We start from the raw sequence: 60977 nt of genomic DNA on the forward strand, positions 1-60977 counted from the left end.
ATACAAGAAACTTCAAAGTAGAGGGAAGGAAAAAAGACTAATTATCTAACATAAGCATGCTATGAGGTAAAGGATGGTGAGTCTTAGGTCTCCCTCTATGAGTCTGTGATGTTCTAAGGGATGAATTCAGTGTCCACTGAGGTTCCTTCTGACAATCCTTTCTGTGAAAATGGTGAAGAAAAGTATACTTGCATAGATACCAGAAATTTGTAACTTATTTACGGTTATGTTTTATTAGTTGGAGCTGACAATTCTTTTAACTCCGTTCCTGCTGTGAAACATGGAATAATTGAGAAATGAATAAAAATAAATTTCTGTTAATACAAATTAACAGAGATAAAAGACTGTTGTTTGATGCTTTCATTGTGGCGAACACACCTAATTTGTGAAACTGTGCTGAGGATCAGATTGGGTTTTGCTGTTTGATGAAATACGGTAATGATTTGAAAGGCTAGCCTGGGCATGCTGCTTTTAAGATTTAAACCTACATTTCAGTTTCTGAAATGAGGTACTGACAAATTCTGATTCTCTTAGCTCTTTTGAAGGTCTCGGGTTAGAAGTCTAAACTGTAGCTATTTAGGAAATTTAGACACACAATCTAAATTACTTGCCATAGCTATCCCTCTACCCTCCAGACTCAATGCTAGAGGACTTGGCATGGGTGGGTGATAAAGCAGAGGCAGGATTTAGTTGGTGAATTGTTGGTGAATTTAGTTGGTGAGAGGAAGCTTTTTAGAAGATGGTTGTGCATAGCTTCCCACTTACCTATGCAAAATGGCTTAAAGAAATTTTAGTTGCAGGGCGTAGCAGTTCATTTTCTCCACCACCTCTTAATTAATATTAAAGGAGAAACAGTAATTAGATTTGGAAATTAGAACTGCTGCATCACCAACTTAATTTCTCGTGATTCATCTCTAAGATGACCTTTCACAGTATTCCCTGTAATTCCTCTATGTAGATGTTAGCTCAGAAAGGAACGCCTTTAACTGATCCTTCCTTAGAGTTAGGCCCTCGCCCTTGAACACACAGCCCTTCCTGTGCCTCAGATGCACTTGGTGATGGTGCTGCCTTCCAGCCTTAGGGACCAGGGTGGTCGTGTCCCCGATAATAGACAGGGTCTCATCGTTTCCACTTTGGGGGAAGGGAAATTGTCTCATGGGTAATGGACCCACTACGTTGTTTTATTCTGCCATTTCAGAGGGGTAGGAGACACTTTGAAAACGTGCTTTAGATACTTTATGATATGCTGATCATCAGACCTGTTTCAAATACTAAACTGAAGTTATTGATGACTGTTTATATAAAATGGGCTCGTACTTTGCAGGGGCGGGGCGTGCGGTGGGATGGTGAAGGGGGAATAGTCCTCTTAAGATTTTGCACATCTAAGTTCAACAAACCCTGAATGAATCTGATGCAGTATCAAACAAAATCTGAGTAAGAAAAATGGCTTTCAGATGTATTTTACGTAGGACCTACTGGCTTTTTCTCCATATTCCAATTTTCTTTTCTGACACAAAATGATAATTGCGGTCCATTAGCAAGTTGACAAGATTCTAAATTCATCATAACTCACTTATTTGATCCAGTATAGGAACCTTCTACTACTAGGAGGGATTTGATTAAAATACACAATGAACTGATAGCTAATTTAGTGACTTAAACCTCTGACTGTGACCACATACTGAAAACACATTTTTAACTGTGCTCTTCATGTAATACCTGATACCTATCTGTCATCCACATTTATTTTTTTCCAGTTATTGAAGAATTACCAGAAGTGGAGAGTTGAATGCCCAGAAATAAGTGCAGATTTACAGCCATCTTCCATTCTTGGTCTTTTGCATGCTGGCTATCATGGAGTCCTGAGATCAAGGGACCCACATGGAAGCAAAGTTCTAATATACAGAATTGGTGAGTGACAAAATTGCTTGGACCTGATTAACACCTGGCTCTGGCATTGACGGTTTGGTTGTGTTTTGGTGGTTGTTTTGTTGTTTTTGGTTTCTTTTCATTATCACAATTTGAGCAGCAAAATAAAAGTATTTTATGGGTGCAACACCAGGAATTGATAAAATTAGATCATATCAGAATGTCTTAAGTAGAAACGTTGCATATTTATGTTCCCTGTTACAAATACCTATACATTAATATAAAGCTTATTGACCTGTAACTGTTACATATAATTTGACTTACATACTGATATGGCTGAAATCGTACAATCTTTTTTTTTTTTTATAGTGGAATTCCTGTCTGCATCACAAAAAGTCTGAAGGTTAAAACCCTGAAACCTGCAAGAATTTGTGGTTATTTGGGTGGCAACAATTACTTGTTTCCATGCAAATTTTCAAAGCCATATTCTAAGACTGTGGTACTGGTGCACATGCAGCACAAAGGGGAGAGAGATAACAAAAAAAAAAAGGTGCACACCTAGTCGTGTACCAATGTTCAGATTAGATGAGGATGAGAAGTTCACTAGGTTTTCACTGTTTAGATGTAGGAAAAAAGCCCTATCTAACAACATCCTCAACACCCTTGGTTTGCTTCTGCACTCCCAAAAGCCTTTTTAAAAGGTATAGCTAAAAGATCATGTGTTAACATATTTCTTTGACAGAGAAATTATTTTTGACAGTTCTAAAGAATTGTTTTCATATCAGCTGGTCTAGTAGAAAATAATGTGTCTCTGAAAAGTTGTGTTCTTTGAAGCTTTCATTCAGGGTTAAGGCTCATCCCGTGTCATTCTTTGCTCAGGCCAGAAAAACAAGTGAGATTCACTGAATGTCAGAATTACTGCACTGAAGAAAAATTATATTAATTGATTGGACTGCTGATCTTCAGTTTCTACTAACATGACCATTACTGAATTAAGCTGTTCTTGTCAAAACCTGAAGGCTGCGGCCATCGGTGTAACATTAGGTGGCATCAGCAACCGTCTACCATTAGGTGGTACCATCCACAAAAAGAGTTCAAAAGATGAGTGACAGAGCAGGCGCACAAAATAAATTATTTACTGGCAAATCTGTTTATTTTGGGATGTTTGATATTGCTGGTTACTTCTTGTTCATGAGAAGCAGGTTAGAAGCAGTAACAAGCAAAATTACAGGTATATGTGGTGTTCTCGTAGTAATGCAGTGCAATCTATTTACTCTTCAGGACAATGGGATCCCAAGTTATTTACTGCATATGATGTGTTCCGTGTAAGTCTTATCACATCTGAACTCATTGTAAAGGAGATTGAGACTCAGCAGAATGGAGTCAAGGCTATCTTTGATCTTCAAGGGTGGCGATTTGCTCATGCATTTCAAATCAGTCCAGCAGTGGCCAAGAAAATTGCTGCGGTGCTCACAGTAAGTATAACATTCTGTTTTATGCTTTTTCATTGCTGGAACTCCCTATTTTTCATCTGTTCTAAGCTACAGTAAATTCCTTCCTTAGTCCTTTTTAGAGTCTATGTGGCTTGAAAAAAAATCTTAAATCCATTAAAAGTCAGATAGTTCAGGCATAGGTTGTGCTTGATTCGACTTAAAGTATGTTCTTGTGGAGCAGTAAATGTCCCCACAGACCTATTAAAACACAAGAATTTCATGAGTGTAAGAGCAGATGAAGCCCAGTTTTGTAAGGTTTTCTGTGTTCATTATCCCATTTCATAGAATCATGGAATGGTTAGAGCTGGAAGGGACCTTAAAGATCATCAAGTTCCAACCCCCCTGCCATGGGCAGGGACACCTCCCACTAGAGCAGGTTGCTCGAAGCCCCATCCAGCCTGGCCTTGAACACCTCCAGGGATGGGGCATCCACAGCTTCTCTGGGCAACCTGTTCCAGCGTCTCACCACCCTCACAGGAAAGAATTTCTTCCTGAGATCTCATCTAAATCTACCTTCTTGCAGTTTTATCTCTTCTCTTCTGATTTTTTTTGTGTTAACTCAACATTCAAAGCTTTTTTTCCCTGAGACTCAGAGAAGATGAGGAATAGCATGTGTTAAGAGTAGTTAAGAGCAAGACAGTACTAACTTGTTACCAGTAATGGATGATGCTACGTAACCATCCAGCTGCTACCCACAGAATGTGTAATGTTTGTGTTTTGCTTGCTTTTTGTCCTCCAACATGAGCATTATTTTGTGCCGCTCACTGCTACCTCACCTCCTATTTTTCACAAAACTTCTAGGGACTTTACCGTCTTTAGGACTTGTTCCTTTCTGTCAAATTCAGTTGAACTTTGCCAATGGATTTGGGGGGGGGGGGGGCGGGTAGGGAACAAAAGAAAAAAAGAACAGGACAGAATTGACATGCAAGCTACAGTGTGTCCTATAATCACATTTTCCTTCAGAAGTTACGTTGAAAATCAGTAATGATAAAACTGTTCTGATGTGGAAATGAGCCAGGGAGATAATCTCTTGCTCTGATTTGCTAAGGTTCCTATCTGACGTTCAGTCAAAGCTTAGTCATTGAACTAATATCACCAGAACTTCAGCTGTTCTTCCTTTTTGTAAAGTTGTAAAACTTCAGTGAAGTCACCAGCCATTCCCAACTTCTCACATCTAGAGTAAGAACTATTGATGTTTGTATGATCCTGGGCCAGATCTCATAAGAACAGGACATGTGAGAGTGTTTCAGTTGATTTCTGAGGTAGTAAATGGGTTGCTAGTAATTTTTTTTAACCTTGAAATAGAACAGAAAGAGAGAGAATAGGATTTACAATTACATCTAAAGGCTTCAGTCCATTATCTCGAACCAGGAAATTATTTCAATGTGATGTTTCCATCTTGTCCTGTTTCAGCTTTGTTGCATGTTTTTCAAGCTTCTAAATGCTTATTATAGCTATTGAAAAAAGGCAGAAAAGAATTGTATGTTGCCAGTGTTGGTTTTTTTTCTGAGAAGTAAGTTTTGCTCTTTTTTATTTTTCAGATTCCTTTCATCACTTTAATTGAGTTCATATATTTCACCCAGAGATTGTCTTAGTGTTCAGTATGCTTATAAGTAAAAATTAAGGAAACCTTAGTTTCAACCCTATGTTTTTCTTAAGAAATGTGTCTTGCAAAGTACTATCCTCTGTGAAGAAACAGAAGTTAATAGAAAGGAAATACGTACTAAGAAATGGAAGGCAGAGTAACGTTAGTAAGTGACATCATCCTGAAAAATCTGTTACCCCAGGCGAAACTAAGTTGTTCTGTGAAAAATATGATAGTAGCCTTTAAGTATATGATAACACGTAATAACATTCAATAAACCTATAATCAAATAGTTTTAAGGTCTTTATCATTAAAATCTAAAGCAAGTTGCACTTCAGAAATGTGTGGTGTTTGGGTGGTTGTTTTTTTTAATCCACGGAAGAGTGCATGAAATAATGTGAGAAGAGCTGCTGTATAGTGGGGAGAGCTGTGAGAAGTGCCACTTTCATAAGCAGAAAACCTCTGGCTGCAGAGTTGCATCAGTTGGGATCAGTGTACACTAGTATCAGTTGGGATGTGAATGGAAGCTCTACTTTTCCCATTGCATAATGCTGTCTTTGAGCACTGCCATATTTTCTTTGAACTTGCAAAGGTCTGGGACTTCTAAATGAATCTTGAATGCAAATAGACATATTTCATATAAAAAAGGCTGTATAGCAGGTACAATTTTTAATTTTCGTTACAACAGTAATCTTGTAAAGCTGAATTTATGGCTTGGGCAAATTCCCAGTAATTTCAAGGCTCTAAATTATATTTATAAGGTCTCTAAATTATATTTATAATTTATTTAACTTAAAGTTAGTAGCTTCAATGATTTATATATGTATATATTTACATATAATCCTCAGGCTGTGAATTGCCAATGAAAGCACATGGCTAGAGAGCTTTCTGGTAAATTAACAGCAGAATCCCTGCTGTGAAGAATTGTACCTCTGAGGAAAGGCTGAGCACAAGCTTTGTGTACATAATTTACGTGTAATTTGGTGGATTGTTTTTTTTTAATAGCCTATCCTCATACTGTTTTTTGGGGCTCTTAGGGGGGGTTGTTCCTTCTAATAGGAGGAACAAGATGTGATTTTTCTAAGCGTTGTTGGGGCAGTGTAAGCTAAGAACACTCCAAAGTGCAGCTGTTAGCAAGGTCAGGAGGAATACCCTAACCTACGGACTAGATAGTTTTTCACAGATTTGTCCTTAACAATAGAATCTTTTCAGTAATATTTTCTTATGCTGTTTTTCATGTTATGTTCACAGGATTCCTTCCCACTAAAAGTTCGAGGTATCCACTTGATTAATGAGCCTTTATTCTTCCACCCAGTCTTCGCTCTAATTAAGCCTTTTCTCACTGAAAAAATAAAAGAACGGGTGAGTGCACACAAATATTTCTTTCTGCCACAAAATCCCTCCATGACAATCTGCAGCACTTCCCTTAGGATCTGCTACTCCTGAGCACTGAAGAGCATAAATCATTTTTGTGTGTTAGTGCCACACAGGCCTCTGGAATCTAATTGGAGAGCATTTGCAGTTATCGATAACGTGAGAGTTGCAACTGATTACTGTTATTGCCACTCTAAAGATAAAAACCACTGTGACACAGGGAGGTTAAATGATTTGCTTGAGGTCACACAGCAATTCTTCTGCAGGACTAGGAAGAAATAGGTCCAGATTTCCCAACGCTCTGCCTATTAATGACAGTGAGAAATTGTCACTGAACAGCGATGTTACGCTCCAAGTTGTGCAGAATTAATAGAAGACAACTTTTTAGTTCTGAAAGACCTGTAGAGGCATTTACGCATCAAAAATAGGTCAGGCTTAAGTTCAGAATTTCTTTCCAAATAGCTTCTTAGTTGTTTTAAATTGTTTTGCAGTTTTAAATCTGAAAACCCTGCTTGTGTTTCGATGCAAAAGCACGCCAAGAATTCTGGGTTTTGTAGCACAGGATGAATATTGGAGGTTTCAGCTGGCAGAGAAGGAAATACTGTGAAGCGTTAACAGCAGGACTAAGGTACTAAATAAGCAGCTCTGCCTACTGTTATTCCTACTCTGAAGCGTCCGTGTCTCAGCACACGGATCTTGTGCATTTTCGGTAGCTGCTGCACTGCAGGACAGTAGATCCAGATTTTCCTGGTCACTGTTAGCTGTTGTTTGTCAGTCCCCTTTTCCTTGCATGTATGTTTTGATATCGGAGAGAGGCAGGCTTGTTACTGCCAGCCTTGTGCAGTCAGTCCCTCACTCTGAAAAGATGATTAAAAAAGTGTGTTCGGGCAGCCTGATGCTGTGGCCCTTCTTCTCCCACGTTTAATACCTGTGAAACAAGCCCCTGTCACCTGGTCCAGCTCAGAATATCTCAGACTAGAACTCAAAAAGCAGAAAAGAGGGTGGATGGACAGTAAAGGTCTAAAAGGAAACAAACCAGATGTCCCAGTTCGGGGAATGAAACAGAAGCAGATTGGCTTGTCTCCTGACTTAGAGTTTCAGGTATGATCTGAAAAAAAATCCCAAACTCAAAGGGCCAGTTTCCTATACTTTCATAGGAATAATTACTATTCACTCATTATCTTACTTCCTGATGAGGCAGTGTTGGATAAAAGGCAGCCAACTATCTTTTGAGTGCATATACTTGTACTCTTCGTGTAATAATAGTTGCAGAAAATTCCCGTCAAGTGTTAGTAAAAGGCCTAAAGAAGTTTCTGACTGGAAGTGATGAACAAGGCTCCAAAATAGCTACAATAAAGCAAGAAGAGAAGAACTAAAACTGCAGCATTACAAGGGTTAAAGTGGAGGTGTAGTCCAGGATCTAATTTCAGTTGGAACTGAAGCATGAGAACTGAGATGTAGATTCTTCTGAATATCCTCCTTGGCACCTGTCTGAACCTACACACATCTACTACATAATGTTGCTTTTAAAAACATGTGGCAGGACCGGATAGTAATGGCCAGGAGCCAGATGCTGCTCTTTTCTTGGAAATGACTGGAAAGCAAGTACATGGTTATCTGCCACAACAAGACCAAACGCCAGCCTCCGCTACCCTCTAAAGCTCACTTTAGCTGTAGGGATGTGGTATGTACCCTCATCGGTGTCACTAAACCAGTCTGGAACATGCATGGAGTCAGTTTCGGCTCCTGTGCTTGCAGCTGCATGAAACGCAGGTCCCTGGTTGTAGTCCATGGTCATGGTGCTACTTTCTTTGTTTAAGGAGCTCGTTATGAACTTGCTTAGTCAAACCGAGCTGGTGGCTTCCACTCTTGCCCTGAGTTTCTTTGCTGCCCCAGTAGTCTCGCTTTCATACCCAACTAAACGCTTTTCATGTTTTGTTTTAGGTGTATATGCACGGAAATAACTACATGCAGAGTCTGACCGAACACTTCCCGGTCAGCATTCTCCCACAGGAATATGGGGGGGAGGAAGCCTCCATCGAAGAGCTGGCCAAGGAATGGACTGACTTTATAATGGCATCTGCAGATTATCTTCAGAGCATTTCGCTGGTTGCCCAGGAATAATCTCACTGGGGTATTGTATCAATTCCTGAACACTGGAAGTGGAAATAAGTTTAATATGAAATCTTTCATGTAAACTTGAAATGGTTGTAAATGAAACCCGTATGTCTTCCCAGGGCACTGGGTACTATATTGACCGCGCTTTTATACTAACTGGAGTCTATCAGTACTTAACATCTGACGAGATTAATGAATTCTACGTCTTTGCAATACGGTTTGTAATGGATTAACTTCTATGCAAAAAAAAAAGCTGAATAGTGAATTGGGTATCAGAGGTCAATACTGCTCCGCTTAAGCCTTTGGAGACAACTCATCCGTAATAATGCAATCCAGAACCTTATCCTTAGCTCTCGTATCCTGGCTTGTCAGGATGATAGGGTACAAAAACCAACAGGACGTGAATGGGGTAGACTGGTTTGTTGGGGAAGTATGACTACAGGGCTAATCTACAGAGAGTGAAAAGAGGCTGCTTTTTGGATTGATTCTCAAGGAAAAGGGCTGGTTTGTTAGTTTGTGTCAAATGGAAAATTACTCAGCAATGAGGAGACATTTGTGTTAATCTTTGCTGCTTGTGCAGCTTCCCTTTTTGTGCTAATTGGCACAGTAATTGTCCAATTTTATTAGAGGGAGATAGGGAAAACATGTACCTGTTCTTCGAAGGACAGTATGAATCAGGAGGAGGAACTGGTAAAACAGTCAAAACGACCTTGAAAATTCTGATTTTCTTTCTTCAAAGAGATACTGTCTATACACAAGCTGTAGGCAGCTCAGATAATCATCACCTTTAATTCCCACTGTAGAGCACTACAGAGGTCAAGAGCTGTTAGCTGTTTACAGTATCTATATGCTCTAGAGGGTGAAGTATGTTATCCTTGGTGGATCTGAACTCGAGAAGCATTTGTTGTGTGGTTTAAGGCTGCTTGCAGGTCACTTTGGACCTCAGTGTAGGAGACGCTGGGTATCTTCATTTTATTTTCAGAAAAGTTAATTGGCAACTCTCCAGTTTATTTCTTCCAGTGCCCAACAGAAGATATAATTTTTAATTTCCATTGAGCCCTCTTCTTTATTTCTGTAGGAGTAATGAAAAAAACCCAAACCCAAATAAACAGATTTTTATTTTTTTAAGGCACGTGATTCAGGTATGAGCACTGCACTTGTGTAAAAGCTATCACTCGTGTTGATAGCAGTATCATCCTGCAATCCCCACTATTTAATAATCATAGAATCATAGACTATGATTCTATCTCTATTCTAGACTATAATCTAAAACTTTATTTTACTTTTCACTCAGCTTTTTGTTAAAAGCTCTGTTAGTTGCACCAACTGCTAGAGTTCATCTACCCAGTTTTTAACTCTGTTTTATAATAAGCCAGGGGGTCTTTGCATAAGCATTGCGGAGTTAAGCATTCCATATGAATCTTCATATAAATGAACCTGTAACAAATACTTCATTTCTCAGGTAGCTAGAAATGCTAACTTCAAAATCTTTAGGACATTGGGATGTTATAGTAATTTATGCTTAGCGGGGAGAAATGAGACTGTCTATTACATCAGAAATGTCTTCTTTTAGATTATCATTAATACTGCATTAATGCAAAAGCCACTGAAAGGTCTTCTTTATTAGCAAGAGGAACATCTATGACAGGTCCACAGAGTACTTGTTGGCTGTAGTTCCTTCTGCTGTGGTAAGGCCAATGCCAGGTACAAAATTCTTTCAAAACCTACAAGGACTTTTTAATTTATTTTTTTTTTTTTCTTCAGATTCCCTCATTTCTTCAAGTTCCATTTTTCATTCTTCTCTTTCAGGATATCTTTGATATGGAGCCTAAATTTAAAGAAACATATTTTCAGATACATTTTCAGATATTCATATATTTTATACATCTGTCTTTTTCTCAGATTGAACTATTTTGTGATATAAAAGCTCCTTAAATAGAGGAGTTCAGTGAAGTGCTAATTCTTCTTTATAAGAAAATAGGCTAAGTAGTCAGGCATCTGGCAATTCTTCAAGTGTGTAACTCAACTTCCAAATCATTTATGAACTGGAGAACTCAAGCTATTGTCTTAATTTTATGCCTCTTCACTTTTAATCCTCGAATGTGAACTGCGTAAAGGAATGAACTGTGTTTCAGTGAAGAGGAAAATTCAGACTTTTCCTATGAAAGCAATCTCTAATCATTGTTGTTTTATGTATCAGGGACTTCATTTGATTGCAGATCTATAAGCACATGGACGAAATTTAGCTGTTTTTTTTAAAAAAAAAAAAAAATCTTCATTTTGACTACACCAGCTCTATGAATATAAAGTCCTAAATGTCTTCAGAAATATCCGGAGTCTGTTATTAAATGGTAAGGTGTTTGCATAAGACAACAGTTAGAGCCCTGAGTGCAGTTATTTTTTTTCATGAACTGGTGATTATGTTTTTTAATGTTTACATGTTATAGAGAAGGCGGGAACTCGATGCAAGGGACAATTGCTGCTGCTGCTAATAATAAGGACACGAGATAATGATGACATTTTCATAATGAATTGCAGAAGTATTGGTACGAATAGTGGTAGTACGGCGCCTGTGAGGGACAGAGTCAATAAAACAAACAAAAAAAAGTAAAAATCTTTAAGTGCATTATTCTTTTAAGAGTATCGGGAGTGCCTCTAAAAAAAACAAGTTGCAAATATAATTTACTACTGACTGTAAGCACAATGTAATGCACAATTTTTTTTTTTTTAATTTTGTACGTATTAACATCATTATATTAATAAAAACTTGAAGCTGAACCGGCCTCGTCTGTCAGTTCCTCTGCGGGGGGCGGTCAGCCGGGCCCTGAGGGGTAGGGCCGCCATCTCCTAACATAGGCCGTGGCGCCTCGGAACTACATTTCCCAGCGTGCCCCGCGGCGCCGGGCGGGCCTTGCCGGGGGCGGTGAGGCGCTCGCTGAGGGGAGCGGTCCGTGCTGACGGGCGGCGGGCGACGTGGCCATGGGGCGCCTCGCAGGGCTTCCTCCTCTCCCGGCCGCCGCCATCCTCCTCCTACTGCTCCGCGGCGCCGTCGCAGCGTCCCTCCGGAGCCACCCGGCGGAGCGCAACGACAGACCCATTATCGGTAAGGGGCGGTGGGGGCCGGAGGGTGGCGGTCCCTCAGCTGCCGGCGGCCCGCTCCCCGGAGGTTACCGGCCGGCCCAGGGCGGCCTCGCACCCCGCCTTTGCTGTCCTGAGGGAGGGAGCGGCTCCGACGTGAAACTTTGCCGGCTTCTGTGTGGAATCAAAGGGCTCCTGCAGTGTAGAGTTGGTTAAAGCTTTTATAAACGGTGTTACGCTGTATTTACTTAGGCCGTTAAAGCAGGGAAAATCGAGCCAACACAGTTGATAGCATGTGTTTATTCGGTACCTTGTGACCAGGCATCGGAATTGATGCCCCGTTCTCTTAATTGTTTGTAATTCTGTCAGGCAGTAAATGTAACACTGTAACTCGGCATGTAGGAAATGGGAGTTTAATTTTTGTTTGGGTGCGTAGCGTTTGCTCTTTGTATAGCGCTGACTTTCTCTCTTGGACCCTCCAGGGGTATTGTCACAGGAATGTCACTTTGACAAGTTCCACAGATTTGGAAGTTCTTACATTGCAGCTTCGTATGTGAAGTTTTTGGAATCCGCCGGTGCCCGAGTTGTGCCAATAAGGTAGATTTTTTATATCCTTACAAGTGGGTAATAAAGGTTTGATCTTAGAGGCACAGGAAGCAGTTGTGCTGCTTTTCTGGGTGTTTAGAGCTCCTCAAAGACTCCATGTGGTGTTGTATTTTGGTTGTTGGGTAAAAAGTAGCAGAGTAAGGAACACAACTGACAATGCTTCATAGCCAACAGTTGTTTATAAAATAGCAAATGTGCTGAAGTCAGATGTTAAAATGATAATTGTCAGAAGTTAAAAATTATACTAATGCCACTGCAGAAAATCGCAATAGGATGTATCTACGCAGTCCAGCAAGGGCACCAGGTAAGTGCCTGAATTAGAAGCCAGTGTTCCTCACGTAGCTGGTGGAGCTTTCAGAATGGTTGCTGACCAGAAGCTTCATAGATGAATGAAGGCTTCCAATTCTGGCAACTAAGTTAAATGCAGCAAAGCTGGATGCTTTGAACACGACCAGTGTATCAGTTCTGCATACGTGTGGCCATCATACTTATTTGCTGATGTTTTGCTGGTGCCGAGGTCTTTTTCATCTTTCCACCTCTCGAGTGGATCTTTTTGGAAGAATGGGTGTGACCCTGTTTGCAGCTCTGCCCTTCTTGGAGTCAACTGGGAACCGGAGTTGCCGGTCCGCAGGAAATAATAATCACGCTACTCACGTAAATGTTAAATTTAACGAGTGTCTGCAGAGGGGTCTCAGAGTACCTAATCCTGAACTGCTCCAGATAGGCTTCTAGCTGCAGTCTTGTGGATTCTCAGTCTCTACTGAGCTGTTTTGAGTGAAATGTTTCATTTGATTTGGGTCTATTTTACTCCATTTAAAGCACGCTTTCTACACATTTTCTGTGTTTCTGTTCAATAAGGATGATATTTTTGTGGTTAAATATGTATATTTCATATGTGTTCCCTAACTATTTTCTTGGTGTTTCAGGTTAAATCTTACAGATGAAGAGTATGATAAAATATTCCACTCTATTAATGGGTAAGTTTTCAGCACTGATTTTCTGTTGAAAGACATGATAGTTTTGAGCTCTGTCGTATTACCGAGTACACCATCTTTCTACTCTCTGAGAGGTTGTGCTGAGCACTGCGGACACGTAAATATGCTCTAAGACAGAGAGCACTATTTCATCCCATGTGTGTCTGCTGCCTTTTCTTTCTGGAGGAGCACGTGTCAGATAATCCGCAACAGTGCCAAGGCTCATCTCGGCATTCTCCTGTGCTTGTCTTCAGGCACACAGAAGTGGCATTACAGCGGTTAACAGTTTTACAAATGAAATAGCCCGCTTCCTCTTTGTTAAATGTTTCCTCTTCCTCATTTGAGTGATCACCTTAATTTTGATATTTGCTGTGAGTTTCATCACTATTCCTACCCTTTCTTCCCTGTTCCAGCCTTCTCCATTTCTCCTCTTTCATAAAAGTTTCTGATTTCCCATCTCTTCTACCCCTTTCTCTTTCCGTGCTTTCTCTCTTGCTACTTGAATGGCCCGTCTTGCCTCTTGGGATTCTGTGGCTGTGGCCTTTTTAACTTTTCAGCTGACATGTGGCAACTGTCCACACATGTGTTCTTCCTACATTTTAAATGTGGGATAATGTGATCTAATTTAAGGCATTTTAATTGTGAACTAAGCAAAGTCAAAACCTTTTATGTTTGCCTTGCGCTGCAAGTGCACTTTAGAAGAGGTAGATCAGCTGATGGTGTGCTTCACAGGCTTGATGGTGTGTGAGCCATAGCATGTGATGGCGCTACTTGTAGTCACAAGATGAACATCTTAAACCATGAATATTTTTGTTAAGCTTATGCATATACTAGAATGTTAATCAACAGGTGTATGTAGAGCTTGCAGATTTAGACCTGTGGCTGTCTGGGGAGAGTGTTGTCCTCTTCAGCACTCCCTGTTCTCTTAAGACATGAGTCTCTACAGTCTTGAGGTATAGGCAGGGATAAGATGGTGACGCTTTATGTGGCTTCTCATGTTGGAGGCAAAATGAATTATTTCATCCCTTTCTCATGGCTGCCAGCCTCTCTTTGGGTGCCAGAAGACCAATGGGGTCATTTCTTTCTACCTCAAAGCAGAAGAGGGTGTTAGGCAAGTAGATCTAGTTCTCTTATCCTTCTGTCTTTGCAGTCACTGGCAGCTGGGTTTGTGCTACATAGGTGATTAAGGATGGTTTGTATTTCCTCTTGTTGCCCTGCCAGCTAATGGCTGTCACCGTGTATCTGTGTGTAAACAAGAAGTGAAATCTCTGGAGGAAGGACTTTTCATTCTGTGGAAACTTAGAATAAGAAAGAGATATATTGATCTTTCATGTTGTAAGAGCTTGGCTCCAGGTTCTTTGCAGTTGGAAATTATTTATCATTGAACACCACCTTCTTAAAATCATGGAATTTACTATAGTGGAGACAGAATTTTATGAATACAGCAATGTACTCCTGAGATAGCCTTTGAAATTCGCAGTGAACATCATCAGCTCTAATCAGAGATACTGGAATATGGGTAGCTGCATTTCAATCTGCTTATGACAATGTCAAGCCATTATCATTGCTACTTAATGGGTTATTTCCTTTTTGCATTAGCAAAATTGACAATTGTTTTTCCTAATTAATCTTGGCCATTTTGGGGGTTGAACAAAAGGAACAGGTGAAGTGAATTTTCTCCCACTTCCACGTAAGGATTGCCTTATTTGTCTAACTAGATCTCTTTAGAATTCTATAATCTGGCCTGTTTTGAAAATACCTTCAGTTACATTCATTTTCTATATTGGCACTGGAGAGATTTATATTTTTGTGAATACTGCTCTACTTTTCCACTAAATAATTGGTGGCTTTTGTGTGATCCTGTGCATCAGTCACCTTAAAATAAACCTAATTGCGAGGGTTTAAACGCACACATGCTCTGCAAATGCTTGGGATCATTTGAGGTGTTAGTTGTTTCCAGCTGCTTGTTAGTATCTCACTGATACAGGTTGCCATTTCCAGAGCACAGAAATGCAGAGTAAATCCTTCAGCTGTTTTGGTAAAAAATCAGCAACTGAGGGATGTGGGTTGAGTAAATCTAGTTGGGGTTCTGCTGCAGTGGGTTAAGGAGCGCTCATACGTTTGGTTTTGCGGGTACCATTCCAGTTACAGCCAGAAGAGAGCTCCTTTATTTCACGTTACTGTCTCTGATGGGACGTGGTTACTTTCCATGTCATCGCCTGTACATGTGAAATCTCTGCTAGACTCTGTGTTGTGGTGTTTGGGTTTGGAGAGCTACACAGAGAATTGCCATTGCTGATATTTTTTTGTTTTGTTTTGTTTTGGGGGGGGGGTGGATAAAAATTGAGCACTAATTCTTTGAAATTGTCTCTGAGGTTGCTTTTTCTTCTTCAGCTGTATTGATCGTGTGAGACCAAAGGTTACAGCCAAACATACTTTTTTTCCTTTTTAATAGGAACTTTTTGATATGTGTTGTCTGCAATAAGAAGGTCACTCTGCCAGGGCCACAATTCGTCTTTACTGAAATGGAACAGGATGAATTAAGATTGGGGCCGGGATTTTAAAGTGATAGTGAGAGCCAACTAAGAGTCAGGGCAGGATTTGACAGACCCTTTTGTATACCAGCTGAAATATGTATGTTTTGTGTATTTTCTGTTTACTGTCCCCTTCCTTACGTTGCACTAGGCTCAGTAACTACTTTGTGATAGTGACCATTCTTCAGTAGAAGGTGGCTAAGATTTAGGATATGATTCAGTTAAAAACTAAGACACCTAAACTTCGCTGTCTGTGTGTGTGATAGCTGTCTAAACTCAATTAATGGAGTTCTAATCAGTACAGCCAATGGAGCCTCCAGGGCTTTTCAACCTACTGACCAGGTGGGTGTCTGCTCTAGAAAACCTCTTCGAGTCTCCAGTGACTTTCCTGACTAGATCCCTGCTGTCCATAAAGGAAGCTTAGATTCCTGTCTATAGATTTCTGAAATGTAGATGTCTTAATCTAGACCTGGATCCTACCCTTAAAACCACTGTCACACCTTTCTCTGTGCACATTGTCCAGGTTTCACTTTGATCACCGTTGCTAATCAGATTCTTGGATGTTGCCTTTCAGGGTACTTTTTCCAGGAGGTGGTGTGGATCTTAAGACTTCAGAATATTCCAGGGTTGCTAAGATATTTTACCACAAGGCATTAGAGGTAATTACTAAGGAACAGTCTGTTCTTGTTATTGTCACTGTTCAGAGATCAAAATGACAGGGAGGTTCATATTTTCGTAGTTTTCCATTGGCATTCAGTGTGTTAACTGTGAGCCAGATAATAAGTAGCTGATTGCTGGCTTCTGCATAAAGAATCATTTCCTATCTTAAGATTCAGGCTTCTGACACCCTCTCCTGTTCTATGTTGTGTCGTGGTCTTAAACTCCCAAGTTCTTCAGGGTGAGAACAGTATCATTTATTCATTGTACCTACAGCTTTGTGGCTGTGTGGAACTTGCAATAAAGTAAGAATAATTCCTTCCAAAAGCCCAGAGTGTCCATTACCATTAAATGTTGAGATAATGTAAATGTGATCATTTGTAGAAGTCTCATGACTAAAGTTTAGACTCAGAAGGAATTGCAGACAGAGACTCTCAAATAAACCAATTCACGATAATATGACATTTAGGCCTCCCTTCAAATATGTTACAGCTAGTGAAACATGTTTAATTCTCATTTATCTGTAAGAGATTTAAATGTATCTTTGCAGGTGCAGGTAAGGGATCTAAATTAGTATGTTATACCATTTTACCTATTTCTTTGCATTGGTAACTATAAATATAAACACTAGCTTAATTTATAACATGAAAAAAGGTGGGAAGAATACTTGAAAGGTTATATTAATTATTTTGTAATATTTATATGATCGTTAGCTTTATTAAGAAAAGATTGAATTTCTGGGAAAGCTATTTCTTGCCAAGAACACCCGGAAGGCTCTGAATCCTTATTGAAGATTTCATTTTCTTAGAGCAAGAGAGGTAGTTTTTTTTTCAGATAGTAATCATCACATTTTGAAGTAAAACTTGCATTGTGGAAAGGAGTGGAGATTCACTGAGCTTTATATACAATCCTTAAGATTTGGTAAAGATCTTCTGTATTCAGGTTGAATAAAAATGTATATTTTCTTTCTTTTTTTCCTTTCTACTGATTTATTTTATTTTCAGCTAATGTTGATTAAAATTGTCACAGAAGTCCTACTTTGACAAACTTTGCCCAATTCTAGAGCCAGTCACGAGTAGTGCTTAAACTGTTAAACCTTAAAGATTTTACGATCTTTAAGGTCCTTTCCCACCCGAACCATTGTATGATTCTGTGTTACCATGGTAGAAGCGCTCGTTGGCAGTGAGGAATTCCTCTTCTGCCCTTGCTGCCGACTTTCCACCAGCAGGCAGGGAAGGCGCAGGCAGTGGCATTCACAGGACCAGTCAGCTGCTGCAATTCAGTAATTAACTTCCCTACTCTTCAATCCCCACAGCACCAATGTCGTAATTCTTTTGTCGGTCTTTGTCTTTATTCGTGGTATTGTTAAGTCTGTGCCTTCGACCTGAATCTTGCAAACAACTCTCTCACTTTTATGTAAGACAATTAATCTCATTTGTCTCTTGGAAACTGCTAACTGTGTCTTGCTATTTGGTGTCGGGACGAGGGTTTCTTGTGGTTTGCAGAACTACTGCGAAATTCTGTTGACATTTCACAATGATCAGCTGAATTGCTTATGTCATAATTTTATGATCGGAGAGACAGGTTTCTTAGGTAGTATGTGGACTTCAGGTGAGTGAAAGGCAGAAAATACTTTTGGGTTCATCATAGGTAACCCCTACTAATAAGCTGGAGTTGTTTCTGTTGTTTGTGATGGTTGTGTATTTTGCTTTTCATCTTTTGAGACCTAATCAGCACTATAAAATATTGGCAGTTTTACTAATATAAAGTGAGCTACAATAGTCAAGATTATATTAGCAGATACAGAACTGACTGAATTTTATGGTTTTGTTTTTAAAGAGTGTGAGAACTCCTCTTCATTTTCAAATGTTCACAATGGGAAATAGCTTGGTCTGGCTCTGCTTTAACATCAATGGAAAAATGAAAAGCTAATCCCAATCCAAGTCAATAGAATTTTATTAGCTACATAGAAACCTACATTGAAATACTGTTTTTGAGCTTTTAAATTAGTTTTTATAATGTAATGTCTTGACTGTTGTTCAATATACGCTTAGCCTCCAAGCTAATGTTTATTTTAAAAAAAAAAAAAAGGTGGGGGCACAAAAAGTTTACAGTTTAGTTGTAATTGTACTTAAAATTGTACTTAAACTGTAGGTTTTTTGCCATTAGTGGTATACAAGAAGGACAGTGGAGTTGCAAGTCCTGTGTCTCTAGCCATGTGTGATGGGTGGTCATAAAGGCTATGCAGTACTATTAGCCTTCTTTCTGCAAATCTTCCATGTTTTCATCCAAGAAGAAGTGGTTATATTGCCTTTTATTACCATTTCACAGTAATGCAGTAGGGTAACATTTTTATTCCAAGCCTGTAATTTCAGCTTTCTCAAAAATGACTTTTGGGCAGCGGCTCTTCGGGGGCTGGGCGTGGGGTGCGGTTGTGTGCATAACTTTATGTTTAGAAACAAGTTAAGAAAGGCTGCTCAGATTTCACAAAAACAAGTTCTGAAACATTCCAGCCTCTAACATACGCTTACTAGCAGGAATAAACCATGCAAAAATGCAAATTTCTACTGTGTGCATGCACTGTGCTTTGTTAAGTGACAAGTAGCTGGTGGTTCTTTTTGCTTTCCTTTTCTCCTTTTTGCTTTCTTCTCTCGTTTTTGCACTTACCTGCCAATTTTTATTCTTTTGAAAATGATTATCACTTTTTTATGTTGTTTAAACTCAACATTTATCTTTCTGGAACATAGGTCCAAACTTGCTAGTTAAACAAGCATACAAGTATGTCACTTAAGACCGTAGCCATGCTAGTAACAGGATTTATGTTTTCTTAATACAGATAGGTGGGCACAGGCGTACAGACATTGTAAAGGGCCCTTGCTATGGGACCATAACACGCTTCAAATAAAAGTGTGAATTGTAATGAATAGGCTTTCAAAATGGTGACAGATTGATTTGTGTCCCTTCTTACGATTGCCATTTTTATAGAAACGTTGTCATTTTGTGGTTTCTGTTTAGGCTGCTCTCGACATTACTTATTCATAGAACAGAACAATCAAATTAATATCAACATTAGGGTGAGTTTACTGCTTTAATAGGCATGTGTATATCCCCTAACCATCATATTGTAGGAGAAAAACTAAGGGAGTCTGTGGTTATTTCAGCTGTAATTGAACTGTTACAATTCCTCTGGTGGCAATTTGTACTGCTGTAGTAGTTTTGCTTCTCATCTACACGAGAGAAAGCAAAAAGAGTAGGAAGTTCTCTTCAGTCTTCTTTCTGTAAATCTTTAGTTTATGTTGTTGCTTTTTATTTTGAAGGCAAACGAAAAAGGAGATTATTTCCCGGTATGGGGAACATGTCTTGGACACGAAGAGCTTACGTATCTCACAAGCGGCGAAGTTTTACTTGTTAACACCAAGACAGATGGTTTTGCACTCCCTCTGAACTTTACCTCAGGTGAAAAATCCATTACGTCTCATGTCTGAGTTTTGCTGAGGGGTATTGTGTTTTGTTTGTGATAAATATGCAGGGAAGAATATTTGGGAGGTTTTTGATGATACTGTGTTAAATTCTTTCTTACTAAGTTGCCATGACTTTTTTTTTTATAAAGTCAGTGCAACTCTGTCACTTTAAAGCAGAGATGTGAGCACGAGCCACATGAAACTAACAGCAGTCAGCAAAAACATAGTTGTGGCTCCTTGAGTCAGTTGATAATTTGGACCTACAGAAATAATGTGGGTTTACATCCCTTTTTGTTACCAAGTTGAACAAAATTCATGGGTCCAAAACCTATCAAAGTCGAAGAGCAGGTAATTTTAAATTTTTCAAATTGCATCTTTCCTAATAATGAATATTAGCATCGCTGTCCCGCTTGTACAGGGTTGAAATCAGAGAGATCCCATAAGATAGAGTTGTGCCATTCAGCAACATTGGTAAAATGTGGCCTTTGTTGGTACTTTATAATTTAATTTCTGAGTAATCCATCTGTGGACCATGGAGCATTCACGAATTCTGTCATTTGTACTCCTTGTGAATGGAAAGGTCATTGAAATGAGTGGTAAAGAATGATGCTTATTTTAGTGAGAACTTAAGTAGCAAAGTTGGCTCCTCTCTGGGTCAAGACTGGAAGACAGTGGTAATAGTATATTGGAAACCTGTCATTTCACTGATTTTTTTTCCTTGCAGCCTATTCTAAAATCATAAAGTTATACTACAGAAAAAAGTTTACTTTAATACAGTATTGTATTAAATTTGTCTCCTGTTCAGTTATTAGTCCATCTGTTAGCAACTTGGGTAAAGGACAATATCCTTTTTTCATTTTTCTTTGTAATAGCTGCAAAAAACAGTAGATTATTCAAGAATTTCCCTGGTGATGTATTACATGCATTTGCTACTGAGCCGTTGACATCAAACTTTCATATGTGGAGCCTCTCCATGGAGGTATTTGATCATTTTATTTTCTCAAACGCATTTGCTCTGTTAAAACTAGAAATAAATGAGCAAATAACACACCTTTTTTTTCTCCCCTCCTTGACACAGAATTTCACCAAGAATGAAAAACTTCGTAATTTCTATAACGTTCTGACCACTAACACGGATGGTGAAGTGGAGTTTATATCTACCATGGAAGGTAGGGAAATGAATTTCCTTTGTAAACTGTGACTGTAACAAACCAGTTCTTTTGAGGTGTTTTGACATTGATGTAATTTGTACCGTGAGCTTGCTGTCAGAATAGCAGGGTGAGCATCAGCCCTGCCGGTGCTCTGGCTGTGAGGAACGCACTCTGTTTGCATTTTGTCTTTTGAGTACATATCTGAGAGCCTAATTAATGACTCCCCTCACCCACTTGTTCCCCTTCCAGATATGCTGTTACGCTTTAGCATGGTAGGAATATTTGAGTGCTGTGGTGTGAACTGCACAGTGCTCGTCCTGTAGCCCTTTAATCCCTCTGTGGTGCGATGTGTCTCTGTTGCACCTTGCTTTCTGTCTGCTTACGCTTCCATTCTTGTGATGCTCTGTATCCACTTGCTGTTTACGGAAAGAATAATTCCGAGTACTGAGGTAGCAGCGACATACCTCATTACTTCAGCAGCAACGCTGGTAATTGCCCTCCTCCAAAAGCCTTTTGCGTTACTTATCTTGCCTTGTGTGTGTTTTGCGCCAGGCTTGCTCAGCTCAGGAAACAAGTTAGCTCTTTAGGGAGTGGTTTATCTCAATCAGTGCACTACTAACAGTTCTGCAGTAAGGCCCGGCTTTCGGCCCATGGGATTCTTCCGTACGGCAAACTGGCTGTCCTCCAGAACAGAGGAACAGCAGTTTGATCAGAAAACCTGATTAGGCTAATGACAGACATCTCCCGTGCCTGCAAGCGGTTTATCATGGAGCAGTCATCAGCTGCTGTAAGAGAGTTAAGGACTGGCTTCCCCTTGCGCGTGTCAGGCCTGGCACAGAGCAGATGGGAGCTGCCCCTGGATTGACTGGACTTTCAGGAAGATCCTAAGGCTTGGATCTGACCCATGGAACTGCCAGGACTACTCCTTGTGGCTCTGAGTATTTTAGGTTGAGTGATGTTGGCTGTAGATAGGAAGTTTTGCGATCGATACATTTGTAACATTATTTTTTAATATAGAAATATTAATTCTGAAATGAATAACCAAATAAAAGCGATGGACAAAAATCTTCTTGCATGGAATGCAGCCCTTCTTTTATGATACCCATTTTTTTTCCTTCAGTTCTGCTGTGACTTTTAACAGAGTTTCAACTTGCTGTTTAAGATTCTGTGAAACTGTTGATGAGTGAAGTATTTTTATAGCTTATCCTTTGAGTTTCTTTTGCAGTAAGACTAAGCATATAATTCTTAAAGCGTAGACCTTGTTTATGTGCTTTGTGTTTGTTGCAGCTTATGAATACCCGATTTATGGTGTCCAGTGGCATCCAGAGAAAAACCCTTTTGAGTGGAAGAATTCGCCTGCCATTCCACATTCTCCATCAGCTGTAAAAGCAGCCTATTATATAGCTGACTTCTTCATTAATGAAGGTAAAAAAGTTTATTATCTATAAATGTCAGTTTTTAGAGTGAAAGGTTAGTGAAAATCTTTGAAGAAGACAGAGCTCTTTTTCACTTGTCAAAGTTCAGTACCTCTTACTGCTTTCTGAGAAGATTACTCTGTGAACTTTGTAGGATTATAAAAAACCAAGGGATACTAGAAATAGAATGGCTTAGTAAAAGTGACAGCAAAAGGCCAGGCATTCCACAAACTCTTTTCAGTAAGCTGGCTCAAAAGTCTTGTTTGTGCTGTGACTTTCTACCATTTTGAATGATCACTGTAACATTTTTAGCCTCCCTTACACAAAGACAATTAAACAAAAAAAATACGCCATTCATAATTCCAGGTGTTTCTTCAGTTCCAAACTGAGTTACAGTCAGTGTATTCTCAGTTTTGTTTGCAAAATATCTGCACCAAGATTATAAATACTGGTTGGGCAGTATGTGGATGTATCAAAGGGGTGCAATATAGTGCCCAACAGTTGTATACTATAGACAGCACAAGAAGTTTTTGAATTTTACAGAGCTTCTAATTTGTTTGTTTATACCCTAAGAAGCTGGAAGTGACTTAATGTGTAAAATTTTGATAATTTATGACACTTCTGGTCTATTGGCTATAAATAAGCAGGATATAAATACAAGAGTGTTGGAAGGGATCCAGCTCACTTCATTCCTTTATTTATACTTACTAAACCATTCTGCTGAAATATCATTTTCATATTTTAAATTGACTATTTCTGAAATTGTCTTACAAGATCGATTGGGACTATGAAGAACATAATCAATAACCTAACTGAGTTTGGTCTCTAGATTTCATCTCTAATCAAGAGAGTCACCTAATGGGAGAAAGCAGACAGTGATTTAAAGAAATACAATTTGTGCTGACCTGGTCAGTGAGGGTGTAGAAGTAAAAGTTGTGCTTCGTACAAGTTCAAGGCTCTTTTGCGTAATGTAGTCCTACTCCCGTTTGTGAAAAGGTAGCAAAATCACATCAAATTCTTTGTCAGTATCCATAAGTTTCCTGTACTTTAGGGATTTTGATAGGGTACTTACGAGAGACTAAGACAAAAATAAAGGGGAAAATAGGAGAAAGTGTAGTATGAGTCTGGTTTTTTTCTAATACTAGAATGCAGCATGTTTTCTAGGGTTTTTTTGCCACATTCTGTATCTGTCTGCACACTGTATTACTGGCAGAAGCAAGGTTGCACAGGCCATTATCCAAGTAAATGTGACAAAATAAGTGCCTGCTCTGCTTGTAAGTCCTGTTGAGACACACACTGCGTGTGACACACAAAAAAGTTGCTTTTGGACCTTCAATGGTAGTAAAACAAACTTGTGTCAGGCAGCTGTATGTGTCTACCCCCCATCTCATATAGCAAGTCATGAGTTATTCTCCATTACCTCTCCAATCTGTGTACAGCTGCTCCTACTGAGTACTTCATATCATTACGTTGCAAAGAGTAATTGATGCTTTTAGCTAATGTAAGGCACAGTGTCTTCCTTAACTTTGCAAATAAACCACAGGGTGAAAAATGTAAACTGCTTTCAGCTGCCAAAAGTATACTTATCTATGGCCACTTAATAACTAAACCATTCTAGTGAAATATCATTTTCATATCCATCCATTGTTAATTTTGTGGAGAGTTGTCAACATGATAAACCAGACGAGGATTCAGGTTTTGTTGCCCTCACCAGCACAGTCCAGGCTAACACTGCAGCTTTCAGTAGGCTGATACTCTGATGCGTTTCATTTAGTGTTACAAGTACTGGTATCTCTGGTAGGTACTGCCAATATTTCATGGATAAATATTTTTTTACAGTATTGGCTTTAAATTAGTAATAAAATTTCTCCCTCCCCTGTGAGAAATTGGACGTAACACCCCCGTAATAAAATACTGCTGTAACCAGCTTTCTGAAGATGTATCTTCACCGTTCTTCAGATAGTAGTTACTGTAATTCTATTTGCTGTTATGCTACACAGAATAACTTACTTCGCTGAGAAAGATACTGTCAAAGAGGGTAACAGTGAAGTGATCTGTACTTTTATAATGTTTTACAGCCCGGAAGAGCCTGCACCGTTTCCCCAGTGAAGATGAGGAAACAAAAGAATTGATTTATAATTATACTCCAATTTATACAGGAACATTTTCTTCGTTTCAGCAAATCTATTTTTTTGATTGAGCGTCGTGTCAAAGGTGCAGTGCTGCTATTTATAAATGGAATTATTTGCCAGCATTGCATAATTTAATCTGCACGTGACAGAAAGCCAGAACAGTTCTCTTCCTTTACAATGATTTATCCTGTGTTTCTTCTGTGCTGTTGGACCATTAATATAAAAATTTACATTCAATAACTTAATAATTGTTGTGTATCACATAACAGGCAAGCTACAGGAAAAAAAAAATTTTTCTTCCAGGGAAGAGGTCTTGATTATGCTTATAAACTGGGAAGTAACCAGGTTATTACAAGGAAAAACACTGTATTTATATGTTTTAAAATGTGAGAGAGACCTTGTAAAATGTTGTGGACTCTGATAGCGCTAGAGGCTTCAGTACATTGCTTAGTAAAATCTTATCCTTTTCAAATGATTTAACAAATGAGATTTCTGATCTTGGGTTTGTGGAAAATATGTGTATGTACCCAAGTTCTTGACAGGGACTATTTGGTCATTTGAAAAAATGACCAATGTAGTAAGGAGGTATGAGAGCAAAGAGACATTTTTACCTAAAAAGCACATTTATATCCATTTGTGAAGCAGTTTCTCATATACACTAAACGTTGTTTGGAGTGCTTATGTCTTGTGACGTCTACATAAATACGAGTATGCAGTGTAAACTGGGCATTGCAAATATCAGGTAAAATAAGTAAGTTTGGAGGGCACAGTTAAGTGCTGATTCCACTTTCTGTTCTTTTCAAATTCAGTTTTATATGTCCTCCAGGAATTTGTCTAAGAGAACTGGAGTCAGCAGACAGATATGAGATGCAGACGCCCATTGTTTTCTATTTAAAAGAATGTAGACCTTACTGTTTCCTTTACATAATCTGGCTTTTCCTGTAGCTACTGGTAGAATTCTCACTTTGAGTCCAGAGGTAGTTTGGCATTACCTTAGTAAAGACAGTAGTTTCTTTCTGTCTTGTTGGATATTTTAATGCAGCTAGAAATCAAACAGCAGATGAATGTATATGAGAAACCTGTTGATGTTGACATAATGTGATAACAGCAGTTGCATTCAATACACTGTGATACCTTTTTTCTTTTTTTTTTGTCTTTGCTTTACTGCACATTTAGTGAAAATTTTGCTCAGTGGTTTTGTGTGATGTCCAAAAAGGAACTGAGATGAGACAATCAAATACAACTCTCCTCTATTGCACAGCTTCCAAACTCTCTGAACATCAGTGGGGATTTGGAGTTTATGAAGAATTCAGCTTTGTACCTCAGCTCTGTTTTGTAGTACTTTATATGCTCAAGTACCATATCTGAATAAAGCTGGTACGTTTCTCAGGTTTTTCAAGTAAAGGACTCTCTAACTTGTTCTTTATCATGAAACAACTGCCTAAGAGAATGTGAAATGCATTAGTTAAAAAACTATAAGGAAACCTTAACTGTGACTACCAGAAAGACACTACCAGGTAATGACAAGCGTAAAGACGTGATATTTCAGATTACTTCTACATTTGTCAGATCAGCTAAATTCAGTAAATGGAACTCTTTTTTTAATATGGGGGACTTTATTATATTAACTGTATTAGCTGAGTGGAACCAAGAGTAAAGAGAGGATTATGCTCTACAGTTGCTTATAAGTGTAGTAGCTGAGATAGTTACAAACCAAGTCGTCTTCTACTTATTCACACTGAGTTCTTTGGAATAGCCCCAAGAACTTGCCTAAGTAAAGGATGGCAGTATTTAGCTTTAAAAACAGGGATCAACCTTGCAAGTGAAATGTCTGCTAACTGCAAAGGGTAGTAATTAGTTCCTAAGTGTGCAACTGTAAGGAATATTGTGTGTAATACAATGAGAGAGCAGTGATTGTATTATGAATTTGTATGTGTCTTGCCTTTATATTCTTTATCTTGTAAAGCCTTGTTTGATGGCACCAATGATTTTTCTATGATACATGAAATAAACCTTTATTCAAGCAGATGTGTGGTTTTTTTCCCTTTTAGATACCATGGATGGAGCGTTAATAGTCATTGTCTTTTTATTTCCATCTGTGACAGTCACAAATCAGGAGGCAACTCTAATCTGTGTCCACTTCGTGTGGTCATGTCAAGAAGTCAGGTCAGGGTGAGTGAGGTCCGTGGCCCAGCACAGACATACCTACGGCACAGCTCAGGCAGGAACCCCACTCTCAGAGCCTGAGCTTAATGCAGCTGCTGAACCAAGGGGCAGAAGCTTTCAAGGCTGCCCCCAGCTCGTTCTCATGTGGTCCTGTCACAGCAGGCTCATCCCAGGCACAGTGTCAGAGCAGCCAAACCCCTGCGAAGGTGGGAAGGGGTTGCAGAGCCAGTGGGTGCCCTCAGGACTGCGAGAGCTGCAAGCAAAGCAACTGCTATCTGCAGTGTTCAGTGAAATGAGAACTTCTGCCTGTTCCTTAGAATACCTGATGTGTTCCATCAAGTTCTCCTCTAGTCAGAAGCAAACTCTAGGAACCTTGAATCCACAAACTTGAATATAAGAAGTTCAACCTAAACATGAGGAGGAACTTCTTCACTTTGAGGGTAGCAGAGCCCTGGAATAGGCTGCCCAGGGAAGGTGATGGAGTCCCCTTCTCTGGAGACATTCAAAGCCCACCTGGACAAGTTCCTGTGCAAGCTGCTCTGGGTGAACCTGCTTTGGCAGGGGGTTGGACTAAATGATCTCCAGAGGTCCCTTCCAACCCCATGTGATTCTGTGATTCTGTAACATCACTTGCCCAATAGAGGGTTTAAAAAATCTGTTTTCAAGAAGTTTCAGTAGACCTCCTCTCTGCTCTAAGTGATTTACAATATGGTTTTTGATTGTTCAGACAGAACTTGTAACAGTTTTTAGGATTAATGCTGGAGGGAGAAGAGGAGGAGCCTGTGACTGTACCCTCGGCGTATTCAGCGTATGACTTATGAGCCTGATCATCTTGCTTCCTGCTGTGTGGGGGAAAACATCCACTGATCAGCAAGGTAAGCCCGTGTGTCTTGCAGATTATACTAAAACATCTTTCAGAAGGAAAAATTTGAAATGGTTTTCTCTTTGTACTATTCTGTTTTTACCACTAGATGGCCCACAAGAACCAGTATTTTATCCAGTTTTGCAATCGAGTGTGGTGTCCAGAAAGTTTAAAGCAACATGTTGAATAAGATGTTTACTGTACTGTGGTATTTACTTATGTACCAGCGTATTTGGGATGTTGGGGAAGAAGAAGACAGAATAAAACTGGAATCTTATTGGCATAACTGGCCAGATTGGCAGAATTGCAGGAGAGAAATGGAGAGTACATGATCATAAAATTAATTCAGCTGGCATTAAATTTTGATTCCGGTGAATATTTAAAACATTTGAACATTAGCTGGAGGCGACTGGAATGACAGCCTATTTTCATGTGGTTGTTCCTCCCCTGTAGCTACAGATTGTGTCTTGGTTCTTTTTTCTGTAAATATGAAACTCGCTCATGCAAAACAGGACAGCTTAGGTGGGAACAACTGAGAACCTGAGCTCAGAAAACCTTTGCCTGGGAGGCGGGAAAGACCAGTTTGAATTCCTTCAGGGAAGGAAGAAACATCCCGAGTTAAGTACTGAGTTAAAGAGGGAGAGCCTAACCCACAACCTGACTTTTTGGGGAAAAAAAATGCCCGAAAAAACGCACCCCAAGCCCCACCGCTTTGGGGCTGACCAGCTCTGTGAAATTCCCTAGCAAGGTAGTGGGTCCAAAGTAGAGATTAGTATCTGAGCAGACCACGACCCTGTTCCCACCTCAATGCTGACAAGCTTATTTGAAGGCTAATTTTCAACATTTTTTCATCTCCTCACCAGTGCCACCTTATTCACTGCTGTGGGTGCCATTCAGTAAAAGGATATTGAAAGCTGGACCGCGCTGCGCTTTGGGGCAGATTTCCATAGAAGTTAGCAGCCTGTTGGGGAACGGAGGCTCTTTTTTTTTGGAACAGCAAAGTATAGGGACAGTTTGAACAACCAGGAAGAACAATAATGACTAGTTTCCCAGTTGTGCATTATCCCTGCATTGTCCTAATGAGGCAGGAGTCCTGAGGGGAGAGACATTGCAGATTTTATTTTATTTTTAGCTGGGGTTGTTGGTTTTCTTCTTCTGTGGGGTTCACTGTAGGCGGTGGTGGTGATGTCAGAAAAGCTCTGGGAGTTGGCTAGCCTTCAAGTCCCATTAAAGTTTCTAATTGCCTGTCCAAATTATTTTGGTTTGAGTACTTACATGGAAGACAGATTGACAGATACTGTGAGGTGATTGATTACCTTCTCTCGTTAGCCTTGTGTCTTTCCCCAGGGCAGGCCTTTTTCCTAATCCAGGGCTTATTTATAGGGCAAATAGCAAGGAATATCCTGCCCAGGGCCACCTGTCGACCAGGATACCATTCCAGCTTTCATCACTTCCTCATAATGTTAATATTTGTTTCGTAACGTAAGCAGTATGTTTTAAGAGCCAACTTTCTCTATGAGTTCCTATATAGCCAGAAGTTTCCTTTCATCCAGAAAGTCCAAACCATCTAAAAATAGATATCACTATTTGAAGGACCATTTGAACAAGGCATTTGCTTCAAACTTAAGCAAAAAAAACCCCTTGAGTTCTCTTCTTTGTGATTCTCAGAAATGCAGCGAACAAACATCCCTCACAACCAAGCTTTCTCTAAATGAAAAGCGAAAAGCCAACAAAAGAAAAGGCTGAAGGGAGTAAATTCTAGCAACTTTTGCTTCCCATCATCAAAGCAATTGGGTTGAGTCCTATTAGCCTGGGGCTACGTACCTCCCAAGCTTCCGTGTATGATCTGGTCTGGAAGGTGTTTCTCTGTGTGCAGTTACACAAGTCCAAGAGCTGATTTTATACATGTGTAATTTCTTACCATTTTCCTGAAGAGTAGATCAGCAAAACCAGAAAGCCTAAAATAGCAAATTTTCTAGCTAGGAGCACATTAGGAAATTAGTTTCTCTCTGTGACCTTGAGGCACCGGTATCAACGGGTTGTAATCACCTTCTGAGTTCAGCTTCAGAGCAGGAAATTAAAACTTCACATACCTGTGCTTCACTGGGATTTACTCAGCAGCTCTCACACCAGGCTGACTCCTCGGGGCCTGCTTTTTCAAAAGACAACACGATGTATTATTGTGACCAATTACTCCATTATTGTTGTTTTTATTATTATTATTACATTAATTATGAATTGTTAATACTGTTGTTACATTTTATTAATAATAATGTTAGTATTAGCGTTACAGAGGAGAAACAAAGTACAATGAAGAGTTTACAGATGATTTCTGAGATTTTTCCAAAGAGTCCCCGGCAGAACGGAAACATTCCGATTCTCCCCCTGGATGGAGTTAGTCCTTGCAATCCTTTTGGGCTTCCAAATTAATCACTAGCATTTATACCATTGGACTACTGATGGAGTTTGATAGAGGCCACTTGCAGCCTCTCAAAGCAGATCTAAGCATGTCTTGTACTTCCAGAGGAAAAGAGAGAAACCTGAAGAACCTTATTCCCTGATTTTGCCTTAATTTGAGGAATTTGTGCTGATTGTTTCTCACTAGTATTTGCAAGAAGCATCTCAGTCCACCCTTTCAGCCAAGAGTACCAGTAAATCTTTTGTCTCTGGAGTTCCACCCACAACAGTTTTGTTTGTTCTTTGTGCTACTGAGCTGAAAACAACATTATTTTCCTCTTACTAGAAACAGAAGCTGGTTCACCCTTCGTCCCTAAGCTCTGAGCTTTCCTTCAGGTTTCTCACCCCTCCCGAGGATGAGTTTGAACACATCCTTGTAGTTTTCCTACTTTGGCTCCTGCAGCCCATGCTACTTTGCAGCTCCTTAGGGAGCTTAGTTACTGTTCCATAACTTTATTCTTAACTGTCAATGCTCTTTCCCTGCCTTAGTTGTATTTCCTTTCCTAAGAAAGCCGTTCAGAATCAGTCAGCAGTTTCCACTTTATTTTCCACACCCATGGAATCTGAGACACATGAAATGACCGAATCTGGACTCACTTCCAATTGTTTTAACCGGAAGAGAAGTGAAACTTGCGCTGTGGATATAGCATGGCTTTTAGCCACACCTTAGTGGCAGCGAGCAGGAAAAGGTTCTGGTACAAATGCGAATGTATCTTCGTACATAAATTTTATTTTAAGAGAAGCTGATTCCCATCACATCAGTGTGGGGAACACCAAACCAGGCAATAACATCTATTTCGAACAGCAGGGATTTCTGGGCATCTTTCATTTCCTCGAATTCCTCACTTGAGAATTTTGATAGCGGAGTCCAGGCTATTTTATAATAAACTACCTTTTTGACAACCGTTCCTGCAAAGGCTCAGTGTAGGTGGCGAGGGTCACACCAGGGGTGTTTAACACACTGGGTGTTAAACCCAGTGATGTCTCCTTTTGTGGCTTGGCTCTCTGTGGCAGTCAGGCTGCAGCACTGCCTGCGGGAAGAATGCAAGTCATGTGGCAGATGAGGTTTGACAAGTCAGGGTTTCACCAATCACACCTGGTCTGTCACGTCTCACTCACACTTAAGCAATGTAGGAGAGTTTCACTTTCCTAAAAGCAGAGCAGGCCCGAGGCTTGTATTTGTGTGTGTGCACAAAGCATGCCACCTGTTTGTAGCGTTCACGAAGGACTTCACGTGATACTCAGAAAGGTCATAAGGTGCCAAATAGGGTTCTGTCTTCATTCTTGATGCTCTGAGGGCTGGAGCACCTCTCCTATGAAGACAGGCTGAGAGAGTTGGGGTTGTTCAGCCTGGAGAAGGGAAGGCTCCAGGGAGACCTCGGAGCCCCTGCCAGTCCCTAAAGGGGCTCCAGGAGAGATGGGGAGGGAATCTTTATGAGGGAATGGAGCGATAGGATGAGGGGGAATGGTTTTAAACTGAAAGAGGGGACATTCAGGTTAGATCTTAGGAAGAAATTCTTTCCTGTGAGGCTGGTGAGACAGTAGAACAGGTTGCCCAGAGAAGCTGTGGATGCTCCATCCCTGGAGGTGTTCAAGGCCAGGCTGGATGGGGCTTTGAGCAACCTGCTCCAGTGGGAGGTGTCCCTGCCCATGGCAGGGGGTTGGAACTCAATGATCTTTAAGGTTCCTTCCAACCCAAACCATTCTATGATTCTTCATACGAGATAAAATTAATACCTATGTAGCACAATGAAATTATTTCTATTTAGAAATTGTATCTTGTTATCCAAATAAATGGGATATTTTTCTCTTCTGCTGCTTGGGCCCTTGACAGGGTAGCAGTGCTTCCTCTCCTGCTCACCTTTTCAGTTTTCTGTCCATACCCCCATGTTGTATAAAGAAGTGAAGGGCCAGGCTTGCAGAGTTGACATCAGCCCCGTCCTCTGCTCCATGGCTTTCCCTCCCAGCAGCAGATGTGCTTTCTTACTGCTGCCCTAGGGTTGCCTGGTCCAAGAAGGATGGTAGTGACCACGATAAGCATGCCGTGCGCTCCGCTGGAGGTGAATGCTCATCCATGCGGTGGCATTGCTAACAAAACCAGTGTGTATTTTGAATTCCCAGACATTAGCCTATTTGGGGCGGTGGGTGACACAAGGCAGATCTCTCCTGGGATCAGTTGTCCCCAGGTTGAGGAGTGGGAGCATGTTTATACCGTGCCATTAGGGCTAGGGTTTACTGTGAGAAGAAAACAAAATCCTGTAAAAAACCCCCACAACTGTCTTTAGAACAGAACTTGATTGTCCTACTCGGTGTTTAGTTACGAGGCAGATGATCCTGTCTGGGAAATGAAGGGGTAAACTGACATTTTTCCCATGGACTTTGCTGCAGCCTCTAAATCACTACCACACATCATTTTTATTCCTTTTTTTGCACAGCTTATCTAATGCTAAGATTGCCATGAATTCATGGCATGTTTTTAAACTCACGACTATAATATTGAAGAATATAATCCAGACAGATGGATGATTAATTATATGAGAAGTAATTAAAAAGAAACATGATCTCATACTTTCACAAGTAGCAGGATTTTTGGTAGTTGTCTGGTTCTCTGTGTCCTGTATAACTTATTGATAAATTATAGTCCAGATACCAAGACTTCAAACCATACAAAAAAAATTAAAGAGTTTCATTTATGCAATTTAAAATTAGACTGGAGTACTAAAAAAATAGAGGCAATTAAAATTTGGAATGTCTCATCTGCCTGATTACACATCCAACAAGATGCGTGACTGACACTCCTCTCCAATCTTCATTTATTTTTTAATATTAAAAAACTCCTCAGATGTATATAAGCCATCTGCTGTTCTCAGAGTCACTGAGCCTTGCTCTATTATGCATCTGCAAAGCGTTTTCATTTGATGCCATTAACTATGGAAATTTGCGCATGAAAATTTCCAGTAGAAAAAAATGATGCTTTTTTAGGCATTTCTGGTTATGGCCCAATCTTTTTTCCTCTTTTGTCCACAACTGTTCAATTTTGATCATTACAGCTGAGTTGCAGACTGCTTTGGTGTGAGAAATAACACCGGCCGAGTGACAACTGCGTCCTTCTCAACATGTCTGGGCCACCAAATGTCTTTATTTCCTCAGTGCGCTGCAGAAATCTCCACCTGGAGATAGGGCCCTTGCTCAGCCAGTGGACTATAGAGCAGCCTGGAGCCTAAATCGACATGTGGTGAGCATCATGGTCTAGCAGTGCCAGTCTAACAGCAGGAGGGGGTGACAGCATGTGGGAAGATTCAGGTGGAGGAGGAAGCTGTCTTGGACTACACAGATATCAGGCAGCCCTGGGAGCGATTCGCCTGGGCAAACGTGCCAGTTGGCCACCTTGACACCCTGCTTCACACCCTCCATCACAAGCTGAACCATGCCTTAATGCTGTCCTTTCCCGCCCCAGAAGAATCATAGAATTCTTTGGGTTCGAAAGGACCTTAAAGATCATTGAGTTCCAACCCCCCTGCCACGGGCAGGGATACCTCCATTAGACCAGGTTGCTCAAAGCCCCATCCAGCCTGGCCTTGAACACTTCCAGGGATGGGGCAGCCACAGCTTCTCTGGGAAACCTGTTCCAGTGTCTCACCACCCTCACACTAAAGAATTTCTCCCTGAGATCTAATCTATATCTCCCCTCTTTCAGTTTATAACCATTACCCCTCATCCTATGGCTCCACTCCCTGATAGAGTCCCTCCCCATCTCTCCTGTAACCCCCTTTAGCTACTGGAAGGCAGCTCTAAGGTCTATAAGTAAGGGCAAGGAGAGCCCATAGCCCTTCCTGGGCAGAAGCAGCGTTGGAAGGTGACGTGGGAGGAAGCCCAGACTGGTTTGGCTTCATCCAGACCTGCCACCCAGCTGGTGGTGGGCTGCCTCTCCTTTCTCTGCCTCCGTTTGCTTTCCTACCTACCGTGCCTTCTGTCTGCTGGAAGCTGTTCTACATTTGTACAGCAACAGGCGTGCTGGGATTTGCTGGGACAGCTGCTGGAATACAGCAAACATATGGAAATGCGAAGGAATACATCAGCGCCGTAAAAGAAACCAGCCCTTAGGTCCTGGACACGAGCTGAAGCAAGACACGGCAGTTGCAGTCGGTTAACACTGTGAGTTACATCAGGGCCTGGACTTCCCGGTTGACTCTTGTTTTTCTTGATTTGAACAAGTTCCTGTGGCTTTCAGTTGTCTGCCTTCCTGCCAGCTGCAGCTTCTGAAAGGTGGAGACCCTTAGAGATGGTTTCTTCTCAGCTCTACGGATCAGGACAGGGATGAAATGACAGTATTCAGCGGGTAGCTACCCTCTACCTTAGTTTGCTTCCATCAGCAAAACACCAAGAGAAGGCCATGCACGAGGGAAACAGACCCTAAACCCTCTGCCACAGGGAGCCCATTATGTAGCACCAATTTTGTGGGCCCCTTCAGGTCCCCTGAGGGAAAAAGTGGTGATGGGGAGGTACCACTCTGATGAGCGAGGCACGATTTCACCTTACCAAGCCCCATCACACCATAGAAATGTCTTCCTCTGAGGAAAGGTGGTAGCTGAGCCTCTGCCTGTGCATGTGGCACTGAACGGCTCCCCCTCTTCTCCATCAGTCAACCCATGCATGATTTCATCTCTCAGGAAAAAGTTGAGATTGAAACGTGCAGCTTCTCAGTTGTGAACCAATTTTCATAGAATCATAGAACCATCTTGGTTGGAAGAGACCTTTAAGATCATCAAGTCCAGCCAAGTTACCACTGAACCATGTCAGGCCATTCCCTATATGACTTGGGCTTCTCTTTACCTACAGCTGCACCAGCGCTTCCCATTCACGTTGCAGGAGAAGCCAGAACTTGATGGCAGCAACACGGAGCAGGGTGAGCCGGACACATCTGAAAAGGTGGAGGAGAAGTTATACAAGCTGATGGATGCAAAAGATTTGGAGACTATCCAAGTGTCTTGTTGGGTCCAGGTATATTTCATGCACTCCTATTTTCCTCATGCTTTTCCCACTTTGCCATCTGTGTCTTGTACAACCCTCCCTCTTCCTCGTTCCTTGCAGAGACACAGCAGAAGAGCGCAGGGAAGTCAGCAAGCTGTGTGTGTTACTGGTCACACAGCAGTCTCCACCTCTTGAATTCTAGTGTTTGACAGCACAGAGGGCAGTACGTGCACTGCACGCAGAGTCACAGTTCCACTGCAAACTAAGAGAAGGCAACATGAGAAAGTAAGCTCTGTGTATTTTATTTTATATATTATATTATATTATATTATTCTCTTTTCTCCTAATGACCCTTTAGTCAAATCATTATGGTCACACCTTATCCACTGAATGTACAGAATGAAAGTATGAAACCAAGAGGACTGCTAATGCAGGCTGCCTGGCACATGCACAGAGAAGCACTCCAGTTTATGGTGGTCTCTTCCCAATCTGAAGAGAGATTTAATCCAGTGCAAGCAGTGTCTGGAGCTGACAGAGTATGCTGAAGCGATAGGCTGCCTGTCACTCCAGTGGGCATAACTCAGCTCTTGCTGTGGCTACGATTACAGAATCATAGAACCACAGAATTATATGGCGTTGGAGGGGACCTCTGGAGATCATCTAGTCCAACCTCCCTGCTAGAGCAGGTCCACCCAGAGCAGGTTGCACAGGAACGTGCCCAGGTGGGTTTTGAATATCTCCAGAGATGGAGACTCCACCACCTCTCTGGGCAGCCTATTTCAGTGCTCTGCCACCCTCAAAGTAAAGAAGTTCCTCCTCATGTTTAGGTGGAACTTATGTTCAAGTTTGTTCCCGTTACCTCTTGTCCTGTCCCTGGGCACCACTGAAAAAAGACTGGCCCCATCCTCCTGACACCCTCCCTTTAAGTATTTATAAACATTGATCAGATCCCGTCCTCAGTCTTCTCTTCTCCAGACTAAAAAGACCCAAGTCCCTCAGCCTTTCCTTGTAAGAGGATGTTCTAGTCCCCTCATCATCTTCATAGCCCTTTGCTGTACCCTCTCCAGCAGTTCCCTGTCTTTAATCATTGGTAATGATCTTGATTACTGTCACTGGGGCCAGTTTCAAAGACAGAGAACTTCCTGTCTGCAGGGTCACCCACAGCACACGCTGTACGGCATTAAACATGCCATGTCCAAGGCTCACGTGCCCCAGGAGCACTGAATTTAAGACTGGCTGTGCTAACAGTCTGTACATTCATACTGAACAAATCAAGGGCTGTTTGTTTACAGCCAGATCAGAGGTAACACTCACTACAAGCCAAACCCCCCAAAAGATTATGAAATAACTGGAAATCTGGGAAATATCCCAAGTCCTCACATGATGATCCCAAATGATCCCAAGCTGGATGGGGAGAAAGAACACATCCAGGAGCAATGGCCACACAGTAACCTGACACAAAGGATCCCCATAATTTAAATTCTGTTGCACTATATCAGCCTTTGTACTATATTTTTACAGTGCACCTCTTTATTGCAGTGTGGTTTTCAGCAGAGTCTTTTTTGTCTGCTTTGGCAAACCATTTAATAGACTCTTCTGGGTTTTGTTTGATTTTGCAAAAATAACAACAGCAAACCATCATAGCACGGGTCTTTGGTGAGGACAACAGGACCTCATGTGGTGTAGCAGCAGCAGGTACAGGGAATACTGTTGCTCAGTTACTTTTTGATCGAGCACTGTAAGTGGAAGCAAAGTCTGGGGACTGTCAGATTTCCTGACTATTTTTTTAAACTGCTTTATGTGTTCAGTAGCACTTTTAACTACAGTGCAGAATAATACATTGCTACTCGAGTCTCTTAACATACTCCATGGATTGTTTTGTGGTTTGTTTGGGCTTTTTAAAAAACTTCTCTCACTTTTCCCCCGAGGGAAAAAGAGACATAGATAAAAACTCAGTCCTGTAAATGACAACATGTTATTTTTAGTTCCTGAAATCATCTATGCTTAATTAGTTTATCCAGCTGAAAATGAAAGAGAAACCCCTATGCCCTACACCAACATGTGTTCATGTATATCTCCTAAAAAATTTAAATCCTTTAATTTGTCTGTAAAGAACACCATTAAAGTTCTTTATGAGGAAAGTGGCACAATCCTTTATACATAATCCTCATATTTAAAAAAAGTACAAATACTTTCCTCTTTATTTTAAAAGTGGGCAACTTCACCTCAACCTGCACACACCCATAACATGCCTTGAAAAACCTAAATGTAATGCAAGAATCTCACCTCAGAGCAACAGCTGTATTAAAGTAGAGTAAGTGAGCACACCTACTGAGGAAGCTGAGTCTTCATTCTTCTCCAGGAGGACAAAGACGTATCTACACACCATTAATTACTAATGCGTTGGCCCAAGCAGGTTTTCATCAGTCATTTTAAATGTCATTATAGAGGATGTGAGTGTTTTCAGAAGATAGCTTTTGGAGTATATATTCCAGGCAGATCCAGGAAGTCATCTGTATATAATTTGGAAGTAGAAACTCTATTTATTAAGGAGCCCCCACTTCCCACATACTGACTGATGTTATGCAAAATTATATGTCACACAGAGCAGACCGAGAGTTATAACAGCTACACTGGATGAACAGAATGAATCTCAAAAGGTAGGAAGCTGGTCTTGTGATGCATTATTCATGACTGGCCAAATTAACCCCAGAAGCTGGAAGTAGGGGAAGAATGCACAATTTATAGCTTTTTTTTACTCCCTGAAGACTCTGACTCCAATGTCACGTTTGCCCCACACATGATCTCCTTGTTTAAGCAACCTCCAGGAAGAGGTTTCAGGCTGATTAGATATTTCTATATTGTAGGTTTAAAAACTGGCATAGTTACCGATAAATGTATTTTGTTTTGCTGTAATAAACAATTGCTTCTGAGCAGGAAATAAGTAGTATGTTTTCTGATGAGGCTGTCGTTTTAATTTATTTGCGTAGTAAGTCATCCTTTGGGAATATGAACCGGCACTTCAGAGAAATGAGGACAATCCCTAAATGCATCAGTAATTTTGTTCTTCAGATTACTGCTCCAAGAAGTGCATTCCCTGGATAAGGGGGAGAGAACCCATCCATAGCCTTTCTAGACATACAAAACAAAAATATTTTAATATCTTGGAATTAGATTGCATCAAAACCAGGTCACGGCCCTTTTTTCAAATAACTACAGTAATAAGAGAATCTGAATATTCAAAATGCAAATGGTGCCTGACTTTCACATTCACTTTTACAAAGTTAACCTACAAGTCTTTTGCTGACAGACAAATCAAGCAGAATTTCTCCATCTTCTGTCATGGTGGAAAGACGTTAGAAAAGGACTTTTAAATTATGTGTAATTGTTCCTCATGTGTCCTGGATGGATTGTGTGCTTTGTGAGTTAACCAGGTCATAGAAAAAAAAAACCCCAAAGCCTATCTTTTTGATGCTTTATTTTCAGCTCTCAAGATGGTGTATGTGTGCCTAATTAATACATGTTTTTCCTTTAAATATGTTTTTGCCTTATCTAGATTTCCTCAGATACTCAGGAGCTGTCCATACTCTGAACTGTCTGAAGCTGCTGACTATGCTTCATTGAAAGACCAGGAAAGTAAAAAAAAACCACAGGATTTGGAAGTAAATTGTTTCACATTTGTCCAGCCTGACTCTGTGTTGGACTGAGATGCCCAAATTAAGAGCTTGATTACCACAAACCCCACACTGGAGCAAGAGAGACACAGTTCCCTTCCTCCTGCTCCTTTGATAATGTCAGGTGATTGGACTCCTAAATTTAGATATTTTCATATAAAAATGCCTAAACTTAAGTGAGACTAATCTATTTCTACTCATATATGAGCCATATGAGTCCAACTCATTGGTTTTAACAAACGTTTTCTCCAAAGTGACTTTAGCGTAGCTGAGACTCGAGGCATCCCCTGACTGGCTGTACACTCCAGGTCTCATAGATTCGCCAAGATTACATGTCTACTTCATTGTATAATTTATTCTAATGTAAAAACGTAATTTAGTCTTTGCTGCTGTGTATTATGAACTCCTGACTCAAGTCAAAATCATATTCTCCTCACTTATGGATTTTTTTTTTTAGGTCATCGTAAAATCCAAGTCTGATAATTAGGTGTATATTTTACACATCCATGACTGGAATTCCGTGTTACTCATCCAATTGTAAGTAAAGAATATTTCTTGCTACTGAAGTGAAAGAGGCAAAGAGATGATACTTTCTGGAGTATATAACACTCTGTGCTTCCAGATAATGGCAACCTACCAAAACCAGTTAAACACTGGAATGTAGCTTGTGGAATGTTCATGGGACAGTACCAAGTCAGGTTTAGATTACATGGTGCATTTGCAGTAAAACAGCAAAGTCAACTGTTAAAAGGAGATGTGTTTTGCAGTGTTTTGTCCTTACATATTATATATAATTCACAGATTTGTCTTAGCCCTCTGCAATGATTGATTCGGGGGGTTGGACTAGATGATCTCCAGAGATCCCTTCCAACCCCATATCATTCTGTGATTCTAGTGAGACCTGTGACATTTCACTAATATATCAATAAATGAGATGTGCTATTTTTTTCCCCTTCTGCTATATTTTAGACATAGCACTTTTAAGAGTGTGGTGGTATTTCTACTGCTAACCATAAGGTGGCATAACATGCACAGCAGAAGAGCAGTCAAACCTTCCTTTTAATATTCCTTTGTACATCATATTTCCTGGGAGATTACATTTTGATGGTGAAAGACAGACTGTAAAACTAGTTGAGCTTTCAGAAACCCTACACTATTGCAAAAGCAATGACAAAGATACATATTTGTGTGCATGTCTGTTGTGGTGCCTTTCATTGAAGCAAATGATGACTTTGAGTGTATTACTGCATGATGATGCTAAAAGTAAAATCACAATTTTTTTCCTTTTTTATTTTTAGTTTGCTTTCCACTATCAAGTTTTGCTTTTTACATTCTGCCCCTTGTAAGTCTGATTTATTTCTTTTCCCAAATCTCTCTTCCTTCGCAGGGCTATCTTCTCCAGGCTTGATTTTTTTCTTTCAGATTATTGTAATATGAAGTAGATGTGGCGCATTGAGAAAAGCCACAAGCCTAATGTCTTACTAACTGGGCAGATTAATAGCTGTGTCTTTTAAATCAGATATTTATTACACATCTGTAACTACATAGCTGAGTTTAATACTTCCCCAAACACACAACTTGCCTTAACAAGGTGGAGTCTTAGTTTGGACAAGAACATCTTTATAAGAGTGCATAAATTTAATAGTTCCTCATCACAAGAATGTCAGAACCAGGCACCAGGATGGGTCCTGGGGGTGCTCCCACGGGCAGGCAATGGGCTCCATAGGTGTTTTTCTGGTGACCAAACACACCAGGGGACATTCCCTACAGCAGTCTAGATACAGCCTCCTCTAAACTTCAGGGAAAATAGACTTATTTGAATTATAAGGCCTTTAGAAACCAATCCATGACTGTGAATATGTATGTGTAAGAGTGGCATAGAATGTTACTGGTTATCACACACCTGGGGATCTGGCGGCAACCTATAAGCCAGGTAGCTTTATTGGCTAAGAAAAACACCACGTTGCAGTGTGGGTTATTAATGTCAGACCAAGGGTGTTTAAACTAGTTGTTGGCTTGTGTTTGCCCCAGTGCTTGGGACTCTCTACCTGCTTGCCCCTCTGGCTCTGGTGACACAGATAGAGCAGGGTAAGAGCACCCTAGCGACCTTTTATAGAACAACATTTGGCAGGGCGGGCAACGCGAGGGAGCTGACTTGTTTGCTTGTGTGTAACACAGTTCTTATTCCAACTGTATCACGTGGTAGGAAATGCTGTAACCCTTCCTCAATTCTCTACTAATTGGGCACATACACAATGTTGTGGAAAAAGAGAAATTAGTTTACTCTTGGAATCGCGTCCGGCCAACTTACGATTCGGCTTCTGCGAGTCTGCTTGGTGCTGCCTTACAGGAGTGTTTTGAAAGCGTGGCCATGTATGGCTGGTGCGAAATAAGTAGGAAACTGGGACAGAAAGCTTAAAGAAGCGATATTGGGTCCTGGGGAAACAGGCAAAACAAGGAGCATCCTTTTTGCCTTCCCCATATTATTTATGCATGGCTGCTGTTTAACGAGACTCTCTTCAGAGCCTGCTGTTGGTTTTGGGAGGCAGTAGACCATGCAAGAGCAGCTACTCCACAAAGCTGTCACGTCCAGCACTGTGTTGTGTCACTGATCAGCAAATACGCATGTGGAGGCAGGAATTAAATCCAGATGTTTAATTTGTTTAAAATCGTAGAGAAACATTCAAACCATGACTTGTGCGAAGGAAATGGGAAGTATGGCAAGAAACCATCATTTATCAGCAGCTACCTCTCAGCCTGGGGAAAACAGGGCACAGAATCACAGAATGATAAGGGTTGAAAACGACCTCTGGAGATGATCTAGTCCAACCCCCCTGCCAAAGCAGGTCCACCCAGAGCAGGTTGCACAGGAACATGTCCAGGTGGGTTTGGAATGTCTCCAGAGAAGGAGACTCCACCACCTCTCTGGGCAGCCTATTTCAGTGCTCTGCCACCCTCAAAGTAAAGAAGTTCCTCCTCATGTTTAGGTGGAACTTTCTGTGTTCAAGTGTGTGCCCGTTACCTCTTGTCCTGTCCCTGGGCACCACTGAAAAAAGACTGGCCCCATCCTCCTGATACCCACCCTTAAAGTACTTATGAGCATTGATCAGATCCCCCCTCAGTCTTCTCTTCTCCAGACTAAAAAGACCCAAGTCCCTCAGCCTTTTCTCATCAGAGAGATGTTCTAGTCCCCTCATCATCTTTGTTAGCCTTATCTATATCTTCTTTATGTGCCCATTTTCACAGATCTGAATTCCCTCATTGTCCATAAAGCATATGTTAGTTTGCTCATGAACCTTCCGCAAATCAGTGAATCTTTCAGGCTGATCCCCAGTTATGGTTACAGGGGCAGTCAGAGCCCTGGCTACACCACTTCTTTAAGGCTGCCTCGATGACAGCACCCTCCACTTTCTGCAGCCCTAACCCATCAAACCTCTGACATGACCTCATGGTCCAACCCAACCCCCCTTCAGTAAAAGCGCTGTTCTGGAAGGCAACAACACAACCCCATCACTGTGTCGGGCACTAAAGAACAGGTTTCCATCAAAATGCTCAGCAGAGCGGGTAAGAAATTAATTTGTTTGCCAAAAACGTCCTGCTGACATGGGAGCTACACATGGAAGGAGCATTTTGCCAACTTGAAATTAAACTTTTTTCAGTGTACAAAAGAGCTCCCAGGTTGTAATTTGTTATAATTAAAGTAGATGAGGCTGATACTGGAAGGAGGCAAGCCAATTAGTTTGGGACGTCAATTTTTGTTTGCCGCTGTCAAAGTCTGTTAAAAGGAACTTGACAGATTGCTGGATTGGCTTTTTCGACCAGATAACCCCCGCCTGAAAGACAGGCAGCTGGGTGCAGAGAAGAATGTCTCGGTTGCCATTGAAAAAAGGCTGCACTTGCCAATGTGATAGAGTCATAGAATGGTTTGGGTTGGAAGGGACCTTAAAGGTCATCTAGTTCCAACCCCCCTGCCATGGGCAGGGACACCTCCCACTAGAGCAGGTTGCTCAAAGCCCCATCCAGCCTGGCCTTGAACACCTCCAGGAATGGAGCATCCATCTCTGTCTGGCTGTCCACAGCTCAGGGGCTGCGATATCATTGTCACTTTCTAGTACCAGGAAGAAATTCTTTCCTGTGAGGGTGGTGAGACACTGGAACAGGTTGCCCAGAGAAGCTGTGGATGCTGTGGATGTTGAAACTCAAGATGCAAATGTGGAGCCCAGCCCTGCACAGCAGCTGTGAACAAAGCAAGCCTGCACTCAAAGTTGTTGGAAAGAGACAAACCACTAAGTGTTTGGGCTAAAAGCTGTCATTTTGGGGGCAGGACTACAGGCTTTTGAGTGGTCCAGTTGTGTGTTCTCAGTTTTTAGACAAGAAAAGCTAGTCTTGTCACATTCTAACCAGCTGCTGTAGCTTCAAACTATAGTATCCCTATTAATAAATGGTAAATACCATCTTCTTAATAGGCTCTACTATCCTATTGAGAGAAAGCAGGTGTTAAATAAAACCAGGCATAATTCCCATGGTTTTGAAAATTATTTACAGTAGTTAGTGTCATATCTTGGCACTAAAAAAAAAAAACCCTTCAGCAAATCCAGGCTACGAACTGTTTCATTTCAGAGAGCTTCTTCATATCGTACTTGAACTTAAAAAACCCATTTGTTTCAATTTTTTGTGTCAAAAATATCAATGGATGGGAAAGAGATGGGGGCATCAGCCCAACCAATAATGCTTCCAGCAACACCTGAAATTGTAAAAAATCAGGCAAAAATCTGTTCATTTCTCAATATAGTTCCAGTTTTCAGGTCCAGAAGACATCAGCTGCTCTTTCATAAAACTGGTGGTACCTGCCTCAGTCCTTAATGAGTGTGTAAGTACCACATTTCTGCAATCGTGTCTCCTGTTTTGCTGTCAGTCAAAGCACCATTGCAAATCTGGTTCTCTGTAAAACCTGAATTAAGCAGAAACTTAGGGCGAGGAAAAAAAGTCTACAGGCTTGAAGGACAGATCTTCAGCTGTTCTGAGTTGCTGCAGCGTGACTTATTAATGCCACCAGAACAGTTTATGCCAATTGATAATCTGCTCTGAGGTTTCAGGATTGTCAGCAAATTCCGTTTTTCAGTACAAACCTAGTCATTTCCTGAAATTGCATGTTACAGTTAAGCTTAAGAAAACTATCCAAGTTTATTTAGGAAGCCAACACTTAATTCCTATGTAGCTGGCTGATCTGGGACTCACCTAACACCCTACACGTTGCAAAAATAAAGGAATTATTTCTCGAGGCTTCCTACAATAGGAATTAGCCAATATGTTCTACTATATTGGAGAACACAGCAATTAACATTCAAATCCAGTTATTATTCTCAGTGTTCCCCCCCCCCCAACGTGTACGGATTGATTGGTACTATTTTTTGTGTCTCAATTTAGGAAAGAACGACATTTTCCTTCAGCACTGCAGCACACATTTTGGCTTGTTCTAATGAAGACAAATTCCTCTCAATCAGGATCGTTCTGTTCATTAAGTGAGACAGATGGCAGACTGGCTGTATTGGTAATGATTCCGAGATTTTAAGTGTATTTGGGATATACTGGTTTGTGTTCCCCAGCTAAAATGCGATCGATATTTCAGATGGAAGAGAAATCAGGTTCTGCCTTTGCAGAATTTTTGTGGCGTGTACGCAATTCTTCATTAGTGAGATGAAACCTTGAAGGACTCACAGAAAGGCAGGGTTTAGACACACTCAGACAAATTTGTAGAACGTGGTCCAGCAGAAGTGTCTGTCTTGGTAGAAAATTAAATAAAACACATCCAAAGTGCTGGCAGAACAGAGTGTGGAACTGACAAGGATGTAACGCTCCTTCCCTTTCCCCCTGCCTGGTCCTGGTGTTAGTGCTGGGTTCAGCTGGAGGCCTTTACTCTGCCAGCCCATAATCATAGAATCATAGGATGGTTAGAGTTGGAAGGGACCTTAAGGATCATTGAGTTCCAACCCCCCCTGCCACGGGCAGGGACACCTCCCACTAGACCAGGTTACTCAAAGCCCCATCCAGCCTGGCCTTGAACACCTCCAGGGACGGGGCAGCCACAGCTTCTCTGGGCAACCTGTGCCAGTGTCTCACCACCCTCACACTAAAGAATTTCTTCCTAAAATCTAATCTAAATGTTCCCTCTTTCAGTTTAAAACTGTTATCTCCTATCTCTCCACTCCCTGATCAAGAGTCCCTCCCCATCTCTCCTGTAGCCCCTTTAGGTACTGGAAGAGGCTCTAAGGTCTCCCCAGAGCCTTCTCTTCTCCAGGCTGAACAACCCCAGCTCTCTCAGCCTGTCTTCATAGCAGAGGTGCTCCAGCCCTCTGATCATTTTCGTGGCCCTCCACTGGACCTGTTCCAACACGTCCATGTCCTTGTATTGAGGACACCAAAGCCGGACACAGTGCTCCAGGTGGGATCTCATGAGAGCCGAGGGGAGCTGTAGAATCACCTCCTGTGACCTGCTGGCCACGCTTCCTTTGATGCAGCCCAGGATGCAGTTGGCTTTCTGGGCTGCCAGTGCACGTAATAATTAATGCAGGGAAATTAATGCTGAAGTGTACAGCCCAAATGGGATTTGGTCATAGAAATTGTCATGCTAGATGGCCACATCCCAAACTCTCTCTGCTATTGAGAAAGTTGAAGCAAAGCAGCTTCTGGAGACTGTCAGACACTGAAGGGTGCTAAGATATCCTGAGCTCTGGAGCCGTCACAAACACAAGAGGGCTGCCGGCACTGCCTAGGTAGGCAGACATCATCACCATTTAAGGCATGATGTAAAGAAATGAAATAATCTCTCACGCTAAGCAGAAGTAAAATATTACAGAAGGAGATAAAAATGTTTTCACCTTATTAAAATATTACAGCTATAAAGCAATTCATGCCGTATCTTCCTCATGATGCCTCAAAAATGACATAATTCACATTAGTTTTGTGACAAGCTACCTGGTTTTTAGTGCTGAGTTCTTAAAGATAGAAAAAACCTGGTACTTTGCAGTCTTCTAGAATAGAGGGGAAAAGAGTGTATGAGGGAACGCACAAATACATGAGGACAGATGATGTTATCTTCATACGATGCATCCCTTTTTGGCGCTGTCTGACTCCACACACAAAGTTGGACCATTTCAGGTATATCCAGTCCTAGGAATACTAGGAAAGGGTTTTATTCTGTTGACTTTGTCTTAACGCTTACTTCATACTTGGTTTCAGGGAAGGTTGACCTGTGTTCAGGTTGTGTTTTCTCCAAAGATGGTGAGGTCTGTGATTTATTTAGCTGGGAAACAGCTGGATGCACCACAAGAGCCTTGTCACCTAAAAATCATAGATTCATGGAATGTTTAGAGTTGGAAGGGACCTTAAAGATCATCAAGTTCCAACCACCCTGCCATGGGCAGGGACACCTCCCACCAGACCACGTTGCTCAAAGCCCCGTCCAACATGGTCTTATGACAGACTTTACCTTCTTTGTATTTATTAGCATCCCCGTGAGGTTTGTATTGATAAATAACACAATCTTTAGAAGGTAAAGAATCAAGACAAGCCGCCTTCTAGCTTTCATCTGCTCAGACTTGAAAATACATGAATCAAGAGAAGACTGAAAATTTAGGATCTAAATGTTGTTGGACCAGAAATTACCAGCTGAAGAGTGTTTAGGATGCTGTTCAACATCTTTGTCGGAGACATGGACAGTGGGATAGAGTGCACCCTCAGCAAGTTTGCCAACGACACCAAGCTCGGTGGCGCAGTCGACACGCTGGAGGGAAGGGATGCCATCCAGAGGAACCTGGACAGGCTTGAGAGATGGGCTCGTGCAAATCGCATGAAGTTCAACCAGGCCAAGTGCAGGGTCCTGCACCTGGGACGTGGCAATCCCAGGCACAAATACAGGTTGGGTGGAGAATGGCTGGAGAGCAGCCCTGAGGAGAAGGACTTGGGGGTGTTGGTGGATGAGAAGCTCAACATGAGCCGGCAATGTGCACTGGCAGCCCAGAAAGCCAACCGCATCCTGGGCTGCATCAAGAGAAGTGTGGCCAGCAGGTTGAGATAGGTGATTCTACCCCTCTACTCTGTGCTTGTGAGACCCCACCTGGAATACTTGATGATCCTTTAAGGTCCCAGGGAAGCTGTGGATGCCCCATCCCTGGAGGTGTTTATGGCCAGGTTGGATGGGGCTTTGAGCAACCTGCTCCAGTAGGAGGTGTCCCTGCCCAGGGCAGGGGGTTGGAACTTGATGATCTTTAAGGTCCCTTCCAACTCTAACCATTCTATGATATTTATGAAGGAACTTCATGGACCTTTGTTGAGCTTCTGGTGGAGAGGTAGAGATACACATATCAGAAGTAACATACCTCCTGACAGTGCCGCCAAAGAAACCACAAAATGGGAAAGCGTAAAACCAGAAACAGGCCCAAAACCCTGATGAATTTTCCGCTGAATGCTGAGGCACAGAGGCTCTGCGGAGAGACGGAACTCTCTGGGGCGTATAACGGTGCACAGCGCTTTATATAGTAATTAAGAAGAAAGAAACAAAGTGTTCTGGTAAAAAGACTGCCAGTTCCCCAGAGAAAATAACTTTGTGTATCACTTTATGCTAGTGGTGACAGAATAGAAAACAAAATACCACAGAGTTACATACATGTTCTTTGTCTAGAAGTATTTACAAATAACTTTACAAATTTTTACACACATTTTCAGGTTTGCTTGTTTACTTTTAAATTAAGAGCAAAATTAGTCCCCAGAGGCTTCTAAGGCTTCAGTTGGTGCCTTGTACTGTACATTCATGTTTGGCTTCTTCCTGGGAGGGGGGAGGAAAAGAGTTTAAAAATGTGCAAATCACAGACATCTGAAGAGCCCTGGATGTACGGGTTCCTAGAGACCGACATCCATAGAGCGGTCATCCCACTTCTCTTCAAATCAGAGACAGATACCAGTGGTGGGCAAAAGAGGTTAGGAAAGGAGAAGGAGCCATATATGAATTGCAATAATTAGATGAGTACGTTAGTGCTGGAACATCTGGGTGAGAAGAGTCATAGATCAATTCCTACTGCACACAGCAGTTCAAACATTGCAAGGAGTGGACATTGTGAATTCTAAATACAGCATCGAAATGATCTCTTGTACACTGTGAGGGTTTGACTCCTGCTGCATATTTTGGAGTCAAAATTACTGTTTACTGACACAATTTTGACCAGGCACAGTATGATTCTATCAGTCAAAAAATACTGACTTTTTTGAGAAAGACGCACCCTTCTCCTAGTTTTCACAGGTTATTTTGTTTTCATGCCTTAACACTAAATGTTGTAAAAATATTGAAATTAAAAAAGAAAAAATTTACAATTTACAAGTGTCCATATAAGCAAATTATTCAAAAAATTCAAAATCATCTACAAAGATCTACGAAATAACGACGCTGATAATGACACTGAGCCTGTGGGAAGAACAATCCACGTGCCGTGAGAAACGGATGGTGGGTTTCTTCCAGAATGATGAGTCACAAGGTTGGTCTTTTCTTCTAAAATCTGTTTCTTCAGCTACAGCAGCAGAAGTCTTGAGTCCATGTTCATTACTTACTTCGACCTAAAAAGCAGAATATATGAATTACTTACAAATTAAAATCTATTCTATTAATCTTCTAATTTGCGAGCTGTAAATTCATACCAGCTGACAGGTTTGTAACTAATGAACTAAATAATGAATTAAATAAGGATAAAGCACCTCTGGTCACTAATTTCCTCAGCTGTAAGACCCACATTTAAGGTCAGGAATGAATGGCTGGGTAGAAAGGAGAAGTTTTGTATCGTGCATACCACAAAGGCTAAAAACATTTGGGGAAAAATCCCTCAAGTGGAGAAACGTGCCTGAAGCTCACATAATAATAGATTCTTTTTAGCATATTATATTTTAACAGCGTAAGATGTATTTTCACCAGGTGATAAAATTCAGACATGATGTGCATTTGAGCTGGACTGACTATTTATAGTCCTCACCACAGCCCCTCGCCTGCTGAATCTGTGTATTCTCACATTACTCCCTGTAAACACATTCACTTGTGTAATTTTGGGAAATCTATGATGGTCTTTCGTAGCAATTTTACAGTGGGTAGAGTCTCAGGAGAAGATACAAACAGGACAGGGCCACACAGACCCATCACAGAGAGGTGACCTCTCTCCTGGCAGAGTTTCTCAGACACTGAATCAGTCCCATGAGCAGCAGTACGCAATATCCCTAGAAGTGCTATGGACATCCCTACTTGGAATCAGGGATTCAGTGGCTGTCCAGACAGAGTTGCCCAAAGCTCTAGTAGCACTGGATCAGATGCACTCATCCGAACAGGAATAAGGCACATGTAAACTTTAACTTCTGCAAACCAATAATAATAATAATAACAACGATAAAAACCCTAATGCAAGCCAAAACAAAACCTTTTTTCCTTTTTCTTCTAATCCCCATGCTTGTCTCTTTTCTGTAGCGGTACATAAAGCAATTCTAATTACTACCAAGTGACCTGGCTGTTGATATTGTGCTTGAAACAGAAGAAAACACAACATTTTTCTTTATAGTCCATGTGCTTTAGTGCCAATGAGAACACGAAGATGTTTTTCCCACTCCCTCTGTTGTCTCCTGCCTTACACACATCTAAATAGAAACTATGTTCAGGGCAAAGATCCTGCTTCTCCTTGTCCTGTAGCCCAATGGAGATGGAGGCAGAATGAAGAGCAAACAGACAAGCTGTGATCATTCCTATTTATTTTCAATGGGCTCTGTTTAGTTTATCTATGAATGAAGTAAGGCAAACAGAAGTGGTGAGAAAAAGGGAAATATAGCCAAGCTTTCACCTATAAACAGCATCATGCAAATTTTTTCCCATGAGTTAAGTGGTAAGGATGGCAAAAGATCTGTAACCTTTGCTAAGGCTTTGAAAGTATTTAACAAGCGTTATTCGTGTTCAATTGTAAGAGAACAGAAATGGAGTTTTTCACAGCCTGGGTACCAGAAGTCACATTTCTTAAGGCTACTGTGGATTCTCAGACTATATATATCTGATACAGGTAGCAACTAACTTAATAAAAGAAGTCAAGAAATGTGATGTGCTGCAGAGAGAGAGAAGCATCTGCAAATTTCTGGCACAATCCACTGACCATTCAAATTGTTTCCAGCAATTTGGCTTTTAATTGACACTTTGGTCACTGGTAGGGTTTTTGCCCCCTGCTTAGGTAAAGATCCTCTCTGTATCTTTCAGTGCATAAAACCAAAACACCAATAAAGAAGAAAACACTATATAATTTCTCTTCCAGTTTTATATTTCTAGATGCAATAAGGAGGCCAGAGAGTGTCCTCCCAGCTGTACAAGAGTACTTATACATGGGAAATGGGAAGATGCCATTTATTCTCCAGTGTTGCAAGCTCACCAACAACCCCCAAATCCTTGGCCAAAATCTGCTGTCAAAGAACAAATTCTCAGATTCTTTGACTTTTCCGCTGCAAAACAAATGAACAGATTTTGCAGGAACACATACTTAAGTCTTTTGCGAAAATGTCTTTTTTTTTTCCTCTCCTTTAGTTATAGTAAGTTTGCTAAGAAAGTAATAAACATCTATTCACCTAATACTTTAAAATTAACCTCAATGCAGGTTTAGAGATGAAAATATTTTATGGAGAGGTGTAAATGCTGTAGCTGTGGCTTTCTTCCTCCTGGGTACCAATTTCACTTTTTCAGTCTCTAGCTACTTGTTCAGAATGGTCAAACTCCCACTTTATTCTCATCTTTCCCACAGAAAATGCCTCAAAATTGGCGTTTAATGAAATATTACTGAAAATGCAGATTCCAGTGTAGAGGGTGTACTTAATGCCACGTCAAACTGTTCATTGTTTCATTTTGTTGTCTTAACATGATATTTCTTCCTGTTCTAACACACGCCATCATGCTGAGATAGGGCTGTTCTCCTTTATAGACCTTCATAATCCTACAATGTTCACTCACTAATTTTGACTGAAATTTTGTCTGTCTTTATTTCTACAAACTGAGAGGTGCAGTATGAATAAAATATATTTAAAAAACATGCAAAAACCTAATATATCCACAAACAAAGTTCAGGTGTCAAGTGCCCCCTCCCCCGCAAAACATTTGTTTAGCAAGTGTCCACTTTAAATTAAACCTCCCAGTGCATGCACACACACGTACACCAGGAAAAACCTTCAAACCCATTTTAATTCTGTTAACTGGTAAGTAAAATACAGTAAGTCATTAAATCAGTTTCAGTCAATTAGCTGCACATGGATTTCATGTTACATTTAAGATGCATGAGAGGCCCAAAGGTAAATTTAACGACATGAAGCATCAGGGCAACAACTTACAAGCATCTAAGAAGAATTTCCCAATGAATATCTTCTGTTTTACCACTAATATTTTGAAATTTCATCTATTCGAAGTTATCTGAGCTTCTGCCAAAATATATGTACTAGCAATGTCTCCCCATACCTTAATTTATTCCAAATGAAATGAATAGATATGCATCCAAAATTATTCATTAGGTAGCAGAGTAGGAAGAGTTTATGAAAACATGTGATTTTCATGGTGGGAGCAAATAAGTGATGACAGAGGGATAATGAGCTTCCAGTGCAACTTTACAGATAGATAGATTTTAAGCTCGTTTTAAAACGAGCAGTTTTTCAGCAAACATTTTTCTTCCAGTAGCTAGACAAATGGAAAAGCTTCTGCTTTTCCATAAATGGGTTAATCTCATTATGGTTTATGCAGCAGCAGCAGCCATAAACCAGCTCTTTTCTTGCTAAAAAGTCAGCAGGGAAGCAATTCCATCCTTCACTGGGAGCCTCTCCTTGCGCTAAGCCAAGGCACGACAGGGCAGACACGGTGATATCGACTAATCCTTGCTTTAGCGGATATGTCATCAATGACAAAGTGTCCTTACGTGCCTGTTTTAGGTGGATTAATTTTTAATTAAGTCCTAATTATAATTAAATTATTAGTAACCTGATGCCAAAAATTATTTCAGGAGAAGGTTATCTTTCAGTCCAGTTAGAAGGATTAATGTGGTCCGGAGGACCAGAACCTTACCTACAGGCTTTACGGGCTTTAACTCAACATGTTCCTGGGGGGGCTGTCGGTAGGAGTATGTGTCAAGTCCGCCTATGAAATCAACTGAAAATACAACAGTTCCAGAAATGAACAAATGGAAATGAAAATATGTCAACTGAAAAAGAAATATGGACAAATTATGTTAAAAAAAAAAAAAAAAAAAACAAAAAACAAAACCAAAAGTAGTAAGCATATGCACAGCTTTGTATCCTAGATATCAACAAGTAGGTGAAAATGCTGTGGAAGCCACTTATGGAAGGCCCTGTGTTCTGTCTTTCTTGGGGCCCATTTAGCCCCGTGCCTGGCCAGACGGGCTACCAGTGGGCTGACCAGGCACATACACTCCTGCCAGCGTGCGAGCGAAAGGAGCATTGGCAGATCTGCAGAGTATATGAACGGAAACCACTGCGGGGTGATGTACCTGCTTCTCTGTAGGGCAATCTCAGCACATATTCCATAATTCCCTTTCGACTCCCTTTTTACAAATGTAGGCAGTGGAAATGGTTTGGCTTGTGAACCTAATCTCACCTAAACTTTTACAAATCTAGCAGGAATGCGACACGTCAAGCAAAGCCAATGGTGTGTCCCCTGAGCTGAGAATCAACAGGTGAGAACTTTATTTTTAAAAAACAGCAGCATCTTCTCTGGATGAACTTGTGGGGACAGGAAGCCTTTTCAGCATCCTTCTACTTTCTTTCAAGATGTCTGTCAGAAATAATGTGGGGTTATCTGCCCTTGAGAAGTTCTTCGTTCCTTCTATGGTTATAATGATTTTAAACTAAGACGTTTTAGTCTGTCTGTTGTATCTTGTTATTTTTGGTAAGATTTTAAGCAGCTTCAAGAAACCACACGTCCAAGCTATTATTTCTGTTGATTCAGAAGGGCTTTTTGCGGACTTGAGCAAAGCTGACAAATTCTCAGCACATTCTTTGGTCACGTGGAAAGCAACTGCCTTCATTTGTTTATGTATAGGCATATATCAAAAGTCCTAAGCAGAATTTAGGTCCTTACTGTGTTAATCACTGTATGAGCACCTAATAAGAAACAGCCTCCTCCCAAGCAATATATGCCCTAGGTAAAGAAAGAAAGAGTGTGCATCTGGGATGAGGGGATGGGGAAATGAGGCTTAGAGATTGAAGGACTGATGAAACACCCTCTGAAATCTGCGGAAATGCTCCCACTGATTGTAGTTGCCTCTCCTCCGGAGCCCAGGAAAGGGGTGGCTTAGCTGAAAACTGGACGTGATGTACTTCAATCACACAGCATCACCTCAGCCTCCAGACTTTTTCCTTAAAATTGTCTGAGCAGGACATAATGCTGAAGAGCTAGCCCAGCCTGAGCACCAGCCCTAGCCTGTCTGCACCTCCTCTTTATAATGTATTTCCTCCATGTTGCAGCTCTCCTTCCTAATGCTGTCACCAAGTAAAATAACTTACATCAAAACTGACTTAAGCACTAATGGGATCGAACCCTTACAAAGAGACATATTTGCAGATATATTTTAGTAAATACTGATTTTTCAAATATCTAGATGTCTAATGTAAGACATAGTCACTGATTCTTTTTTTTTTTTTTTTGAAAAAAATTGTTCATAGTGATACAATTTGTTTTTATGGTTATATACTTTCATTTTCCTTACTCTCTGAAAGGGTTTATTCTTTTTACTGTGGACATGTGATAAAAGGAGTTAGAAAGTATGTTTTTGAGAGAATGCAACACTTCAGAACCACACATCATTCCTCTTAGCAATCACAAGCATCATCTGCAACTGCAAGCAGTGAGAGAACAAATTTAAAGTGACTAGATCTCCTACCAACAAATCTTTTGGAGAAAGAAATGAAGTCAATATGTATTAATGATTGACAACATAGACATGTCTTTGTCTGACAGAGGAAATATTTTTAATAGCACCATCCAACAAGTTTTGAGATGAGCTGCTCAAACCTGTTTAGCTGAGGCTTTCTCCTTTGCAGCCCAAGAGGTGTTATACAGTATTAAAATTGGAGTTTGACTTAAAATTCACGTGAAGCTAATTCTCAAGGCAAGAAGCTGCTCTATCACACAAGACAATGGAATGTGCCATTTTTCATTATGCACTCTATTTTATGGCTGATAGCTCTTGAATATGAAGATTCATCATCAGTTATTTGAATTATAAGTTACTTTTAATTTTAAAAATTCAGTCTGATTTTACCTGATATTTTCACCACTTATGTGTAGTACACTCCCAGGACTAAGACCTCAAATGACCATTAAATATAGACATTTGAATTTTATTTTCATTTGGTACAGAGATATTACTATGTACATTTCACTTCAAACAGACATCTTAGCCAGTTTTGATAAAGTACTTTAAAACTTTACATTGACTAAACTTTTAGGATGCATACATCACTCTTGGCCAAAAGAAAACAGCAGAAACATCTGTATAGGTTTCCCAAGGGGAAAACATTAGTTTAAAGATGATATCAAATAATTGATTTTTTTTTTAGTTGTTTTTTTTTTTTTTTAATTATTATTTCTGGCATGGTTCGTGGATTATGGATAATTTCTGCCACAGATCTATAGTACTACAATAGTTAACTTCAGAGAATTGCATATGCCTGGAACAAAATTCAATGAAAAAAATCATTTTCTATACAGTTCCATAATTCTATGCATTAAATTAAAAAAAAAAAAAAACAACCCAAAACACATAAAACCCCCACAAAACACAACTTGGTAGCAGTAGGGCTATTCAGTCACTAAACAAGGAGCCCCCCCACAGAGCCCAGTCATTAACTACAGTCATGCAGAGAGAAACTTAAAATCCTAGGGAGAGGATTTTTTAGCACCCCACAGATAATAGCGGGCTACAGCAGAAGCCCATTATTTTATCTGCAGCTGGCTGCAAAACATGATCCGTATTCCCAGGGAATTGCTCTCTCCTTGTGTCACCTCAGTTTTGTGGCCGTGCCGGATGCTTAATGGCCAGTGGGAAATGTTCCTTTAGAGTTCGCTACCTGCTGGGCTTGGAAGTGCAAATCTGTGCTGGCTTTCCACCGTGGGCAGCCCATTAAAATGATGTTCATTCACTCACGGGCCATATCAGAGGAACAGTTGTCATAATCTGCCCGAGCGAGAAAAGTGCAATAAGGCTGCTGGCTGAAGAAAGTGTATCCATTGGCATCAGTAATTTTGAGGGTTATTCTTTTGGAGACAGATGACATTTAGGTTTGCCTTACTGCTATTAATCCAGCGCATTTGCCCATATGCCAGTTAAAATTTGCTTTCCTTTGAAGTTAGCGCAGAAGAATCAGAGCTCTGAAAAAAAAAAAAAAAAAAAATTCCTTTCTCCTTTCCCACCCTCTCATCTGGAATTCGGCTTCTCTGGCAATATCCCACTGACCCGCTGGCAGGCCCTGTGCAAACAGCGGCCAGAGCTTGTCAGCCCGTTGGTATATTACTAATTTCTCCTTTCAAAGTTGGCAAATTCTAAGCACGTCTGGTGGTGCAGGGTATGAGCAGAGCAGCGACAAGCAGATAGTATGTTTCTTAGTAAATCCTGCAGCCTTTGGCCTGGAATACCTTAGGTCTTATTGATGCTTGTCTCCCCCTTTTATAAATGAGAATAAGCCCCAAAACTGACGGCCTGAATGGCTGGCACTTCCAGCTGTCCCTTTCCAAGAGAGGGGCAGGCTAGCAGCTGCTTGAACATGTGTTTTTATGTACAGAAGATTTTATTAACCTGTGGGGTTCCAAACACTATTTTCCATTGAATTATTTTCCTTGTGCTTAGATTTTTTTTGAATGGCAATATATTACACTCATTAAGAAAAGGTATGTAACTGAGGAGGGTGTAACCAGGTCACGTAAGCGACAAGTAGTAAGAAAAGGAGACAAAGTCAACAAGAAAGAGAAGCAAAAATGGGGGGGTTGAAGATCAGTCAGTGCTGGACTTATAAAGTCCAAACTTTGGAATTTCCAATGTTGGCACTTGTAGCTGATATAAACTTTCCAGATGAGCATGGCTTTTTTCTAGGCTCTCTTTTTCAGGTGCCTTCCATTCTCAAGAGACACAGTGTTCTTATACCCTCCACTGACACACCTATTTGTCTGGGGCCAATAACTATCCTCACACCAAGTCTGAGCACCTAAGCCTCCAGTCATGCAGCAGAAGAATCACACATTCCTTTGCAGGATCCCAGGAATGGATTCTCATTTCTGTAGAGGACTAAAGGAGGGAAAATGTGAGCAAGACAATTAAGAAAGGGAGAAGAACAGACATCAGTAATCACACGTGGCACTGTGATAGCTGCTCTGTCTCTATAAAGGACTAGCAGTCGGTAATCAGGTTAAAACAGGATAAAGTGGTAGGAAATTACTAAGCGACCATCTTTTACATAAACATTTATTATTGGAAGCTGGAAGAGGACTATTTCAGGGTTGCACAGTAATTATTAAGATTTTGCACCAGATTTTCTTCTTAGTCTTCACCTAGTGAGATAGATTCTCATTTTAAAAGCTGCCCTACATTGTAACACGTAAGTACCACATCCCTGCAGGACTGCGCTGAAAGAAGCATCCTCTCACAAGTCGCCTTAGAAAGGAAATTGTAACTACGATCTTTGCTGCTGAACTCCCTCCTCATTTTATTGGTGTTGTGACATCCAAGATACCAATATCAGATATTATATTCAGAGATTTTTTATTCTCCAAGGATATGACTGCCCAGTAAGTTGAAGGAAGTATGGGGAAGATCAAAGATGTTAGGAAGTGAAGATGGCTCAAACCTTTTTAACCCGGACAACCCCAGTCATTCCAAATCTGAAAACACCTTTCCAAAATGTTCTCCGTGGCAAGCCTTTAAAAGTTATTTACAACCATCCTATCCCATTACTGAAGTTAAATGACAGGCTGCCCGATCATGTTTTTTTTTCTTACGGTAAGTATTTCCCAATCGCTTTCAAGTCACTAAGGTCTCCTGACCACTACATGAGAAAAGTCCCTAGAAGAGTACAGTCATCACATATAAGGTCTATAGGAAAAATACTTATCACAAGTTTATTATCACTAATTTTTCATCAAAAAGAATATACTTTAAGTTGCAAACATGTAAGAATTCTTTCCTTTAGGTTTCAGCAAACATCCATTTTTCATGATGTTGTGCTATCTGCAAATCCCCAGGCAAAGAGTAAGTTGCTGAGGAATAGTTTTCCATTTAGGTTTAAAATGTTATGTTGTACTCTCTCTAAATAGAATTATAGAATCATAGAATCACAGGATGGTTTGGGTTGGAAGGGACCTTAAAGATCATTGAGTTCCAACCCCCCTGCCATGGGCAGGGACACCTCCCACTAGAGCAGGTTGCTCAAAGCCCCATCCAGCCTGGCCTTGAACACCTCCAGGGATGGGGCAGTCACAGCTTCCATGGACAACCTGTTCCAGTGCCTCACCACCCTCACAGGAAAGATTTTCTTCCTGAGATCTAATCTATATCTCCCCTCTTTCAGTTTAAAACCATTACCCCTCATCCTATCACTACACTCCCTTATGAAGAGTCCCTCCCCAAATACGTATCAGAGCCTTATCTTTTCAGCAAAGCAAATCATCCTGGGCATCAAATATCCCATACATCCCAACATCATTGGCTATGACTTACATTATTCATCAGCAGTGCCACCTGAACAAAATATTTCTGATGTTATGTTTTCTTCCTATATAGGTCAATATTTTTCTGTTCCTCATTTTGACGAAAATGCTAACATTTTTATCATAATACTAATTTGGGGGTTTTTTTGATTTTTTGTCTTGATGACTAAAATATTTCTCTAATGACTAAAACTAAGTGTCTAGGTACTTATTTATGGAAAAAAAGTATATGGAAGTTGTATACAAAAACACTTCAAAAAAAGAAATCTTTTTTCTGAGGCTTGTGTTTAAAGGTGCTACTGCTAGCTCTAGAATGTGAAGGGTAACCTTCTTTCTGCCTATGACTAAAGTAAATTGCAAACAATTCCAATTACAATTTTCTACATAATTTTTACACAGTAAGAAAGTGAGAAACGTTAAAAATCTTAGCTCACTTATTTTCACTAATTACTGATTTTCCCCGCTCTGGCACGCTTTCTGATCTAATCCATTTTGGTGCAGAATGATCTGGGATTCCCTCTTTTTCTTACCATTGAAGTTATTATACTGCCTAGGTACAAATTAAGCTAGCAAAGGAAAAACATTCCATGCATAAAAGGTATTGAATGCCCAGAAACAACGTCTATCAATTACAGTCACACAATACCAGTGCTTCTCTAGCAATGCCATTGAGTTGTCACCACACATACTCAGTCAATCCACTAAAATGGCAGCTCAAGTAGTCAAGAGTGAAGACTTGTACCGAGGCTGCTACAGCTTCAGTCACACCTCCAAACACATGATCTCCGCGGTGAATGTGTCCAAGCTGGCTTCGGAAGAGACAGAACTCTGAATCTGCTTTTAGAAGTTATGCTTTGATCTTTTTTTGGTGTTCTGACTCAGGGATGTATGTTATGTATTAGCGTGCCTTTATATTTCTGCTGAGTTTGATGCCATAAACTTTAAAATATGTTCAGTGCAAATGCTAGGACTGACTGGAATTGGTCTATGCCACTTACAGCTCATTGCTAGGTCACAAGGTAGAGTTTTTGTTCCTTCAAGTTGTTTGTTTTTTTCCCTGTCAGTTGAGTCCCACAGGACTCTATTTCCAGCCTCCTATCCGTACCAATTTCTTTTTGCTTCAGTTATTTGTCAGTATGATCCAATTTTTTTTTTTTTTTTTTTTTTTTTAAGACTTTAAGTATCTGTATCTGCCTGGTTATTATCTGTCCAAGAATATCACAACTGCTGTTTCTAACCTTAACTACAAGTCACAGATGCCGTAGTATGTGAAATTAATGTCCCCTTATACGATGCAGACCCTGTTCAGCTCTCTTGGATAATTAAAAATAGACTTCCTAGAGCAAAGTATTTACAAGATCAAATATAACATAAAGCCATGCCTTTCAGGACACTGGTGGCATTAGGAGGAAAAGATTTCTATGCATAGCAGAAAGTTCACTTCATCTATTCAATCCAGAAGAATACTAACATTATTTTTTAAAGTAAGATACAGGACTGGAGGGACCCATTTTATCATTGAATGACTCTGGATTTTTATTCCCAGCTTCCAAGGAACAGAAGACTGTTACAGAACTTTGCTGCTATCAACCTCTGTAACACAGGGTTTGCTTCACATGTTTGTATCTTTGCTTGTTTTAAGAAGAGTGAGCCGAGGATGCCGAGAGAGCGTGTCTCTGTGGCACAGCACAGGACACAAGCCAGAGAGGCAAGAAACTGCCAGCCTGGTCCTCAAGGTGAGGCTGCGGAGGGGAGCAGCAAATCAGGAGGGTTTTAGAGACGATGGAGAGAAGGCACTGCTAAGAACCGGGGAGGCCAAACAGAGTCTTGCTTAAAGGAAGGCTCCAGGGAGACCTTATAGCCCCTTCCTGTACCTAAAGGGGCTGCAGGAGAGATGGGGAGGGACTCTTGATCAGGGAGTGGAGTGATAGGACAAGGGGTAATGGTTTTAAACTGAAAGAGGGGAGATTTAGATTAGATATCAGGAAGAAAATCTTTCCTGTGAGGGTGGTGAGACAGTGGAACAGGTTGCCCAGAGAAGCTGTGGCTCCTCCATCCCTGGAGGGGTTCAAGGCCAGGCTGGATGGGGCTTTGAGCAACCTGCTCTAGTGGGAGGTGTCCCTGTCCATGGCAGGGGGTTGGAACTTGATGACATTTAAGGCCCCTTCCAACCCAAACCGTTCTATGATTCTATGAGTCTGCTGCAATTTGAGAAACTAGAGAGTTGGCTGAGACTCAAGTGGGAAGCATGGTTCTCCAACCACATGGACACAGAAAACGAGAGGAAATGTTATAAGCCTCTCATTTCCGTTCCATGTGACCTAGTAACTTTGAGTTTTCTATTTAAGAAGTGTGCTAGTTTATAATCCAATTAATTCTGCCTTTTTTGAGTTTTGTGTTGTGGTTTTCTTTGGGAGTTTTCTATAAAGGTGTGTGTGCACATCTACTTCAAAGCTCTGGCTGACTGAAGCTCTCTCACATTCAGCCCGTGTTGCAATTTTTCTTGTCTTTTCTTTACTGCCCTATTTTCAAATGTTTGCTTTAAAATCTGTCTAACATCTCTGCCCATTAACGCCTTTTGCTGTCTGTCAGGAGAGTCTCCTTCTTCCCTGATCTTTCCTTCCTTTAATAGTAGCTGATTTTCCTGGCATCCAGATACAGAGCCACCATCTTTACCTTGACAGGCTTGACATCTTGAACTTGATACACATGTCAAATCGTGGACTTCCAGTAGCCTGAGAGGTCAGGTATCAGCTTTTCCAGAAAAGCACTGATCTGGTAATATTTTCCACTTTATGATATCAAGCATATTAACAGTTTATAACATTGTTTTCCATTTCAGATGAGGCAATTTCCATTTCCTCATCCTCCTTCTTCGTTATCATCCTGCCTTTGCCCCCACAACCATCACTGACATCCTGTGTAGAAATCCTGATACACCACATGTCATTTGCTCCTTAGTGTGGGTCATTGTGTGCATTCCCTCCTCTGCAACTCCTGCTCACAGCCACACTGTGCTTAGCAGTGGTGTGTTCAACCCTTGTGGAGTCAGACCCCAAGGCTTTCTACCACACATCTTCTAGGGTTTCAGCCTCTTTAAACTCCAAACTACATTTTTTTGCTCTTTTAAGCTGTCAACACTGCCTCCAGAGCTGCTGGGGGCTTCTTTTCCTCACCCCAGCAGAAAATCCCACATTCTCCCTCTTTGACTAATCAGTAGGTAAGCTTGTGGTCCTATTGTGCCTTCTCTAAATTCAAGTCTACAGATCAGAAACAGAAGTAGACACTCCTCCTGCAGTCTCCAGATTCTCACTTTTCTCCTTTCAATCTTTTTTCTCCCTGGGTAAGCACAAACCAGCGAGCTCTTATCCTCTCTGTGCTCGTGCCTTTAGTTTTCCAAGATGGGGCAAAATAACCTCTCTGTTGATCAGTGTCATGCCAGCCTTCTCTAACCCCACTAAATCTCAACCCCACTATCAAGTCCTTCTGTGGTGCCCTCAGCCTGACCCAGAATATCTGGTCATCCACTATTTCAGAGCTGTTGTGGATGTATCTGATAAGCCCACTACGTAGTACTCGTTTGTCTCTGCTTTTCTGCAAATGAGGAAACTCATTGCACCTCATATTGTTATTGCTTTTGTCC

At 40.8% G+C, this 60977-nt stretch overlaps 2 protein-coding genes across 2 annotated transcripts in view; both read left to right on the plus strand.

Annotated features, from left to right (window-relative positions):
- TTPA (alpha tocopherol transfer protein) overlaps window positions 1–8445 on the plus strand; it is a 15596-nt gene extending 7151 nt beyond the window's left edge. Inside the window, exons 2-5 of the mRNA XM_074146709.1 lie at window positions 1758–1911; window positions 3151–3344; window positions 6199–6309; window positions 8266–8445. Of these exons, the coding sequence (XP_074002810.1) occupies window positions 1758–1911; window positions 3151–3344; window positions 6199–6309; window positions 8266–8445 (639 nt within the window). The remainder of the gene's footprint in view (window positions 1–1757; window positions 1912–3150; window positions 3345–6198; window positions 6310–8265) is intronic.
- Window positions 8446–11376: 2931 nt separating this feature from the next.
- On the plus strand, window positions 11377–26472 carry GGH (gamma-glutamyl hydrolase). Its single transcript, XM_074146671.1, has 9 exons — window positions 11377–11542; window positions 12000–12114; window positions 13050–13100; window positions 16206–16290; window positions 19606–19744; window positions 20622–20728; window positions 20828–20918; window positions 22188–22325; window positions 24394–26472. The coding sequence occupies exons 1-9, from the start codon at window positions 11419–11421 to the stop codon at window positions 24513–24515; spliced, it is 972 nt and encodes a 323-aa protein (XP_074002772.1). The 5' UTR covers window positions 11377–11418; the 3' UTR covers window positions 24516–26472.
- The last annotated feature ends 34505 nt before the right edge of the window (window positions 26473–60977 follow it).

Source organism: Numenius arquata, chromosome 4 (assembly GCF_964106895.1).
Source record: "Numenius arquata chromosome 4, bNumArq3.hap1.1, whole genome shotgun sequence".
NCBI classification, from domain to species: Eukaryota; Metazoa; Chordata; class Aves; order Charadriiformes; family Scolopacidae; genus Numenius; species Numenius arquata.

What these genes read in the sequence shown, in the direction of transcription:
- GGH (XM_074146671.1), top strand. Translation starts at nt 11,419, where the DNA reads ATGGGGCGCCTCGCAGGGCTTCCTCCTCTCCCGGCCGCCGCCATCCTC. An exon ending in TTTACCACAAGGCATTAGAG is followed by an intron (nt 16,291 to 19,605) that starts GTAATTACTAAG and finishes TTTATTTTGAAG; the next exon opens with GCAAACGAAAAAGGAGATTA. An exon ending in CCCTCTGAACTTTACCTCAG is followed by an intron (nt 19,745 to 20,621) that starts GTGAAAAATCCA and finishes TCTTTGTAATAG; the next exon opens with CTGCAAAAAACAGTAGATTA.